Source organism: Schistocerca gregaria, chromosome 2, assembly GCF_023897955.1.
Source record: "Schistocerca gregaria isolate iqSchGreg1 chromosome 2, iqSchGreg1.2, whole genome shotgun sequence".
In the NCBI taxonomy this organism is placed as follows: domain Eukaryota; kingdom Metazoa; phylum Arthropoda; class Insecta; order Orthoptera; family Acrididae; genus Schistocerca; species Schistocerca gregaria.
In genome coordinates this window covers 889,654,383-889,726,471 of record NC_064921.1, presented here as the reverse complement: position 1 = coordinate 889,726,471, position 72,089 = coordinate 889,654,383, and positions in this window count along the sequence as shown.

Here is a 72,089-nt window from a genome sequence, read left to right as displayed (position 1 = left end):
ACTACTTTAAGTGTCTCATTTCCTAATCTAATTCCCTCAGCATCACCCGATTTAATTTGGCTACATTCCATTATCCTCGTTTTGCTTTTGTTAATGTTCATCTTATATCCTCCTTTCAAGACACTGTCCATTCCGTTCAACTGCTCTTCCAAGTCCTTTGCCGTCTCTGACAGAATTACAATGTCATCGGCGAACCTCAAAGTTTTTACTTCGTCTCCATGAATTTTAATACCTACTCCAAATTTTTCTTTTGTTTCCTTTACTGCTTGCTCAATATACAGATTGAATAACATCGGGTTGAGGCTACAACCCTGTCTCACTCCTTTCCCAACCACTGCTTCCCTTTCATGCCCCTCGACTCTTATTACTGCCATCTGGTTTCTGTACAAATTATAAATAGCCTTTCGCTCCCTGTATTTTACCCCTGCCACCTTTAGAATTTGAAAAAGAGTATTCCAGTCAACATTGTCAAAAGCTTTCTCTAAGTCTACAAATGCTAGAAACGTAGGTTTGTCTTTTCTTAATCTTTCTTCTAAGATAAGTCGTAAGGTCAGTATTGCCTCACGTGTTCCAACATTTCGACGGAATCCAAACTGATCCTCCCCGAGGTCTGCATCTATCAGTTTTTCCATTCGTCTGTAAAGAATTCGCGTTAGTATTTTGCAGCCGTGGCTTATTAAACTGATAGTTCGGTAATTTTCACATCTGTCAGCACCTGCTTTCTTTGGGATTGGAATTATTATATTCTTCTTGAAGTCTGAGGGTATTTCGCCTGTCTCATACATCTTGCTCACCAGCTGGTAGAGTTTTGTCATGACTGGCTCTCCCAAGGCCGTCAGTAGTTCTAATGGAATGTTGTCTACTCCGGGGGCCTTGTTTCGACTCAGGTCTTTCAGTGCTCTGTCAAACTCTTCACGCAGTATCGTATCTCCCATTTCGTCTTCATCTACATCCTCTTCTATTTCCATAATATTGTCCTCAAGTACATCGCCCTTGTATAAACCTTCTATATACTCCTTCCACCTTTCTGCCTTCCCGTCTTTGCTTAGAACTGGGCTGCCATCTGAGCTCTTGATATTCATACACGTGGTTCTCTTCTCTCCAAAGGTCTCTTTAATTTTCCTGTAGGCAGTATCTATCTTACCCCTAGTGAGATAAGCTTCTACATCCTTACATTTGTCCTCTAGCCATCCCTGTTTAGCCATTTTGCACTTCCTGTCGATCTCATTTTTGAGACGTTTGTATTCCTTTTTGCCTGCTTCATTTACTGCATTTTTATATTTTCTCCTTTCATCAATTAAATTCAATATTTCTTCTGTTACCCAAGGATTTCTAGCAGCCCTCGTCTTTATACCTACTTTATCCTCTGCTGCCTTCACTACTACATCCCTCAGAGCTACCCATTCTTCTTCTACTGTATTTATTTCCCCTATTCCTGTCAATTGTTCTCTTATACTCTCTCTGAAACTCTGTACAACCTCTGGTTCTTTCAGTTTATCCAGGTCCCATCTCCTTAATTTCTCACATTTTTGCAGTTTCTTCAGTTTTAATCTACAGGTCATAACCAATAGATTGTGGTCAGAGTCCACATCTGCCCCTGGAAGTGTCTTACAACTTAAAACCTGGTTCCTAAATCTCTGTCTTACCATTATATAATCTATCTGATACCTTTTAGTATCTCCAGGGTTCTTCCACGTATACAACCTTCTTTCATGATTCTTAAACCAAGTGTTAGCTATGATTAAGTTGTGCTCTGTGCAAAATTCTACTAGGCGGCTTCCTCTTTCATTTCTTAGCCCCAATCCATATTCACCTACTATGTTTCCTTCTCTCCCTTTTCCTACACTCGAATTCCAGTCACCCATTACTATTAAATTTTCGTCTCCCTTCACTATCTGAATAATTTCTTTTATTTCATCGTAGATTTCTTCAATTTCTTCATCATCTGCAGAACTAGTTGGCATATAAACTTGTACTACTGTAGTAGGTGTGGGCTTCGTATCTATCTTGGCCACAATAATGCGTTCACTATGCTGTTTGTAGTAGCTTACTCGCATTCCTATTTTCCTATTCATTATTAAACCTACTCCTGCATTACCCCTATTTGATTTTGTGTTTATAACCCTGTAGTCACCTGACCAGAAGTCTTGTTCCTCCTGCCACCGTACTTCACTAATTACCACTATATCTAACTTTAACCTATCCATTTCCCTTTTTAAATTTTCTAACCTACCTGCCCGATTAAGGGATCTGACATTCCACGCTCCGATCCGTAGAACGCCAGTTTTCTTTCTCCTGATAACGACATCCTCCTGAGTAGTCCCCGCCCGGAGATCCGAATGGGGGACTATTTTACCTCCGGAATATTTTACCCAAGAGGATGCCATCATCATTTAATCATACAGTAAAGCTGCATGTCCTCGGGAAAAATTACGGCTGTAGTTTCCCGTTGCTTTCAGCCGTTCGCAGTACCAGCACAGCAAGGCCGTTTTGGTTAATGTTACAAGGCCAGATCAGTCAATCATCCAGACTGTTGCCCCTGCAACTACTGAAAAGGCTGCTGCCCCTCTTCAGGAACCACATGTTTGTCTGGCCTCTCAACAGATACCCCTCCGTTGTGGTTGCACCTAAGGTACGGCCATCTGTATCGCTGAGGCACGCAAGCCTCCCCACCAACGGCAAGGTCCATGGTTCATGGGGGGAGGCTTATGGTCATACTCGTGCCAAAACTAGTCTGCACCAATCCTTATAAACAGACACATTTTCGTCAATCTGACATAGAAATCCTATAGTAATGTTTAATAAACGGAAAGAGCCACCGTGGTACAACAACTGAGTTAGAAAACTGCTGCAGAAGCAAAGGGAACTTCACAGCAAATATAAACATAGCCAAAGCCTTGCAGACAAACAAAAATTATGCGAAGCGAAATGTAGTGTGAGGAGGGCTATGCGAGAGGCGTTCAATGAATTCGAATGTAAGGTTCTCTGTACTGACTTGGCAGAAAATCCTAAGAAATTTAGGTCCTATATCAAAGCGGTAGGTGGATCAAAAAAAAAAAACATGTCCAGACACTCTGTGACCAAAATGGTACTGAAACAGCGGATGACAGGCTAAAGGCCGAAATACTAAATGTCTTCTTCCAAAGCTGTTTCACAGAGGAAGACTGCACTGTACTTCCTTCCCTAGATTGTCGCACAGTTGACAAAATGGTAGATATCGAAATAGACGACAGAGGGATAGAGAAACAATTAAAATCGCTCAAAAGAGGAAAGGCCGCTGGTCCTGATGGGATACCAGTTCGATTTTTACACAGAGTACGCGAAGGAACTTGCCCCCCTTCTTGCAGCGGTGTACCGTAGGTCTCTAGAAGAGCGAAGCGTTCCAAAGGATTGGAAAAGGGTAGAGGTCATCCCCGTTTTCAAAAAGGGATGTCGAACAGATGAGCAGAACTATAGACCTATATCTCTAACGTCGATCAGTTGTAGAATTTTGGAACATGTATTATGTTCGGGTATAATGTCTTTTCTGGAGACTAGAAATCTACTCTGTAGGAATCAGCATGGGTTTCGAAAAAGACGGTCGTGTGAAACCCAGCTCGCGCGATTCGTCCACGAGACTCAGAGGGCTATAGACACGGGTTCACAGGTAGATGCCGTCTTTCTTGACTTCCGCAAGGCGTTTGACACAGTTCCCCACAGTCGTTTTATGAACAAAGTAAGAGCATACGGGCTATTAGACCAATTGTGTGATTGGATTGAGGATTCCTAGATAACAGAACGAAGCATGTCACTCTCAATGGAGAGAATTCTTCCGAAGTAAAAGTGATTTCAGGTGTGCCGCAGGAGAGTGTCATAGGACCGTTGCTATTCACAATATACATAAATGACCTGGTGGATGACATCGGAAGTTCACTGAGGCTTTTTGCAGATGATGCTATGGTGTATCGAGACGTTGCAACAATGGAAAATTGTACTGAAATGCAGGAGGATCTGCAGAGAATTGACGCATGGTGCAGGGAATGGCAATTGAATCTCAGTGTAGACAGGTGTAATGTGCTGCGAATACATAGAAAGATAGATCCCTTATCATTTAGCTACAAAATAGCAGGTCAGCAACTGGAAGCAGTTAATTCCATAAATTATCTGGAAGCACGCATAAGGAGTGATTTAAAATGGATTGATCATATAAAGTTGATCGTCGGTAAAGCAGATGCCAGACTGAGATTCATTGGAAGAATCCTAAGGGTTGATAGAAGATACAGAGAAGATCCAACGGAGAGCAGCGCACTTCGTTACAGGATCATTTAGTAATGGCGAAAGCGTTACGGAGATGATAGATAAACTCCAGTGGAAGACTCTGCAGGAGAGACGCTCAGTAGCTCGGTACGGGCTTTTGTTAAAGTTTGGAGAACATACCTTCACCGAAGAGTCAAGCAGTATATTGCTCCCTCCTACGTATATCTCGCGAAGAGACCATGAGGATAAAATCAGAGAGTTTAGAGCCCACACAGAAGCATACCGACAATCCTTTTTTCCACGAACAATACGAGACTGGAATAGAATGGAGAACCGATAGAGGTACTCAGGGTACGCTCCGCCTCACACGTTCAGGTGGCTTGCTGGGTATAGATGTATATGTAGATGTAGAAAACGAAAAGAAAATAATTCTGGAAATATTTTTTGGACACAGATTTTACTCCAGCTGACTTTCTGGCTGCTCTGTTACAATTGCAATCACACCTAGGCATACGTCATCAGCAAAGTGGGTAAATCTCCTAGGATCATTTTCCCACGACAGGTTTGTGTAACTCTTTCACATTACTTAAAACAGTATATAACGCAATATTGAAATTTGATGAATGTCCCACATACACACTGTCATTTACTCACAGGCTCAAATAACACATAATAACATAAATATTGATTTTAATTGTTCTTTCTGAAGTTATTCTAGATTTCGTACCACGAAAATTGTAAGGTATCTGAATTTTTTTTATTAAATTTCAATTAAATAATTCTATACTCCGATACTTCAGGTGAGTATTTCAACTGGCAACCAAAAGCAAGTCATAAATGTTCCCAGGCGAATTTCCTTTCTTAAGTGTAGTTTTTCAAACTTTAAAGTAAATTTTTCTATCTCCGAATATATGGCCGCTAGAAAGCTGAAATTTTCACACAACCTTTCTATTAATAACAAAGTGCATCATACAGATTTTGAAAGCGATTACATAAAAACTACTATCTTTTATATAGATTCTTATAGGTGGTTAAGAGACATTGAATAGCTTTCCCACGGCAGGCAGTGACAGATGCACGTGTGTCTCCCAGGTAGGCCGCTGGATGTCAGCCCCCGAAGTTACATAAAGCAAACTATCTTAAAGCAAACGTTCGCTCGGAACAACTTACGATGGTACACTGTGAAGATAATTTTGCGACCAGTTGCGAGTAGCTCACCATTCCTTATTGACAGGTTCGATATTCCAGAAAATCGATTAACTTCATTCACTGTATTGCCAAGGTCACTGCCAAACTCGACAACACCTTTCTTTCGTTCTCCCGCCGAAGTCAACCTATTCTCTGCCATGATTCCATGAAACAGACTACTGCATACACAATGCTTCACTAATTTACGCCACCGGGTAACTGGAACCAGTTCTGCATCATTTAAAGCCCTGCAAAACTACCAGTGTCCTCTTTTCGGAAAGTGACTAGGGGTTTTGATAGTTAAATAATCCATAATTTATACGTTGTGGAAAGGGGAGGGGGAGCGCATTTTCACATCTACCCACCCAGATACATGATGAGTTACTGCATCGCCTCGTTTAGTGCTTTGTCACCAATGAACTCGACATCGACAGAAGATTAAAGTGTAATCTCACTGAAATTATCATAGATTGAAAATTTGCGTTTTTCGACGCGTTTCTGGGATACAACAGTGAGCTATTAGTTTGGCTAACGTAATAGCGGTTTCGGGCACCTACACGAGGTGTGTGAGTAAAGTAATGAAGTAATGAAGCTGATAATACTGTGACACATCTGGTAACATTGTCGAGTTCTACTTGTGTAGCCCGGTGTGCACATCCCTTCCTGACCCTCAGTCCGAGTTCCAGCACCGTGCAGCCATCGGGGTATATTTGAGGGAGCCGTCAGTAAAGTTGTTTTTTGTCAGTGTTACAAAAAAGGAACAGCGGAATTTTATGCAACGTTATGCCATCAACTTTTCTGTTAACCTTGTGGAATCCGCAAGTGTGACCACTGAAAAGTTTAAAAAAGCCTATGGGGAAAATTCCTTATCAAGAGCACAACTTTTTGCCAGCACAAATCATTTTCGCGAGGGCGAGAACACGTCCAAGATGAACATCGCTCAAGGGAGTCCTTCGACTTCAAATAGCAACGAAAACGTCGACCGTGTGAGTGCTCCTGTGAGACCAGACCGACGATTGATAATAATGATGGTTGGTGACCCATTAAACTTAAACAGTTTCACCGTACATCACATTTTGACCGACGTTTTGCACGTGCGTAAGTTTTTTGATAAAATGGTCCCGAAAACCCACACAACTGAACAAAATAAGAATCGAATAAATGTGTGCGTTGATCTTCTTGAGAGCATTACCAATGACCTCCAATGGCTGAATTGTGTGATCGCAGGCGATGAATCCTGGATTTCTGAGCACGATCATGAGACAAAGCGCTGAAGTGAAGAGTGGCATATTGAGACACACCCTCGAATAGAAAAAGATCGAAAGATCAAATCATATATCAAAACAACGCTGGTTCGCTTTTCTGGTGGAAGGGGTATCGTGGATAGGGAATTTGTTGCTCTAGGACAAACACTCAACCACGCGTTTCATAACGATGTCCTTGAAAGCCTCAGAAAAAGGGTGAATCAAGTGGGACCGGACATTGTAGATAAATGGATGCAGCATCATGATAACGATCCATGTCACATGGCCTTTCCATCACGAAATTTTTGCCGAGCGGGATTAGCCGAGTGGGCAGGGGCGCTGCAGTAATGGACTGTGCGGCTGGTCCCGGCGGAGGTTCGAGTACTCCCTCGGGGATGTGTGTGTGTGTGTGTGTGTGTGTGTGTGTGTGTGTGTTTGTCCTTAGGATAATTTAGGTTAAATAGTGTGTAAGCTTAGGGACTGATGACCTTAGTAGTTAAGACCCATAAGATTTCACACACATTTGAACACTTGAACGACATTTTTGAACGCAAAATCTTCTTGTTCTACAGCACCTCAATCAACTGACTTTTTCTTTTCCCGAAATTGAAAAGGACGTCTTTTTTGGACTCTGGAGAACAATCAAAAGAATGTGACTGACACCTTAAAGGCCCTATCAGTCGAAGCCTTTCAGCGTTACTACGAAGACTGGGAAGCACAACTCCACCGCTGTATACTTGCCGAAGGGAACTGCTTTGAAGGGCGAAATATTGTCATTTGAATAAAATAAAAGAAAGAACAACTGCCAAGACGAGAGACATACAAGTAGATATTCTCGGTGTAGTAAAACAGCTTAAATCACTTAATAAAGGCAAGGCCTCCGGTCCAGATTGTATACCATCATGTTCCTCTCAGAGTATGCTAATAAAGTAGCTCCATATTGAGCAATTATATACAATCACTCGCTCACAGAAAGATCCATACCTAAAGACTAGAAAATTTCTCAAGTCACATCAATACCCAAAAAGAGAAGTAGGAGTAATCCGCCGAATTACAGGCCTATATCACTAACGTCGATCTGCAGTAGGGTTTTGGAACATATACTGTATTCGAACATTATGAAGTACCTCGAAGAAAACGATCTATTGACACATAGCCAGCACGGATTCATAAAAAATCGTTCTTGTAAAACACAACTAGCTCTTTATACTCATGAAGTAATAAGTGCTATCGACAGGGAATGTCAAATTGATTCCATATTTTTAGACTTCCAGAAGGCTTTCGAGACCGTTCCTCACAAGCGTCTTCTAACCAAACTGCTTGCTTACGGAGTATCGGCTCAGTTGTGCGACTGGATTCATGATTTCCTGTCAAAAAGGTCACAGTTCGTAGTAATAGACGGCAAGTCATCGACTAAAACAGAAGTAATATCCGGTGTTCCCCAATGAAGTGTTATAGGCCCTCTATTGTTCCTGATCTATATTAACGACTTAGGAGAAAATCTGAGTAGCCGTCTTAGAGTGTTTGCAGGTGATGCTGTCATTTACTGTCTTGTAAAGTCATGAGATGATCAAAACGACTTGCAAAATGATTTAGACAGGATATCTATACGCTGCGAAAAGTGGCAATTGACCCTGAATAAAGAAAAGTGTGAAGTTATTCACGTGAGTAGTAAAAGAAATCAGCTAAATTTCGATTACTCGATGAGTCATACAAATCTGAAGGCTGTAAATTCAAGTAGATACTAAGGGAATACGATTACAAATAACATAAATTGGAACGATCACATGGGTAATGTCGTGGGTAGAGCAAACCAAAGACTGCGATTCATTGGCAGAACACTTAGAAGATGAAACAGGTCTACTAATGAGACTGCTTACACTTCGCTTGTCCGCCCTATTCTGGAGTATTGCTGTGCGGTGTGGGATCCGCATCAATTGGGACTGACGGGTGACATCGAAAAAGTACAAAGAAGAGCACCTCGTTTTGTATTATCACGAAATAGGGGAGATAGTGTCACAGACATGATACGTAAATTGGAGTGGCAATCATTAAAACAAAGGCGTTTTTCTTTGCGACAGAATCTTCTCATAAAATTTCAATCACCAGTTTTCTCCTCCGACTGCGAAAACATTCTGTTGGCACCCTCCTACATAGGGAGAAATGATCATCACGTTAAAAGAGGAGAAATCAGGACTCGAACACAAAAATTTAACCGCTCGTTTTTCCCGCGCGCCTTTCGAGAGTGGAACGGTAGAGAGACAGTTTGAAGGTGGTTCATTGAACCCTCTGCCAGGTACTTTATTGTGAATAGCAGAATAATCACGTAGATGTAGATGTAGAAAGATTGGTAGATAAAAAATTTGTTTCATTACCTTTCTCACACACTTTGTAGATTCACTCAAGCAATGATAATATCATATTACTAGAATTTTCCACCTGTAGCAACGAGGACGGAAAGGTAGTTCAGCGTGTTTTTACGAACCAATGTTGCGATCTTATTTGGCAACAATTCCTCACCGCAGCACTCTTCACTCCTCGTCTGCGACTGCCAGTGCTCTCTCTCTCTCTTCCTCGTTTGTATACTTATTGCATTGTAAGGCCTCCTTTTAATTAAGTCAGATGTTTACGTCAGATATTCTCTTTCCATGGATTAGATTGCGCAATTCATATCTAAATTAGAGTGTAGACACGTGAAGGCAGTGAAGAGTGTCAGGACTATAACTACAGGGGTGTGAGTCTGCGTACTTCATAAAAAACAACGCTGTGTTGGGCACCGTGTCTACCTTACGAAGGTATATACAGCAATACGTCGTCGTATCAATGGTTATTCGGGAAATATGGATTTGAGCTGCACCCAGATGAAATACGCGGGTGTACTTTGAAGACATTCTCGGAGTGCACATACATAACTTTGATACTGACATTTTCTATACCAGAACCGTACACTGTTCTCATACTTAATCAGGTACACTATATGATAACAGTTAAGGTATTTAAACCGAATTTACATAAAACAGTGTTGTCTTCCAGGGGAAAACCACTGGAAGTCCTAACGGGTATGCCCTCTTTATGCTACTTATCTAAACCCACAAATCCGACTACCCAGATTTAGAGTAATTTCTGCTGATCAGCGTGGTGACAACCCTTACGAGATTTACGTGAAGTATAATAAGCTTTGGCGCTAAGGAAACGAATCTATTGGCCATTCTTCGCTCCCTCCTGTTAGCTTCGCAAGAGATTTTAATGTTATCTATTTTTCAGCTAGCTAATAACCAATGTGGACTTAACTAATAGATAACTCTCATTAATTTCAGTATACGGTCGAAATGTTAAAGAAACCATTTTGATTAATGACTTATCACTTTAAATTTTGAAAGAATCTATAAACGAGAACATCTTTTACACACTGTATGCAATACGTCACTCGTAAATGGTTACATAGTGCCTAAACAGTGACCCAGATAACACTTAAAAAATTAGTATTCGAAGGCGCAAAAATTGCACTGTAAATTGGCCGCTAATCAACAGCATCACTTCCCACCTATTTTTCCTTCTTGTTGTGGAATTCAGTTTTGGCGACTACAGTACACACAGTTGAGACATAGACCAGTAGACCAGTACTTACCGTTAAACAATCCACACGGAAGTATAATGATGCTAATGATTTTGTAAATGTCTTTAATTTGAAAGCTAGACAGCCACGATCTGATTCAAGTAGTTTACTTTAATTTTGAAAATTAATAATAACTTGGTGAAAAAAGCGTAACATCTTACTAAGATGGAAAACTATTGCGTATTATTCAAAGAAGAGAAACTGTAATTACTGTGTTTTGTAGTAAAAGAAAAGCTGTGTTAACTGAAATTTTTGTAAGCTTTAAAGTTTACATTCAGTCTGAATGTAAGAAACTATTTAAGTGAAGCATCTACTTGCAAAGCTAACAACATGTGTAATCATCAAATTTCGCCTGTCTACTACAGATTACTACCACTATTCTTGTGTATGTAAAGTTAACAGTCATTTAACTACTTGTAAACATTTTATTAACATTGTTGCTATAACAAAGATGTTACATTTATTTCTCATGTGTGATTATAATCATTTAATTATTTCCCCGTGGTGTCCAAGTTCGGCCAGCAAATTTAGAAACATCATATTGTTTGTTATTTAATAATGTATGCATTCCTTACTGCTTCTATAAGCAGTCCTAGTGTAATGAAAATAACGCAGTGTGAAGAAGCCACTGTCCCTATTACTTAGTTTCACTAAATAATGAACTACTGTATTTGCTAACTAAATATTTGTTCCTTACATTTCTAGTTCAAAACAAAATCGTTGTCTTGCTGGTTGACTGAAGGCCTTTAGTATTTGCATCAAAGCATGTTACAATAACGACACTGATAACGCACACTGTTGCTTCAATGTGGAACAGTATTCATAATCACTTCTTGTAAAGTCACTTAAGCAATCAGTCAAGATCCTTACATATATACACACTTAATAAAAATGGAATGATTGTCTGTCTATTGATAGTAATTAACAAACAGATTATCAGGACGATTTATATTGTTCGAACTTGCAAATAAGATTTTCTCCCACTTTGTCACAAAGATGCTGGAGTCCAAGGCTTCTGTTAATCTTGTGTTTTGGGTTCTTGAGGCGATATTTCCATAGTAACTTTCATCCTCTACCACAAATACCTTTATATCTAACCGAGAAGTGAAATACCAGTTTTCATAGAATTAACTGTCAAAATTTTTTAAAATACGGAAATATCTTTTAAAAAAAATTTGTAGCCTGTTACAACCTCTTAGAAGTTACATTTCCAAAAGAGCAGTGAAATACTTATTCTTTGTGTCTAAGACAGAAGACAAATACAAAATTTCACAGATGTAGCTTTAAAAAGCTTTCATAATGAAATAATTTCATAAAACATTTCATTCCGATTTTCACTCCCTTACTGGGGTCGAATTTCCTAAATCACCGAAACATTTGTTTTTTTATTTCTAACTGAGAAGTCATTTACCAATTTTCATAGATGTTGGTCTAAAAACGCCTTAGTAGTTCTTTAATAATGATTTATTAAAAAAAAAACTTACACTGACTATTTTACCATCTCAGTGGTTGAATTTTCAAAAATGCTGAAAGACGTATTTTTTTTACTTCTCACCGAGAAAACAAATACCAATGTATGTAGTTCTAGGTTCAGAACTACCTTAATAGTGACGCATTTTCAAGAAGCCTTTCATGTCTTATTTCACTCTCATAGCAGAGGAATTTCGACCAGTCCTTTCTAAAATGTGCCTAAAGTCTAAGATCCAAACCCTCTTGAATTTCATTTTTTTTCCCTTAGCTGATAAACTAGTATATGAGACTGGCCCTATTTCACTTTTATCTATATACACTCCTGGAAATGGAAAAAAGAACACATTGACACCGGTGTGTCAGACCCACCATACTTGCTCCGGACACTGCGAGAGGGCTGTACAAGCAATGATCAAACGCACGGCACAGCGGACACACCAGGAACCGCGGTGTTGGCCGTCGAATGGCGCTAGCTGCGCAGCATTTGTGCACCGCCGCCGTCAGTTTCAGCCAGTTTGCCGTGGCATACGGAGCTCCATCGCAGTCTTTAACACTGGTAGCATGCCGCGACAGCGTGGACGTGAACCGTATGTGCAGTTGACGGACTTTGAGCGAGGGCGCATAGTGGGCATGCGGGAGGCCGGGTGGACGTACCGCCGAATTGCTCAACACGTGGGGCGTGAGGTCTCCACAGTACACCGATGTTGTCGCCAGTGGTCGGCGGAAGGTGCACGTGCCCGTCGACCTGGGACCGGACCGCAGCGACGCACGGATGCACGCCAAGACCGTAGGATCCTACGCAGTGCCGTAGGGGACCGCACCGCCACTTCCCAGCAAATTAGGGACACTGTTGCTCCTGGAGTATCGGCGAGGACCATTCGCAACCGTCTCCATGAAGCTGGGCTACGGTCCCGCACACCGTTAGGCCGTCTTCCGCTCACGCCCCAAGATCGTGCAGCCCGCCTCCAGTGGTGTCGCGACAGGCGTGAATGGAGGGACGAATGGAGATGTGTCATATTCAGCGATGAGAGTCGCTTCTGCCTTGGTGCCAATGATGGTCGTATGCGTGTTTGGCGCCGTGCAGGTGAGCGCCACAATCAGGACTGCATACGACCGAGGCACACAGGAGCGATCTCCTACACTGGCCCTACACCTCTGGTGATCGTCGAGGGGACACTGAATAGTGCACGGTACATCCAAACCGTCATCGAACCCATCGTTTTACCATTCCTAGACCGGCAAGGGAACTTGCTGTTCCAACAGGACAATGCACGTCCGCATGAATCCCGTGCCACCCAACGTGCTCTAGAAGGTGTAAGTCAACTACCCTGGCCAGTAAGATCTCCGGATCTGTCCCCCATTGAGCATGTTTGGGACTGGATGAAGCGTCGTCTCACGCGGTCTGCACATCCAGCACGAACGCTGGTCAAACTGAGGCGCCAGGTGGAAATGGCATGGCAAGCCGTTCCACAAGACTACATCCAGCATCTCTACGATCGCCTCCATGGGAGAATAGCAGCCTGCATTGCTGCGAAAGGTGGATATACACTGTACTAGTGCCGACATTGTGCATGCTCTGTTGCCTGTGTCTATGTGCCTGTGGTTCTGTCAGTGTGATCATGTGATGTATCTGACCCCAGGAATGTGTCAATAAAGTTTCCCCTTCCTGGGACAATGAATTCACGGTGTTCTTATTTCAATTTCCAGGAGTGTAGATTACAAAATTTTCTTGTAAGCACCAGATCCTATAGAGGTTAATGGTGAATTTAAGATGGTAGCACACCACACTAATGACTGCAAAAGCATACAGAAAATGGTACGGAGATGTTCTCTGTAACGTGGAATTACATCCAGTTTAGCACTGACTATTTAATAATATTACTAAAAACCAATTTAGGCGTCAGTACTATTTCAGTTACATTTATCTTCGTAGTTGAGGCGAATGAGTCATTGGATCGTGATGTTTTTATCCTTTTGCTTATGGAGGTAGACATTTATAATATACCCGATGAGTGTACTTTAATCCGCGAAATTTTCGCCAGTGAGAAGTGATAATTGATACAGTGTACGGTGTTTGATCACTACTACTCCAGAGTGTGGTAAGAAGTGAAGGCACCTACTTATTATGGGTCTGATGGCTTCCTTTGCGGTTTCCAGGAGATCCAAGCTGTGTGTCAACAATACTGCTAGTCATTTTCTTGAAGCCACTGTGACTATGAACAATGGACTGAGGGTCGACGGTCTACAGACAATAAAGGTTTATACTTAATACAAGACTGAGTGACATCTGATGAAGGCGTTCTTTTCTGTTTTGTTACTTTATAACTGTATTGTGCAAACTGTTGGGTGAGGAAAGAGGGTAAAATTCCGTGTTGTTATGTAGCAAAGTAACAAACATTTTACGTGTATCTACGTTACTCTAGAAGATACTCTGCTGTGACCTTTCTGTGGTAGTATATGTCGTTCCATCATTCTTAGTCTCCTAGCAGCCCTTTCAGTTATTGGTAGACGCACGAGATACCTCACATGCCTGGGGGTAATTACCCTACCGCGCTCCCAGCTGCCACAGGAATTCCTCTCCTTGGGTTTTCCCATTACCCCTCTTCCACTTTCTTTCTCGAGCGCACGTTGGAGCGTGCCTCATAATTACGCAGTCCTCCTCTGAACATAATTTCTACTTACGCTCTTTTTGCCGTGGATTCGTGAGAAGAAAGACCGAGGCTCGGGCAGAAGACGAGAGAGAAAAGACGAGAAGCGTGTGGCTATTCCTTCTCCAAAGGGGAATCCACTGTATCTGCTTCAGTGAAACGTCTTCTTTCATATCTCTCAGTATAGCTAAACACGGAGGATATAAAGACAAATGCCTGAATTTGCCACTGGTCTTCTGTCGTATGTGATTCCTTCCATTTAGTGCAGATTGAGTGTGTTGAATAAAACACTTCAGTGGCAGTGTGTTGCCAAAATAGAACTGAACCGGAAAATGTTTCATTAACTTTGACAATAGCAACGCCGCTTACATCATTCGTCCCAGTTGCAGATGATTTAAGATGGATGCCTTAAAGATAATGAAGTATTTTCCGGTCAGTTTTACTGTGATCACACTGTGTTTCATGATAGCCATAGTGATTATTCTTGGAACAACTGACATAGTGAAACGAATGGGAAATGTAACAACAGTATCGGTCAGTGTGTGTTGCATGTGACATGTCTATGAAGTGACTTTCACTGTTACACCAGCACATGCAACACAGACGAATGCCCGCTTCTGGCGCATGGATATCGCAATGAAGGTCCTTCACTAACCAGCTGAGTCCTGACACTAAATTTTAGCTTCAAGATGTAAGAAATAGCAGTATAATACCCTACTCTTAAGCTTTTTTGTTAAATATTTCTTATTTTTGGAACTTAAATCAAATGTTGAATCATCTTCCTTTGTCAAGCAATCAATTCTCTACAAGTTTTTGATTTGATATCTCGAATATTAAATCTATTTACATTTCTACAGTTGTTTTACAAAAATGTTGCCCTTCACGGTATTCTCCCAAGGGTTTGGGTAACAACAGGTGCTATGAGAGGTAATATAATGTTATACATAAAACAGCAAAAACTGAATACAAACAAAGCTATTGAACAAATTAGAACTTCAGAGTTTATTTAAAATATTAAAAAGTGAAACGTAACTACTTACTGAACATCGGATGGCGAACAAAAAATTTTAAATTAGGAAAATTAAAACATGAACAAAATGGACTGAGGTTTTCTATGTAGACAGTTAGGGCCTAACATAAACGGCAGTAGTTAGAAACATACCTTTCAACAGTATCACATCCACTACACTCGTAACGGCCCCATCCACTACGAAACACACACCTTAGTGACTGTTCTGTTTTCTCCAAACTCTCCACATACTTGGCAAACAGAATCGTTGTCAACAAATGTTGTGTCAAACACTTCATTCTTTATTAAACTCTAATTAATACATATATAGAATCATATCGAACTGTTAGCTAGCTGTCTGCGTATAATGAAAAAGTTTTCGGAGTAGGAATCATGTAAATTGTGATCTACATAGTGAATCGAGAGCTACATAGTAGATCTAACATATGTACAAGTCACATAAACCACACTCTCTTAAGGCTCGCATAAATGTCCAACTACTCTCGCAAACCCGCGGTTTCGTATGCCTACATTACGTGTATTTCGAAGAGACACAACACGTTTGTCTACCTATATATCTGGTGTTCTTAGAATAAACGTCTATTTGTGACGGTCAAATTAGCGCCGAAACATGATTGGGTATTGTAACGTGTTTGCATGAAGGTTGATCACATACAGTTTCTTACATCTTACAGAGATGATGATATACAAAAGTCAAGAGCTTAAAAATACGAGGTAATTTATAAAGTAGCTACTATTATCAATAGAAATCAGACGAATTTTATATGTGTTTTTGCTTTTTTATTGCTGCGTTCTCATATATTTGCGAAAGTCAAATGCATTTTGGGAGGTTGGTAGTACTTGAGCGTCGCATACCTCGAAGTTCCGAAAACACGGCTGCCCGGAACGGGTTCTATTACGAAGTTGGCACTCTTGTTTCCTCGCGCCATCGGCGAATAATTTGCAGCCCTCCCTATATTGGCTGCCACTTTAGTAGGAGAGTATCCTTGTCGGAGCCTTTGAGAACACAGTGCGTAGAGATGGTAGTACTTATCTTAAGTTTAAATTGAACGGACTATGAGAACACGTAAAGAGAGGAAAGCAGACTGAGCGCTACCTTTTCTTTTGAAGTGGTAGCAGACAAAGGGTTCGCAATTCGTTTATGCTCTCATGAGTGTCGAAAATGCCTACAGTGCGAGCTCGGACTGTCTAATCATTGCTTCATCTTTTTTCTCTCTTTACAGCTAGACTGTCATAGCCCGTATAATTTTCTCTTTTGTAGGAACGGAGAAATTTACTCTTTCTTACAGTGCTGAAGATTGATAGGTCCTTACACAAACGTTTGAAAGATTCTACTACTTACTTGCAATAACTACTGTCTTCTGTGCTAGTTTCGAATTGGCTGATTTCTATCTAGTGGAATACTCCAAAAATATAGAAGAAGGTTGAATAATATCGGACACATAAGCGTTCCTGAAATTATATTTTTTTTGTGGTTGCCATACAATGAAGGTTTTCACGACCGGATGTTCCGGGTTGTATGGCCGCGGTCCATGGAACTCTTGTGGTTGTGTTAGAACATTCACACTAAACAGTTCTATGACACATAACGGTTCAGTTTATAGATTTTTTTTATATTTCTGGCATCTTTTCCTGTCCTTTTGGAGGGCAGTATTGGATATGAAATTATAGAGCGAAAAAGTAATTTTTGTTACGAGAAGTCTTTAAATGGATGTAAATGCTTGTAAACATTAAACTACAGTAAGTACAAGTTGTACATCTTAGGACCATGATTCCATATCAGGAAAATGCTGACTGAAATAAGCAAAACTTCATATAAAGCTACTAAGATGAAGTTTTGAACAGAACGGGCTACATCAACATAATGGTTTAACCTTTAGAGAAACATTTATCGTACGTGTACTAAAGACTGATTTAGCTCTATAAGGGCGCAATTATTATCATAGGCCCAACCCACACAAATGTGGTAACGAATCTAGTCGAAACTTTCACTGATGTTACACTATTGTTTTCTGTCCATTATTAAGTGCTCTCGCAGAACACCTTTTTTTCTTCTTTTTCTGAAACAGGTTTCATGCGAGCTTTTCGTTTTCCTCTACAGCTTTAAGTGTACCGTCTCACGAAGTTCTTGGAATTGAATAGTTCTCTCTCGGTTCCCTGGTTGTTATTTCAAGAAGTTTGACGTTTTCTCTATAACTTTCTTCTTGTTATTTTCACCCAATTCATGTTCTGACTCCCCATTATGTGACTGTTAATGAAGAAGTTCTTCTACCCGTGCTCTAGCGGTGCCGGCACGGTAGCTCAGCGTGTTCGGTCAGAGGGTTAGCTGCCCCCTGTAATAAAAAAACTGAGTTAATCGATCATCAACGAACTTAAATGGATGTCTTACGACGTCCGCCCCGAACAGATAGAACGAACTAAAAGCGAACAAAATGAGATTTAAAAAAAAAAAAAAAAAAAAAAAAAAAAAAAAAAAAAAAAAAAAAGCGGTAGCGTCTTTGATTCATAATCAAAACGTTTTCGGTCCCGGGTTCGATCCCCGCCACTTCCTAAATTTTGGTAAATAATCAGCATTGGCGGCCGAAGACTTCCGGCATAAGAAGTCAGCCTCATTCTGCCAACGGCCTTGTCAAAGAGGGCGGAGAAGCGGATAGAGGTTCAGGGCACTCTATTGTCCTAGGGGTGGGAAATTGACCCTAAAGGCGGAAGAATCAGCAATGATCAACGACATGAGGATGCAGAAGGCAATGGAAACCACTGCATTAAAGGCACAGGACATGTGGCCTGTAGTTCAAGAAGTGTCATGATGATCTCTCCATTGGCAAAAGATTCCGGAATAGTCCCCCATTCAGATCTCCGGGAGGGGACTGCCAAGGGGGAGGTTACCATGAGAAAAATATTGAATAATCAACGAAAGGATAACGTTCTACGAGTCGGGGCGTGGAACGTCAGAAGCTTGAACGCGGTAGGGAAACAAGAAAATCTGAAAAGGGAAATGCAAAGGCTCAATCTAGATATAGTAGGGGTTAGTGAAGTGAAGTGGAAGGAAGACAAGGATTTCTGGTCAGATGAGTATCGGGTAATACCAACAGCAGCAGAAAATGGTAAACAGGTGTAGGATTCGTTATGAATAGGAAGGTAGGGCAGAGGGTCTGTTACTGTGAACAGTCCAGTGACCGGATTGTTCTAATCAGAATCGACAGCAGACCAACAACGTCAACGATAGTTCAGGTATACATGCCGACGTCGCAAGCTGAAGATGAACAGATAAAGAAAGTGTATGAGGATATTGAAAGGGTAATGCAGTATGTAAAGGGGGACGAAAATCTAATAGTCATGGGCAACTGGAATGCAGTTGTAGGGGAAGGAGTATAAGAAAAGGTTACAGGAGAATATGGGCTTGGGACAAGGAATGAAAGAGGAGAAAGACTAATTGAGTTCTGTAACAAGTTTCAGCTAGTAATAGTGAATACCCTGTTCAAGAATCACAAGAGGAGGAGGTATATTTGGAAAAGGCCGGGAGATACGGGAAGATTTCAATTATATTACATCATGGTCACACAGAGATTCCGAAATCAGATACTGGATTGTAAGGCGTACCCAGGAGCAGATATAGACTCAGATCACAATATAGTAGTGATGAAGAGTAGGCTGAAGTTCAAGACATTAGTCAGGAAGAATCAATGTGCTAAGAAGTGGTATACGGAAGTTCTAAGGAATGACGAGATACGTTTGAAGTTCTCTAACTCTATAGATGCAGCGATAAGGAATAGCGCAGTAGGCAGTACAGTTGAAGAGGAATGGACATCTCTAAAAAGGGCCATCACACAAGTTGGGAAGGAAAACATAGGTACAAAGAAGGTAGCTGCGAAGAAACCATGGGTAACAGAAGAAATACTTCAGTTGATTGATGAAAGGAGGAAGTACAAACATGTTCCGGGAAAATCAGGAATACAGAAATACAAGTCGCTGAGGAATGAAATAAATAGGAAGTGCAGGGAAGCTAAGACGAAACGGCTGCAGGAAAAATGTGAAGACATCGAAAAAGATATGATTGTCGGAAGGACAGACTCAGCATACAGGAAAGTCAAAACAACCTTTGGTGACATTAAAGGCAACGGTGGTAACATTAAGAGTGCAACGGGAATTCCACTGTTAAATGCAGAGGAGAGAGCAGATAGGTGGAAAGAATACATTGAAAGCCTCTATGAGGGTGCAGATTTGTCTGATGTGATAGAAGAAGAAACAGGAGTCGATCTAGAAGACATAGGGGATCCAGTATTAGAATCGGAATTTAAAAGAGCTTTGGAGGACTTACGGTCCAATAAGACAGAAGGGATAGATAACATTCCATCAGAATTTCTAAAATCATTAGGGGAAGTGGCAACAAAACGACTATTCACGTTGGTGTGTAGAATATATGAGTCTGGCGACATACCATCTGACTTTCGGAAAAGCATCATCCACACAATTCCGAAGACGGCAAGAGCTGACAAGTGCGAGAATTATCGCACAATCAGCTTAACAGCTCATGCATCGAAGCTGCTTACAAGAATAATATACAGAAGAATGGAAAAGAAAATTGATAATGCGCTAGGTGACGATGAGTTTGGCTTTAGGAAAAGTAAAGGCACGAGAGAGTCAATTCTGACGTTACGGCTAATAATGGAAGCAAGGCTAAAGAAAAATCAAGACACGTTCATAGGCTTTGTCGACCTGGAAAAAGCGTTCGACAATATAAAATGGTGTAAGCTGTTCGAGATACTGAAAAAAGTAGGGGTAAGCTATAGGGAGAGACGGGTCATATACAATATGTACAACAACCAAGAGGGAATAATAAGAGTGGACGATCAAGAACGAAGTGCTCGTATTAAGAAGGGTGTAAGACAAGGCTGTAGCCTTTCGCCCCTACTCTTCAATCTGTACATCGAGGAAGCAATGATGGAAATAAAAGAAAGGTTCAGGAGTGGAATTAAAATACAAGGTGAAAGGATATCAATGATACGATTTGCTGATGACATTGCTATCCTGAGTGAAAGTGAAGAAGAATTAAATTATCTGCTGAACGGAATGAACAGTCTAATGAGTACACAGTATGGTTTGAGAGTAAATCGGAGAAAGACGAAGGTAATGAGAAGTAGTAGAAATGAGAACAGCGAGAAACTTAACATCAGGATTGATGGTCACGAAGTCAATGAAGTCAAGGAATTCTGCTACCTAGGCAGTAAAATAACCAATGACGGACGGAGCAAGGAAGACATCAAAGGCAGACTCGCTATGGGAAAAAAGGCATTTTTGGCCAATAGAAGTCTACTAATATCAAATACCGGCTTTAATTTGAGGAAGAAATTTCTGAGGATGTACGTCTGGAGTACAGCATTGTATGGTAGTAAAACATGGACTGTGGGAAAACCGGAACAGAATAGAATCGAAGCATTTGAGATGTGGTGCTATAGACGAATGTTGAAAATTAGGTGGAATGATAAGGTAAGGAATGAGGAGGTTCGACGCAGAATCGGAGAGGAAAGGAGTCTGTGGAAAACACTGATAAGGAGAAGGGACAGGATGATAGGACATCTGCTAAGACATGAGGGAATGACTTCCATGGTACTAGAGGGAACTGTAGAGGGCAAAAACTGTAGAGGAAAAAAGAGATTGGAATACGTCAAGGAAATAATTGAGGACGTAGGTTGCAAGTGCTACTCTGAGATGAAGAGGTTAGCACAGGAAAGGAATTCGTGGCGGGCCGCATGAAAAACCATCAAACCACTCAGTAGACGGATGACAAAAAAAAGCTGTTTTTTCTCAGTAGAACTTGAAAATTGCTTAGTCCAGTACAACCCGAACGTACCTCTGTAACAGTTTTATATTCCCATTGTTATGACTTGGACTAGATATTGCCACTGTCCACAACACAGATACTAAATCGGTTATATCTTAAGGTATAAAAAAAAAAAAATATTACTCACCTGTAAACGAAACACAACACTCCGAATTTAAATCCATCCAACAAAAACTAACAAGGAACAAATTACTTGTAGCCACTGCGAAACGCACTGTGGCCTTCATTAAAAGAGCGGAGATTCGTTTTGTACCTCCAATGTTCGTACTGTAGTGGCGCTTCATGAGCCCCCACAAATGCTAAGATTTAGAAAAGCTCTGGAGTAATACAATGCGCTGCCCGATAATACTCTGTCTTCCCTATGGTCGCATGGTACAGGTTGGATTACATTTGTCCTCCTGTCTAACGGAGAGGGGACAGAACGGTTGGTCAATACGTTACAGGTCTACATCGAATTAAGATACAAGATTTCGTTCAAAAGATACTCTCGCAACCTTTCTCAATATTCGTCCCTCTTTCGACACATAATTACAGTATCGATCGTAGAGGCTCTGGAACAACTTGGCGAAAACTTCGACTGGAATGCTGTTCAGAAACGACGTCAAATTCCTGAAACTGCATCTGATAGAGGGGAGATTCGAACCTGGTGTCAGCATAACGTCTGGTGGGCCAAAATTATGTTTTACGAAAAATCTGAAGTACACGAAGGCCACTATAACCTGACGAATTGTCGTGCGGAGTCTAATATTTCAGACCGGATAGAAAGAATTCTTACGAATAGAAATTTGAGAATTCCATTACAGAACGTCCATACCATATAATCTTCTCAGAGAGGAAGAATTCTAGATGCGTAACTTCTCGAACAAGGAAAAAACCAAGTACGGTCTTCACATTTCTTGGTAGCCACAGTGGCTATTCTAGGCGAAACCGAGACAATAAACAGATATAAAACTTAATAACAAAACCCATCTACTGTGTCTGAATAACATTTCCACTTCTTGAACCTAGCTTTCGAAGCATAGCTTCGTCATCAGAGCTGCGGTGTTTACAGAAAGACCTTTCTTCCGATATTACATACAACAATAGTGAGCCGCATTCGAAGGTATGCTAAAGGTGTTAACAGAAACCTTTATGTATTCTTCTTTAATCCGATGCACTCACTCCAACATCTTTTGTAAGCTACAATTAACAACGCACTGTAGCTACTACATATAGGAGAAAGCCTGGAATAACGGTCATCATAAGGGTGGAATGAATCTAGAAACTTCCGAAATCACATGTTTTACTGTCATACCATTCCCCAATCACATTCCAGTTGTCAGCATCATATTCCTAGAAACTCGGAGAGTGGTTGCAGAGTTTTGAATATCATGCCGTCCTTACTGTCTCTATTGTCCTCTCCGTCTCACATGGATCGTGTAACTGCCTGTCTCCTTGGTGCTTACCGTTGTAAGGAAAATATAACGTTTTATTATTTAATAATAATTATTCTTTATCTTTATTATTAGTAATTAATTTACTTACTAATTACTATTAGGAATATTATTATTATTTATTTTGATTCATAGTTCATTATAGTTACTTTCTGTATCAGTACATATAAATAACATCAAATTCTGAAGGAACGAAAAGTACAAATTCTGAAGAAAAGAAAAGTATTAGTTTAGGTCGAGTAAATCGGCCACAGCAGTGGGTGTATCGTCCAGGGGCTGGCCATTGCGTCCGCGTAAAAACCGTTCCACAAAAGTTGTTGTCAGCTGAAAAGAGCCTCTGATGTAGTATTAGACTACATAGGAATTTGTCGCCATTTAATCATTATTTCACTTATGTTAGGAAAATGTAACTTGTAATGTAAATCTAACTTGATATGGGGGTGTCAAATCAATGCTAAAAAAGGCGATATCCTGGTTGCTTAAAATTACAGTGCCGAACTGAGTAGTTTTCCAGTGAAACCCTTATCAAGTTGCAGCTAGATGTCAGCACTGTACAGGTTCATTCAGCATTACGTCTGCCCTTACTCTAAACTTACCAACGTGTTAACATATGATGCGCTGGCGAGGAACCTATGCTTCGCAATATACGCTGTATAAACACAGGCACTGTTCACGAAATTGTAGACGGGGTTTACTGTCATGTTTTCCACGGCCTTTGCCCATAATGTCGACGAATGCAGTGTCTACAGCCCGCCTTCAGTTGGCCACCATTACTCCATGTTGTTTCTATGTCGACAGGTCGTATCGAAAGCACCAGTTTCCATCCTCCACGACGATGTCAAAATGGTCTGTCTCTATAAATTTCTATGTCGTCTGCACGTGCTCCACATTACAACTGGTGTTAAAGATTAGTGCACAGCAAACTACGCACGCATCTTTCGCACTGATAAACATGACAATTTCATCAGTTCGACCGATTACAGGCCTGTTGTCAGGATGATCGTGTTTTATGGTCTCGTCATCTTAAAACAAGAAAAACAGCCGAAAACGTTGTCTCAAATCAGTCATACTTATTCGCTTGTTGCACCATTCCACATGTTTCACTCAAGGTTTTACCACTTATGAAAAACAGTTTCAACGTGTTGTCCATTTTCATATCAGTTACTAAGAACAAACACGCGCAATCGTAGATCTGCTGTACTGATAACCGGTCGGTCCATTTTGTGAGAAGTAATAGTAATCCCAATTTATATAGCTCACATTTAGAGTATTGGTGCTACTGGTTTGTGGTGCAAAAATTCTGTTCCGTAATGTCTTGAACCATATTTGTTTCCATCTGAAACACATGCGTTTAACTACGTCTATATTCGGGAAGCCACATTACGGTGAGTGGCGGAGGGAACTTTCTGTAGCAGTTTCAGCTCCCCCATTTCTCGTTCTAGTCGCGAACGGTTCGTGAGACGAAGGATTGCTGGTGAGCTTCTGTGTGGGCTCGAATCTCTCTAATTCTATCGCAATGGTCTTTTAGTGGGATATTCGTAGTAGTGAGTAAAATATTGGTCGATACTCCTATGAGTGTACGCTATCGGAAGTTTAACAGTAAAACCACGCCGAGATGCAGAACGCGTCTCTGGCAGTCTGCCCCTGGAGTTTGTTGAGGGTCTCAGTGATGTTTTGGCGCTCAGTAAAAGAACCTGCAACGAAACGTGCCGTTCTTCTTTGATTTCCTTCATTTCCTCTGTCGGTTCTGTCTGGTACGAATCCCAGATTGACGAGCAATTTTGAAGCATTGGTCGAACGAAGGGTTTGTAAGATTTTCCTTCATTAATGGACCACATTTCCTGAGGATCCTTCCAATGAATCTCTGTGTAGCATCTGCCTTACTTAAAATTAATTTTATGTGGTCGTTTCACAGCAAACCGCTCCGTACGCATACTCCTAGGAATTCTGTGGAAGTAACAGCTTCCACTGATTTTTCTTCCCTCCCGTAATCATCCAATAATGGATCCTTCTGTCTACGTATACGAAATACGTTACATTTGCTTATATTGATTATGTTAAGTACCAGTTGCCAATCCAAGCACAAAGGATTGCTCCTCTGCAGGTCCTCTCGCATAAACAACACTATAATCCCCGGAAAACCCCTTCTAACTTCTGATATCATGTACTAGGTCATGTATACATATTGTGAAAAGTAATGGTCATAAAACAGTCCCTTGGGGTACGCAAGAAGTTACTTTTACTTCCCAAGACTTCTCTCCATTCAGAATGACATGCTGTGTTCTGTTTCCTAGAAACTGTTCAATCCAGTCACACATCTGGTCTGATATTTTGTTCATTAGGTGGCATTGCGGGACTGTACCGAACGTCTTCCTGAAGTCAAGGAACATAGCCTCTACCTGTGCGCCAGTATGTACTGCTTTCTGGATCTCGCGGAGGAACAGAGAGAGCTGGGTTTCATAAGTTTGTTGCTTTCGGAACTCGTGTTGATTCATACAGAGGAGATAAACCGACTACAAGAAGACCTGTCACTTACTTAAGCAAATATAGTGTTTATACGTCGCACCACCTGAGATTTGATTTCTCCCGTAAGGCTAAAGTATCGCTTAAATAACTATAGTTACTAAGACTTGTCTACGAAAGGTAGTAATCCTACTCTTGCAGCAATTTGGATTTGTCAGTAAGTTTAAGAACATCGTACGCTCCGCTGCAAGAGAAAGGTCATCTAGCGGGATTGAACACCATACTGTGGCTAGGCGATTCTTCTTCTTCTTCTTCTTCTTCTTCTTCTTCTTCTTCTTCTTCTTCTCTCTATTTTTTGAGTCATCAGTCTTATGACTGGTTCGCCACGTATTCCTCTCCTGTGCCAACGTCTTCATTTCGTCTTGGAGTAGCACTTCCAACCTACGTCTTCAGTTATTTACTGAATGTATACCAATGTCTGTGTTACTCTACAAAGGGCTCTGTGCACTATGGGACTTAACAGCTGAGGTCATCAGTCCCCTAGAACTTATAACTACTTAAACCTAACTAACCTAAGGACAACACACACATCCATGCCCAAGGCAGGATTCGATCCTACGACCGTAGCGGTCGTTTGGCTCCAGACTGAAGCGCCTAGAACCGCTCGGTCACACAGGCCGGCGTTACTCTACAGTTATTACCCTCTGCAGTTCCCCGTGGTACCATTGAAGTTATTCCGTGATGTCTTAATAGATGTCCTACCATTCTGTATCAACGTCTTGTCAGCGTTTTCCACATATTCCTTTCCTATCCGATTCTACGGAAAATCCCTTCATTCCTTACCTTATCAGACCACTTAATTTTGAAGATTCTTTTGTAGCATCAGATCTCAGATGCTTCGATTCTTTTCTATTCCGGTTTTCTCAGAATCTATTTTCACTTCTATACAGTGCTGTGCTCCAAACGTACATTCTCATAAATTTCTTCCTTCAATTAAGACCTGTGTTTGTTTGCAGTATTCTCTTGGCCAGGTATGCCCTTTTTGAAAGTGCTAGTTCGCTTTTTATGTCCTCCTTGCTCCGTCCGTCATGAATTATTTTGCGGTCTAGAGGAGAATTCCTTCACTCCACCTACTTCGTTATCACCAGACCTCATAAATTTTTCACTACTCTTATTTCTTCTGTTTTTCATTACCTTCGTCTTTCTTCGATTTATTCTCAGCCAAATTCTGTTCTCATTAGACTGTTCACTTCATTCAGCAGATCCTGTAATTCATCTCCGCTTTCACTGAGGGTAGCAATGTCATCAGCGAATCTTATCATTGATATCCTTTCATGTTGAATTTTAATTGGGCTCTTGCACCATTCTTTTGTTTCTGTCATTATTTCTTCCATGAACAGATTGAACAGTAGGGGTGAAAGGCTGAATCCCTGTCTTACACCTTTCTTGATGCGAGCACTTCGTTCTTGGTCTACCATTCTTATTGTTTCCTCTTGGCTCTCACACATTGTAGATTAATCGTCCTTCCCTGTAGCTTACCCCTATTTTTCACAGAATTTCGAACACCTTGCACCATTTTACATGGTCGAACGCTTTTTCCAAGTCGACAGATCTTATGAACGTCTCTTGATTGTTCTTTGATCATCCTTTCATTATAAACCGCAACGTCAGAATGCCTCTCTGGTGCCGTTACCTTTCCTAAATCCAAACTGCACAATTAATCACTAGTGATATGCTAAAGGGGTACCACCAAATATTCAGAGTGGTGCGAGGAACCGGCAGAATGCAGCATGAGGTAGATTCGCAATGACGGTCTTGTATGGCCCAGTTGCTATGGTATACTCCGTGACCGCTACGGTCGCCGGATTGAATCCTGCCTAGGGCTTGGGTGTGTGTGATGTCCTTAGGTTAGTTACACTCCTGGAAATTAAAATAAGAACACGGTGAATTCATTGTCCCAGGAAGGGGAAACTTTATTGACACATTCCTGGGCTCAGATACATCACATGATCACACTGACAGAACCACGGGCACATAGACACAGGCAACAGAGCATGCACAATGTCGGCACTAGTACAGTGTATATCCACCTTTCGCAGCAATGCAGGCTGCTATTCTCCCATGGAGACGATCGTGGAGATGCTGGATGTAGTCCTGTGGAACGGCTTGCCATGCTATTTCCACCTGGCGCCTCAGTTGGACCAGCGTTCGTGCTCGACGAGCAGACCGCGTGAGATGACGCTTCATCCAGTCCCAAACATGCTCAATGGGGGACAGATCCGGAGATCTTGCTGGCCAGGGTAGTTGACTTACACCTTCTAGAGCACGTTGGGTGGCACAGGATACATGCGGACGTGCATTGTCCTGTTGGAACAGCAAGTTCCCTTGCCGGTCTAGGAATGGTAGAACGATGGGTTCGATGACGGTTTGGATGTACCGTGCACTATTCAGTGTCCCCTCGGCGATCACCAGAGGTGTACGGCCAGTGTAGGAGATCGCTCCCCACACCATGATGCCGGGTGTTGGCCCTGTGTGCCTCGGTCGTATGCAGTCCTAATTGTGGCGCTCACCTGCACGGCGCCAAACACGCATACGACCATCATTGGCACCAAGGCAGAAGCGACTCTCATCGCTGAAGACGACACGTCTCCATTCGTCCCTCCATTCACGCCTGTCGCGACACCACTGGAGGCGGGCTGCACGATGTTGGGGTGTGAGCGGAAGACGGCCTAACGGTGTGCGGGACCGTAGCCCAGCTTCATGTAGACGGTTGCGAATGGTCCTCGCCGATACCCCAGGAGCAACAGTGTCCCTAATTTGCTGGGAAGTGGCGGTGCGGTCCCCTACGGCACTGCGTAGGATCCTACGGTCTTGGCGTGCATCCGTGCGTCGCTGCGGTCCGGTCCCAGGTCGACGGGCACGTGCACCTTCCGCCGACCACTGGCGAGAACATCGATGTGCTGTGGAGACCTCAAGCCCCACGTGTTGAGCAATTCGGCGGTACGTCCACCCGGCCTCCCGCATGCCCACTATACGTCCTCTCTCAAAGTCCGTCAACTGCACATACGGTTCACGTCCACGCTGTCGCGGCATGCTACCAGTGTTAAAGACTGCGATGGAGCTCCGTATGCCACGGCAAACTGGCTGACACTGACGGCGGCGGTGCACAAATGCTGCGCATCTAGCGCCATTCGACGGCCAACACCGCGGTTCCTGGTGTGTCCGCTGTGCCGTGCGTGTGATCATTGCTTGTACAGCCCTCTCGCAGTGTCCGGAACAAGTATCGTGGGTCTGACACACCGGTGTCAATGTGTTCTTTTTTCCATTTCCAGGAGTGTAGGTTTAAGTAGTTCTAAGTTCTAGGGGACTGATGACCTCAGAAGCTAAGTCCCAAAGTGCTCAGATCGATTTGAACCATTTGTTTCCAGAAGAGCGAGCTCGGGAATATTCCACTCGCCGGTGTCTACGATAAGAGATAAACTTCTGTTTCCAAATGCGCTCCAGTTATTCTTCTGCCGTACGTATGTAAACTGAAGTTGCATTCTGGGGGGAAGTGGAAGTCTGCGTTTTCTACCGCATTCACATGAATTTCAGATTGATCGCTGCGTTACGTAAAGAGGGGGAGAGCTATCTCGCTCAAGAGCTGGTTGCATAACGCAGCGCAGAGCGAACAGGGGAGTTGCGCGCCTGCGAGATGGCGTCGGCCTTACATAAGGCTCCCGAGGTCACGCAGCCATCGGTACATACACAAGTAAATCGTCGCCCAACCCATAACAAGAGTTACTAACTCTGTTGTTTGTACTACGAAAACTAAAGCGGGGGAAAATCGATCCACTGCATCAAGTAATTATATGTTTCGATCAGAGTGTTTTGACACTGTAGGTAGAAAAGCCTCTAAAACGAATTTACGAGTCGATGAAATACATGTCTCTCCGTGTTTCAGAAATCAGCATCATCACATATGTCCGTGTTGTTTCCTCATACATCAATATTCCTAAGACGATGTGCTCGTATTTGCGATTATCTTCACTAGCCAAGGGAAACATCGAAGTGTCAATAATTTGCCGCTGGATGGGTTTGTTCCCACTTACTGTCGTGAGTTTATTTTTTATTTATTTTATTGCTGTTTCAAGTACTACCTCTCACCATCAGGTCTTAAATAATGTCCACACAGGCATAAATACAGCCATTAGGCAAAACATCAAGCGAGTACGAACGGTGTCCAAGGCGCACCAACGAAATGAGGCACCTTTTTGCAATGGCTGGGTCTGCATGAGAACATTTCTGAGAAGCTTAGACTTCAGTGGCGGTCCCTAAAAACCGATGTTCTTAATATACGTCTGATATCTGATATAGCGTGTTGTGATTACCTAATGACTTCGAGATCACTTTAAGGTGAAAGGATATGAATTCAAGGTGAAAGAATACCAATGATAAAATTCGCAGATGACACTGGTGTCGTCAGTAAAAGTAAAGAAGGATTATGGCATATATTGAAATGAATGAATGGTCTAGTGTTGGGAGCAAATCGAAGAATGAAGAAACTAATGAGAAGCATCAGAAATGAGAACATTGAGAAATTTAACATCAGAATAGGTGCTCACGAAGAAGAAAAGGTAAGCAATTTTGCTACCTAGGCAGCAAAATAACTCATGACGGACGGGACATGGGCATTCCAGGCCAAGGCAAGTCTACTAGTATCAAACACTGTACTTTATTTGAGGAAGAAATTTCTGAGAATGTTGGTTTGGACCACACCATTGTACGGCAATGAAACATCGACAACGAGAAAATCGCAACAGAAGAGAATCGAAGCATTTGCGATGTGACGCTACGGAAAAATGTTGAAAATAAGACGGCTCACAAGACAAGGCAAGGAATGAGAAAGTTCTCTGCACAATTGGAGAGAAAACACTGACAAAAAGAAGGGACAGGATGACAGAACATCTGTTAAGACATCAGGCAGCAACTTCCATGGTACTACAAACAGCTGCAGAGAGTAAAAACTGCGGATGATGTTAGAGCTTGGAATACATCCAACATATAATTGAGAACGTAGTTTTCATGTGCTACTCTGCGATGAAAATGTTGGCACAGGAGAGAATTTCCTGAACGCCCGCATCAAACCAGTCAGAAGACTGATGACTAAAAAAAAAAGAAAATGACTTTGACACCGTTCGTACTAGCTTGATATTTAAACTATTGGCTGTGTTTGTATCAGTGCGGCATTTGTAATTGAAAGTTGATACACATGCTTGAAATAAAACGGGGTTTTATTGGAACAAAAATGGGCAAAACGGTACTGCATGTGATGTAAAAGCAATAATTACCGTAACAGTTGATTTTTTGCAAAGACGATGTTCTATATAACAAATGACCTAATGGTCGGCCGTCATTTATCTACAATACCTATAGTCAAGGAACAATGCTGTGAACAACATTATTCAGTGCGTCAGAGGTAAGGTGAGACGTTGTCATCGGATGATGAAGTTTCGCATACTGAAAGAGGTCGGGCGATCGCGGTAGACTTGCGACTTAAAGTAACCCTACAACCGGTAATAACACGGACTGATGTGTGGGGATCTGGGAGGCCAACCACGACCGAAATGGCGGCTCAGCACGCGATCCTCACCAAACGATGTGAGCACGATGTTTCATGCTCGTAGGAAAATGGAGTGAAACGCCTTTTTGCATTAAAGTCGTACCTCGCAGCACGTGCTTGTCAGCCAAGCTAGGGATAAAGCAATTCTGTAACATATCGGCATACCTCTCATCCATGTCTCTGACAGTTTGAAAAGCATCACTCCTCATTTACTCGAAGAAAAAGGGTTCGATCACGGTTGATGTGGTAACTCCACACCACACCGTGACTTTTTTTCATATAGTGGGATGTCCGAGACACTTGTAAGATTTTCGGTAGCCCAAATTCTGCATCTGTGGCTGTTGACAGTCCCTCGATTAGTGGAATGGGCTTCGTCGGTCCACGCCAATAACGCTCTCACTGTCACAAAATCGCTGGCTAGCAGATCATGATAACATTGGATTTTGTACGCATAGCACTGGAGCGTAAGCCATAGTGCTCTCCAGACAACAGTGGTAGTGCACGGAATGCCGGTGCGACGTGCGACTTAACGAGCGGTGAGTGCACCATGCGAAGATTAACCCCCTAAAGTCTTCGTTTCTTCATGAGCTGTTCGAGAAGCAGTAGCACAGCTACAGGCCAGATCGTCTAAACTATGTCACTTCGAACATCGTCATCATTTTCTTCCAGCAAAACCCGTCACAGGACCTTTCCATTTTCGAACATCCATCTTACATCGAGAGGAGCGTAAAGCTGTAGTAACGGATTCTCCAGTCTGATGGTAAGGTTTCAATAACAATACCTTTTCTGGGAACGTCAACGTACCGCGATTACTGGCGCATCTGACACCTTTTCTCACTACAACTCACGATTCTCATGCGGCGTCACTGACTTATTGGTCTCCACCGCCATCTTTTTGCCAGCGCACTCGGTTTAAGTTTCGCTAAAACTCCACACCATTTCAGACATATGTTAAGTTTGGCCTCTCTAACTACATTATTCCGCGAATTGTGAATTTTTTAATGTCAATGAGCTTTTGGGTCCTCTGTACAATGACCATATAAAACAAACTACAGGAAAAGCAAATTTTGGGCTGATATTCATCCACAAAGGAGGTGGCTTACAAAATACTTGTTCGAACGATTCTTGAATACTGCTCGTCAGTCGGGACTCTTATCATATTGGACTAACGGTATGAACATAGAATCTGCACAAGCGGCATCTCTCGCCGCGGGATCACGTACTAGGCGTGAGAGCGTCACAAAGACGGTCTCAACAAACGCCGATATCAAACGCTACAAGACAGACTTGTGTATCCGAGCGGTTTATTGTTGAAATTCAGAGTGAATGCGTCCCAAGAGCGTCCGGACAACGTAATACTTCCGTCCACATGTCTCACCATATGATTCCAACGGAAAATAGGAGATCTTAATCTCATAAGGTTCGTCGAGAGCCTTTCTTCCCACGCACCATTCGTGAATGGAACAGGATGGGGTGCCATTTGTAGTGATACGAAAGGTAGTCTCCCTCACACACCACAAGGTTGGAGTAAAGATGTAGATGTATTATAGCTTTTATTTAATTTTATTACGGCTCTATAAACAAACTATACCTAAGTCGCAAAACGAATGATTAATACTAGATAGGAAGTATCTTAAAAATTAAAGAGAGAAGTACTTTGTTTGGTGTTGGGGGACTGCCTGAGCCAACGAGGATTATTTTTCGCTTTCAGGATAAGCGGATGATATGCTCACGGAATGACGTAACAGCTCCTGGAAGGACATTATGGGAGTGGACAGGAACGAAAAAATGATTTCGTTGAAGGCCGTTTGGAAAACGGTCAGGAAGGTAGAAATGGGTGCGAGTATCATGCTTAAAGAAAGTGTTAGATAAGAAATAAGAGAGCAGCAATGTCTATACTCGAGCGAATTTTAAGGTAGAGATGAGATACAACTCTTTGAATATTTCTCGATTTTATTCATTCCTTTCATGAAGTGCCGTTTATCGATAAGACTAGTGGATAAATTAGTCATATTCAGGAGATATCAGACTAATACCAGGTAAAAGTACCACTTCTAACCTTAATGTGTCAGTTAGGCTGATTGATATAGTCGAGTGGCACATACTCAGTCTTTAGTGCTATGAATTACCTCAGAAGCGTAGAGTGTAGGATCTCATGACTTCCTGGTACCAATTCCACATCATTGCTGGTTAAGCCATATGCTCTTATAACAGGACGGCTAGCATTTTATCCCGTGAGCCCATATGCTGGCGCTTTTCACTTAATTGAATGGTGGAAAAGTTAAATAATGGTTATTACGAATGGTTATTCGCGGAACCCCCTTTAGAAAACTGACCCGCGCTGTAGTGTTACTGGCCCAGAGTGGCTCAACACTTGGGAGGACGTGACGTCACGCTATATCCGGCCCGCGGCGCACGCCAGCGACACCTGTTGATGCGGACTCTTAATAAAACCCACTGGCGTGGAACGTCCGCCGTTCACTCCACGAATAGCGGGCGACATCACACGCGGACAGATCTGGGCTGCGGGGGAAACATCCGCGATTTACTCCTGTCACTCATATATTTGCTTGCGTGCTGTCCCCCTGGACGTATACTTCCATAATTTATGGTAACAGACCGCAAAGTAATATCACTGCCATGTGGATGTTTACTTGCTACACTCACTGAAAACATTTTTAAGTTTAAACTGAAAGGTTCTTTCACCTCAAGCAAGAAGTCCTAAAAAATGAATAGCCTTCCCAAACATCGTGTTCAGCAACTACTGACTCCAACTAACCTCCGTTTTCTCTACCTCTTATTTTCCCAAGTTTTACCTAATCTAATCTCTGCTGATCCCATAATTTATAAGTCCTTGACACGCTGAATGCCTTACCTACTGCGTTCAGCTGCGCTCATAAGCACATCACTCCAACTAATCAACTTCCCGCACTTTTTCTTTACCTAGATCACCTCCACATTCGTTCATCAACAGGAAAATCAATCACCTGATATTTCCTCAAAAAAGTCAAAAGCTCTGCAAACAATATTTTGAAAATGTTTGCTTAAGCTCATCATATTCTATGACTCATCAACTGCTGCTTCACACATTATGACGCAGCCAGTGATCAAGATTCATCAAATGAGTCATTAATAATGATTGTAAATCAATACAGCCAAAATATTGTTCTGAGAACGTTTGACTGCAACCTATTTTATTATTCCAACTGTACTTCCGGGTGCTATTGTCGAAAATCGTAAACACGAATGAAATACCGCCATACACTCACCAAGACGGACATCGCACATCGTTGTAGACTCTTTCACACTTCCCTAGACCCCGTCCATTGTTTGATGTAGTAATTTCGAAAACCTATCGCTTCCCAATTATTAAATCCCTCGTTACGTATACAATATGTATGATTAAAACTTGGTTAACGTTGTTTCAAATGTTAGGTACTTGAGGAGAATGTGGGGACAGACCAATGCAGCTGCGAGGGTAAAGGTCGATAGCAATAAAAGTTCCCCTCCGCCGAGGTATGTGATAGTGCTCCTGTGATTATTTGCGTTTGCGAAATGGTGCAAAAGACAGGCAAATTGTTTTAGATGTCCAGAAATATAGAGCCATGTACTTTAAAAACCGAAGGAAAACATTTAAACCACCATTACAACAAAATGTGTCCAGCTGGAATGAGTCTGTACATATAAATACCTAGGTGTAACAAGTTGTAGCGATATGAAATTGAACGATCACATAGGCTCTTTCGATGGTAGAGCCGGTGGTAGAACTGGAAACATTGGTAGGATACTGGGAAATGCAGTTAGTCTACAAAGGACATCGCATACAAAAAACTCTAGCGACACATCCTACAACGTTGCTCAAGTGTGTGGCACCCGTACCAAACAGGAGTAACGGATACGGAATGTATGTAAAGAAGAGCAACAGGAATGTTCTGAGGTTCCTGTCCTTCATGGAAGAGCATAATACAGATTCCTAAAAACCTGAACTGACACATGGTTGAATTTGCACGAAAACTATCCTACGAAAAGGTCTAAGCCTCAAATTCGGATTACATGCAAATTTCTATCCTGAATATGCCCTGAATTGAAATACCCTCTCATATATTTGGTTTAGGCCCATGAACTCATATAGGAACGCTATATGACTGGGCCGTTAAGAAAATCTGAGAAAGGAACAGGAACTTTGTGCAATGTACTAATAATGGGCAAAGGCATAAGGCATAAGTTAATTGAACTGCGTTAATAAGCTTTTTTAATTCTTAAATCTGAGAATTAATGGTGTAGGATAATCACGCCTTATATGAAGCGATGAATTGTTTTACCTTCTGTTCTGTAAAAGTATACAGAGAAAAATATGGAGCTTATTGTTCACTCTAATTACTCTATTCAGGAAAATTATTAAGTTTACAAAAGGCAAAATTCGGTTTATGTGGAATTGCTCGATATCGACTGCCAAGAGCAATTCGGCCGTGAAGGATCATTATTTCAAAATAAAGGCAAGTAGTTGTGACTGACCTTTAGAACGCCTGAGTAGAAATCAAATAATTGCATTTAAAGTATGATTTTAACTCCCATGGCACACACAATATACGTGCACATGTCGCGTGGTACAAAAGCGACAACAAGGGAAACATTCGTCTAAAAGAAATGAGTATGTCTTAGAAAATAATAAGAGATTTTGTACGAGCTTTAAAAATCACCCATTTTACAAAGCCACGAACGTAACAACTCTGCAAAAGAAAGCACTCACTAACGTTCTGAAAATACTGTGGATATCACCATTCCAAGAACCCATTACGAAGCAGGAAATAGGTACAGATTATACGGCGCGATGTCTGCAAGTAACTTGCAGACTCCGACTTCAACTGTACTCAAATATTATACAATTAGAAAGCAACTTACCGTACTTTGCGCTATCAAGCCGTAGCGTTCGGCTAGACTCTACACGACTCTCGCTTTGTCTGTTCAAACACACCGCTGTGTAGCCGGCCTGCACGTTTCTCAGCTACTTGGGAATAATGGGAACTCCATGAATCTCCTCCCGCCCATCAGCTGACAGTGTCTCAGACATGCTTTCAGAGATGGATAGCTCGGTACAGAACCTGTCTTTACAGAATGTCTCCGATTTAACGACTTAAGAACACGGGAAAAATCTTAAGAATTAAAAGTTGTGAATGTGAGAGGCAATTTTCAGACGTATGTTCCCAGTTTCAATAAGTTTCACAGAGGAATCTAGGAATACAGAGCGTCCCATATATCTAGATCAACCCAACTAACCTTTTGTACTTGGGGATATTAATCAGGATGAATCCATTTCATGTTGTACTTTACGAAAATAGGAACAACAGTACGTCTTTTTTTAAATTATACTCAATATTTCTATATTTTTTATGCGGTAATGCGTCTCGTGTCTCCTGCTCAAAGATCATATCACAGTATTCAGGCAAACATGAGGTTAGTAAAACCTAACACAGAACTGACTCTGATTGTTTTGTATGAGCACACAGAGTTCAGGTACCCTCGGCATTTGCTACAGCTGACAGTAAAGAAATTGAAACTCTAATAAAATGCACACTGGCCATTCGGTGAACCGTGTTCCGTTGAAGGTATGTGCCAGTAAAATGTACACCAACTAAGAGAAAGCAGAAATGCTATCCATCTACGAAGAACGTAAGTTAGCAGAATAGTAAGATCAATAAGGTTTCTTTATTTAGAGAAGAGATGCCTCACTGTAGTACTTTGAAACAATAAGTCGTGTACAACAAAGGCAGTCGTTGATTAAAAGCTGCATGATTACTGTACCTTCCCGGTGGATATTTTCGCCAGCCGAAGCTGGCCGAGCGGTTCTAGGCGTTTCAATCTGGAACCGCGCGACCGCAACGGTCGCAGGTTCGAATACTGCCTCGGGTATGGATGTGTGTGATGTCCTTAGGTTAGTTAGGTTTAAGTTCTAGGGGACTGATGACTCAGATGTTAAGTCTCATAGTGCTCAGAACCATTTGAACCATTTTGGATATTTTCTCGTCTTCTTCTGGCGTTTCAAGAAACGGAAAATTAACCCAAGGCAACGAATTCGTCGTATTATTCACACATACGTGGTACCCACACAAACACTGAGCCGAAAACAGTTGACTGAATCAGCGGTGTGCACGTTCCTTGTGTTTACAACTGTTTAGTGTCAGCTTGAGCAAGTGGAAGAGTCAATTTTGCATTGAGTTTTTTTTAATAAGGTAATGTTTTAGTGAATCTTAGAATGTGATACGTTTTTGAACAGATCTTGGAGAGAGGAAATGGATTACCGAATAAAAAGTACAGGGTAGTGTTTAGAAAAGAAGTAATACTATTCATATCTTATTAACGGACAAAGGTACAATAAAAGAAATCCTGCTGGTTAAAGTCCTCCAGATACTTAAGTAACATTTGCACGATATATTTTTATTTCGCTTATGTAGAAAAAGTTATTTGGGATCCCACAGGGATCGCGAATAGACATTTAGACTTACTACAACGAACATTGAAGCGTTTAAGCATCATTATTTCTTCACTCCAGGCGTGAATGGAACGCGAAGAAGCCGTGATAAGTGGCACAATGTGAAGTACGGTCTGTGATTCATTTCACAGTGGTTTGCAGAGTGCAATACATGTTCCCGCCTCTCGCCGTAAGAGGATACGTCGAGAACCACTACTCAGACTGGATCTGCTCTTCTCTCAGCACGCGACTCCACTACTCGTTGGTCCAGCCTCTATGCTCTGGGCACCCTCTCAAACGATGCCTCCAAAGTGCGGGTGCCAAAGGAACACAGCATACCCATCGGGCAAGGAGACAATCCCTATGCTGTCGCCGTGGCACTGTGAAGCGGGAGGCTGCGTGCCTTGCGGTCCTGTTAGGTGTGACTGCAACTACACCTGCAGCTTGACGTCAGTCCCTTCTCACTTGTTGCATGAAGCAGCGGTGATCTGCTGTAGTTCACTGTGATCGACCTCATCCTGTCCTTCGGGCTGTACTTCGGAACGCTCCCTACGCAAGGAAGCAATGCTGCCAGCAGTACCAAACTTCTGGACTAGACTCATCATACCTCGTCTTTCCCGATGATTCTTCCCCGTGTGAAGTCATACAAATGTCTCTGGTACATGTTGTAATGAAGAACACCAGCATAGTGGACCCTAAGGGCTCCCTGAATGACATACAGTGTGCTTTCCCATTTCTTCAACTGCCGCATATTGTGGGGCCAGACCCTTTTGTGCTGTCGTCATTGTGACCACACTCCCTCTGACGTCCAACATTCTGTGCACGACTGGCTCCTCCGGTACACCAGACGAGTGTAACCCCTAGGTTTGCATGGTAGAGTAATGGTGGTTTACGCGTACGTGAAGAACTTGTTTGCGCAGCAATCGCCGACATAGTGTAACTGAGACGGAATAAGGGAAACCAGCCCGCATTCGTCGAGGCAGATGGAAAATGGCCTAAAAACAATCTACAGACTGACCGGTTCACCGGACCTGGACACAAATCTGCCGGGCGGATTCGTGTCTGGGACCAGACGCTCCTTCCCGCCCGGAAAGCCGCACGGCCAACCGGGCGGGCGTCTGGTAACATACTCCGACACTTTTGTCCATTTGCCACGATCAGTTAACGTGTTATGTTAGTCTATGTAGCTCATCTGCAGGTCTTGCAGATCAATATACAGGGTGATTCAGCTGCTTATATCGTTGGGTTTTACGCAACCAGCAACGCCTTGAAATACCATGTGCAAATTTTTCATATTCTCTTGCTCACTATGCCCAAACTATTAGTCCTACAGAATGAATGAATTTTTTAAATAGGAAATTTAATGCAGTTAACGCTTTTATACTTGGAAACCATGGCTTCCAACGAAAACATAGCTCTCTACAAAATTTTACCACACTGAATTTCGTACAAAAAGATACCATTCATTTTTTTCTGAAGGATTAATAGTTTGCACATAGCGAGTGAGAGAATATGAAAATCTCATGTGTAGTTTTGAAAGTGTTGCAGTTTGCATAAAGCCGATCGGTAGGGACAGCTGAATAACTCAAAAACCGTGGCTTCCAACGAAAACATAGCTCTCTATAAAATTTTACCACATTGAATTTCGTACAAAAAGATACTATTCATTTTTTTCTGAAGGACTATAGTTTGCGCATAGCGAGTGAGGAAATATGAAAATCTCATGTGTAGTTTTGAAAGTGTTGCAGGTTGCATAAAACCGATCGGTAGGTGCAGCTGAATCAAAATATGTGTATTCCAGACCATAGTATGGGAGTGGAGTAGTTCCAGGAGCCTTCGAGGCCTGCAGCTGCATCCGCATTGGGTGGTGGCGACTGGAGTACAATAACATCTGTCGGTCCCAGCTGTTGGACTGTCACCAAGCTGCCTGGTGGCGGACAGATTGAGCCGTCGCCGATTGTGCAGCCGGTGACGGAGCCTTGGAGTCTGCCAACAGGCACAGCTCCTCTGGCGAACTACTGTGCCTCCCAAGCAGGCCGCCACTGGAGTCTCTAACGCACGATTGTGCGTTGCTCTGTTCGGAGGTAGCTAGTTCAGATACGAGCGGTGGAAGAAATGTTTAGCTCCAGTGCTTTGCCGACAAGATGGCGGTGTCAACTTCTACACCGTACACTGCGCCAATATCCTGCCTGTTAAGTTTCTTGACCAGGTTACGTAAGCAGGAAACGATGCAAGAGTTGCACTTCTATTGCTGTCTCTAAATGGACGAAGTGCAAAGCTAAGTGAAATACCTGCCAGTAATGTCGTAGTTTATGCTTGATGAAAAGGGGATCATTCGGTCAGCGTAGAAACATACCTGTAAAATTTCAGTGCTGAATCGTGCTTACTGTGTCACCCTGTACATAGACACGATGACAAAATAGTATTTCCCCCACTACAAACTTCATTCATCTTTGCCACACAAGTGCGACTAAGTCTTTTTATTGAACAAATTGATGATCGAGACGCATCGGTGTAACACTCTTTTAAGTCCTAACAAAGTTTCCAACAGGATGAGCGCCGCTATAACGTTGTTCACTGATTAAGGTGTTGTTTAGAGCGAGTATCTTCGCTGGACAGTAGTAAGAACATGCAGAAAAACTTCACAAAATTGCCACCTGATGCAATCCATGATAATGCTCTTTAAATGTGTACAAATGTAAGACAATGCTTATAAAAACAGAAAGAATCTAAAAATTACCGAACGCAAGATTGGCATCGACCATCGCGAGTACGTCGCTCCAAACAGGTTTTTATGGGTAATAGAAAGAAGGAATATCACGTAAAATCAGGGAAGCCGAATGGAAGATTTAAATTTATTGGAAGTGTTCTGGGAAACTGCAGTTCACCTGTAAGGGAAATTGCGATCAATTCTGGAATATTGTTCCAACGTTCGGAGTCATTACTGGGTTCATGTGACAACAGAAAGATTTCATCGTGGCTGGTCGGTATAGCGCATAGGAACTTGAAACCATTGATAAAAGATCCACGTAATTCTTAGAAAAACCTGTTGAGAATTTTTAGAGGATGGATATTCGAGGAAGACTTTGGGACCACTTTGCTACCATCTTCATTATCTCGTGTAGGGCTCGTGAGAATAAGACGTGAGAGATCAGGACGCGTACGGTGGCATGCAAACAGACTTTTTCTCTCCCTCAGTACGAGAATGGGACACAAATTCTCTGATATTAGTACAAAATACCCTCCACCATATACTGTAGATACTGTAGCTACTGAATTAATTTCCATGCAGTGATGGCATCTGACACGGTTCATGCTGAAAGAGACGTTAGCTTCGTTATTCCCTATAGAGCCGATGTGCCATCACTGGGATTGGTCCTTTCCGTTCATTTGATCCATAACAACAGAAATACAGTACTAGGCTGTACGAGAACTCACCACAACTATCCACACGACACAGGTGGCCACTTGACACTCCACAACAGGCTATGGAAAATCATCTCCTCTAGGACTTTGTCCAGGACAAACATGAGAAACTCCAGTATTTACCCATTTCCTGCCACTTAAAATGAAAAATCTCACAACGTTCTCATTTGTCAATTTCTCTCTCTCTCATTGTGTCCTACCTTTACTCAACCTTACGGGCTACGCTGTTTGCATGATTTTACGAATTTTATTTCATTTTGTGACCAGATGTCATTCATGTCGCCATAGTTGTCAGTTAAACCTAAGGGACGCTAATCGTGTTGAGCTTCTGTCTATGAATCGCGTAAATTTTATTTTATATTTTATCAGTTGTAACCGTCTACGTATCGCTCTTTCTGAAACAAATATTTTGTACAAGCCCGGCATTCGCAAGTTATCGTGCAAAGCTATACAGACAGCCCATCACCCGATCTTATATGACCTCAGAGACAATTATAAAACACTTTTTTTTGGAAGTCTCACGTTTTTCTGTTTCGCGCTAAGCAGTTTCCCGTGTAAGTAATTTCTTTATTAAAGATTTATGTTGACCAGAGAATGACCACTTGATGGGCACTACCCGTTAATGAAATCTATTATCCACGCAATAGGATTTTAGAGGTTATGTGATGACTTTTTTCAAATAAAGCAATGAAATTGTTTCTGTAAACAAAAAACAAGGATATGTTGTTACTGATCATTTTTATGTATTGTGTTGTATTGTACTGTATTAAACTGGAGATCTAGAACCAACACCACAACAGGCCACAGCAGTCCACCCACCCCACCGCCGCCCCCCACCAAACCCATGGTTATTGTGCTGTTGACCCCCCAGTGGATTCCCTCCCCCCCTCCCCCCTGGAACTTCTCATACCAGATGAGTATAATCCCAAACGTAGAATGAGATTTTCACTCTGCAGCAGAGTGTGTCCTGATATGAAACTTCCTGGCAGATTAAAACTGTGTGCCGGACCGAGACTCGAACTCGAGACCTTTGCCTTTCGCGAGCAAGTGCTCTACCAACTGAGCTACCCAAGCACGACTCATGTCCCTTCCTCACAGCTTTACTTCTGCCAGTACCTTGTCTCCTACCTTTCAAACTTTACATAAGCTCTCCTGGTTCGCAGTGCCACGTCGAATCACAAAGATCGAGCTTACATAATGTAATGAATACAATGAGTTTATGACGCTTCTCGTCTGCCTGCATCTTGGTATTATGGTTCAGGCAAATTTACACCACGTTACTTCTCCCTAGTGATGCTGTTGATAACGTAGGCCAACTTCCAATTAATTATGATTTTTTTGTGGTTTTTCACGATTGGAACAACGTTTCTGATTCGGAATCATTGAGGCGAGCAATGAACACTGGCATTTATTCACGATTAGGTTAGCAGAAAAACTAAGTATAACGTATTTACACATTTCTGACAACATGCCATTAATCGTCGTTTCTCGAGTCACTGCAGATGAGGAAATTAGCTGCCGAGATTTCTGCCAATGGACCCCACTACATTGGCCCGACTATGTATCCCATTTCCACGTAAACAGCCACTAGCTTCTAACTCACAACTAACCACTGCTATTCAAATATTACTTTTGATGGCAGCTTGGACAACCCTCATAATTGATTGTAGTCACTGGAAATTTAAATAATATTAAAATTCCTGTATAAGCCTCACCTGCGAGAATATTTAAACCTCACATATGGAGATGAAGTGCTTTCACTTGTTCGTGAAAATAGAAGGAAAACGTAGGTGACATTGGATGTATGAGGTGGTTCATGAGGCGTGCTCCAAGCTAGTTTGGAAAATGCGAGTGTTTTACTTGCAAATTTCAACAATTATCTGTGTCTCTGTAATCGAAGTCTATAAAGCATAGCTGTATGGTGGTGCTATATTTGGAAATAGTTGGTTCGAATCCAATTGGGGCTTATGAAGTCACACAGATAATTGCTTTAATTTACATCATAAACAGTCGCACTTTCCAAACCCCAGTCACCTAGCGAGACAGTGAAGGACGTTATAAATGTTTCTTCGTGACACAGATAATGCTTTTAATTTATATGGCAAGACTGGTGAATGTGAGTGCTCGCGATAAGCAGAAGATTCGCATTCGAATCCCAGTCTGGTTAGATTTTCGTTGTCGTGAGGTATTAATGTATAACTGTCATCCTTTCTATCTGTCGACATACGAAGCTACTAACGTATATGAATAAGTGGAATGACATATCTCTTACAAACAGCCAATAGTATTTGAAAGGAGATGTATACTAACGGATGTTTTGAAAGACACATCTGTTTCATAACACCGCATCTTCTACACGAAAGGAATACAAACTTAAAATGAATTATAACTTACAAAAAAGACTAAAAAGTTTTTATTTTGAAAACAACCAATCGATTATACTAGGGCGTGCAGATACAACCATGGACTGGATTCAGGTTACGGTACTGTGGTGCTCCTCTTGGTGAAAAATTACATTTTCAGTGTTTTCTCACAATTATTTGCTGGAGAAAGGAGTGAGCGAACTAGCTTCAGCGGGAATCCCCTACCAGCAACCGCATCAACTGGAAAATTACAAATGGTGCCACGATAAACTTTCATATGCTATGGGTAAGTTAAAAATTACCTCAAGTTTCTAACTTCATTCATGGAGAAGGTAAAGTTAAGTGGCATCGGATGACTGTTTTAGAAACACCCTGTGGCTTGAATGTTGTTATAATTTACAATGAAACATAATTTCAACAGTTCCGGATATATCTTAGACTAACAGATAAGGATCCTGGCACGTTCAGTTACATATCACGTAGTGTTCGGTAATTTTCATCACTTAACAACGTGTGCTTGCTGTTTGTTTCTGTTATGGATGGCTTCCCTCAGTCGTCGTCTTCCTGCAAACAGGAGAAACCAACATGAAATTCACCCGCACGTGCTACACACGACGGGGATTTTAATAGGAGTTGTCCCTTAGAAATTTGCAACCGAGTGAATCACGCAGGGAGATTTAAATAATGCGACGCCGTTAGAGCAGCCGTTTTAACCACGGCGCTGATTCTGCTGTGTAAACTAATTAATAGCCCTCATTAGTGAGAGTAATGACGTGACCATCATGCAGCGCAATTAGGTTAACGGCGCCACATTACCTCTGCTCCGATAAAACTGTACGGATTCCACTGCTAAAACTTTTGAAGGCTTTCGGAGGTCTCTGCCCCGTTGTTACTGCAGATTTGTGATTCACTGTGAGCGGTCAGGAGTAAGCTACCAGAAGTCGCCTGTTTCATTCGAGTAGTTTCATCTCAGGACGCGACCGTGCTACGTGAATCAGTTGATTTCCTAGCCTATTGCCCATCTCAACTTTTAGTAATGCTGGCATTGTCTTTGCAACAGTGCTGAATCTCCATTGCATTTGATCTGCTTTGTGTATTAAAATTCGGCGAGGTAGTGTAATAATACGATGGGCGACGTTCCGGCTACGAACATTACTTGGCAGTGATAAGCTTACGATTCTTTGTTTTTTGTTGTTACCTGTGTGGGATGTTCTTCATTTGTTTCCATCACCTACTCTCTTTTGATGTCATTGCACATAGTATGAAAAATGTTCTTAGAAATTAATGATAATGTTCACCAATAACGTTTGAGCTCTATAGCCTGAATTGCCCTCATCTCGTGGTCGTGCGGTAGCGTTCTCGCTTCCCGCGCCCGGGTTCCCGGCTACGATTCCCGGCGGGGTCAAGGATTTTCTCTGCCCCGTGATGGCTGGGTGTTGTGTGTTGTCCTTAGGTTAGTTAGGTTTAAGTAGTTCTAAGTTCTAAGGGACTGATGATCATAGAGTTAAGTGCCATAGTGCTCAGAGCCATTTGAACCATTTTTATAGCCTGAATTGCCCCACTCAGAATTCAGGATCACATAAATAGGAAATAAAGAGCTTGGAAAATGCGAGTTAAACTAGCAACCACTTCTTCACGAGAGTAGTGGAAGAGAATACAAAGAAAATACCGAAAAAATGCATCCAGGTACATCTTGGTTTCGTAGCGTCAAATAATATTGTTTTAATGAAGGAATATCCTCATGTGGTAACTGAGAATGCTCTGTTATTAGCCCTAGCGACTTGAAATTTAATCCGATACACTATGCGGGAGAAGTTGGTAGTTTGAAAAGTAGGGGAGGAGCACTGGAAGGTTAGAGCAACGTGTTTGCCAGGAGTTCGTTTTTAAACCTCGGTCGAGCGTACAGTTTTAATGAATCACCACTTTTAAAAAGTTCTTTATTGCTCATGCGTCATGACGCACCCTACTGTATGCCACTTTTGTCGTCTAAAGAAAAATGATAAATGAGCAAAATTTATTATGACAAAAAGTTGTCGTGATAAAAATATTTTGGTTGTTTACCACAAAGCTGGAAATGTTACGCTGAAACAGTAATAGATATATAAGTTTCTGAGAATGTACGTTTGGGGCACAACACTGTACGGTAGTGGATCATGGATTGTGTCAGAACCGGAAAAGATGGGACTTGTAGAGTCTGACATACGGTTCTATAGAAGGATGTTGGGAATTAGGTGGACTGGTAAGATAAGAGATGAAGAGGTTATCCACGTAAGCGGAGAAAAAAGGAACATACGCAAAACACAGACAAGAAGAAAAGCCAGGATGATAAGACATTTGTTAAGACAACGGGGAATAAATTCCACGTTACAAGGGTATGAGCGATCCCTGTAGCAAAAATTTACAGATGCCAGCATCTGAATGCTGGCACCTGTTTCGACCAGAACCGAGGTGGAATCTTCCTACAAGTTGGTAAGGGCCTGAAGAGACACGAAAGAGGCAGCGCGGGAGATAAGCTACTGGGTAGGGGAGAGTGATTCAAAACCGCTACCTGCCATACATAGTTTTCACGGATCGATTAACACATATTCCAGAATGGTTCCTTCGTAAAGTACATGGACGACTTCCTTCCTTTTCGAATGTCGGTTTGTGCTTCTTCCCTAACGATCTCGTTATCGACCAGACGGTAAAGCTAATCTTCAGTTTTTTAAATGCAGCTATGTTACGGCTTTTTTGCTTTGTTCCTGTTCCTGTTGTTGTTGTTATTGTTGTAGTCTTCAACCCGAAGACTGGTTTGATGCGGCTCTCCTAGCTACTCTATCCTCTGCAAATCTGTTCAGATCCGAGCAATTACTACAGTGTACATCCATTTGAATCAGCTTGCTGCATTAAGCCCTTTGTCTCTTCTTTTAGGCAAGCTGTGCCATAAATGTCGTATTTAACCAATTCGATTCAGTAACTGCTCATCATTTACTTTATCTACCCATCTAATATTTGGCACTCAAAACCTTCTGTTCTTTTCTTGCCTGGACTGATTATCGGCTACACCCCAGACAAACACTGTCAAAAAATATTTCATAACACACTTTAAATTTAACTTTTTTCGAAATGCTTTCAGTGCTATAACAATTTTAAATCAATTGCTGCATTTCTAAGCTTGGAGAAAACTTGTTCTAATCGCGACAAATTATCAGTGGATTTGTAATTTGAAGATAGTTTAAAGCTCTATGCCAGACCTGGATTGCAATCCGAATCGTTCACTCACACGGGCAGTGCTCTACCGACTGAACTTTTCAGGCAAGTACAACTTGTCCTCACAGCTTCAAATCGCCCCGTATCTTTCTTCTGCTTTCCAAAATCATGGTTACACGTTCAGAACCCGATTTGGTGCATATAACCTACTAGAAAGTGTCGAAACAGTGCACTCCGCTAAAGAGCGAAAAATTCTTTCGTGAAAGAAATCTTCCTACTTTGTGTTACGTACTGCCCTCTATCGTCATACGTGTATTATACATGAGAGTCATTCTAAAAATAAATAAATATGTTTCTCCAGCAATGTTGTTCAACTTTATGGAAGAAAACTCATCTTAGAGAGTATTTTGGTTTCGTAACTATTTTTCTACCTAGACGTGGTTAAAATTCAAACGATTGTCTTAGAACATAACATGGAAGTAGATATCCTCGGCGTAGCAAAGCAGCTTAAATCACTTAGTAAAGAAAGGCCTCCCGTCCAGACTGTATACCAGTCAGGTTCCTTTGAGAGTATGCTGACGCGATAGCTCCATATTTACCAATTATATACAAGCACTAGCTCACAGGAAGTTCCGTGCCTAAAGACTGGAAAATTGCTCAAGTCACACTAACACCCAAAAAGGGAAATAGGGAGTAATACGCTGAATTATAGGCCCATATCACTAACGTCGATTTGCAGTAGGGTTTTGGAACACATACGGTTTTCGAACATTATGAATTACCTCGAAGAAAACGATTTATTGACACATAGTCAGCACGGATTCAGGAAACATCGTTCTTTTGAAATACAACTAGCTCTTTATACTCATGAAGGGGATGTCAAACAGATTCCATATTTATAGATTTGAAGAAGGCTTTCGGCACTGTTCTTCACAAGCGTCATCTAACGAAACTGCGTGCTTATGGAATATTGCCTCAGTTGTGCGACTGCATTCGTGATTTCCCGTCAGAAAGGTAACAGTTCGTAGAAATAGACGGAAAGTCATCGAGTAAAGCAGACGTAATATCCGGCGTTCCTCAAGGAAGTGTTATAGGCCCTCTGTTGTTCCTGATCTATATTAACGACATAGGAAACAATCTGAATAGACCTCTTACATTATTTGCAGATGATGCTGTCATTTATCGTCTTGTAAAGTCATGAGATGACCAAAACAAATTGCAAAATGATTTAGACAAGATATCTGTGTGGTGCGAAAAGTGGCAATTGCGTCTGAATAAAGAAAAGTGTGGAGGTATTCACATGAGTGCGAAAAGAAGTCCGCTAAATTGCGATTACGCGATAGGTCACACAAATCTGAAGGCTGTAAATTCAAATAAATACTTAGGGATGACACTAACAAGTTACCTAAATTTTAACAATCACATAGATAATGTTGTGGGTAGAGCAAACGAAAGGCTGCGATTCATTGGCAGAACACTTAGAAGATGAAACAGGTCTACTAATGAGATTGCTTACACCACGCTTGTCTGCCCTATTCTGGAGTATTGCTGTGCGGTGTGGGATCCGCATCAGGTGGGACTGACGGATGACATCGGAAAAGTACAAAGAAGGAGAGCTCGTTTTGTATTATCACGAAACAGGGAGATAGTGTCACGGACATGCTACGTGAATTGGAGTGGCAATCATTAAAACAAAGGCGTTTATCTTTGGGACGGGATCTTCTCATATTCTGTTGGCATCCACCTATATAGGTAGAAGTGAACATCATTATAAAATATAAGAAATCAGGGCTCGCACAGAAAAATTTAAGTGATAGTTTTCCCGCGGGCCGTTCGAGAGTGGAACGGTAGGGACAGCTTGAAGGCGGTTCATTGAACCCTCCACCAGAAAATTAATTCTAAGTAGCAGAGTAATCACTTAGATGTAGCTCTCCACAAACTTCCTTATATCTTTTAACAACTCGGTTGCCGCGAAGTCGTTTAACCAGTCAGTAAAGTCCTCTTTAGCTCGCTGACACTTCCGTAGTGGTTTCCATGCAAAAAAAGTCCTTCAATTTCGAAAGAAAGATGACGATAACTTGGGACCAAACCCGGGCTTTAATACGGATGCTCACGAACTTACCACTTAAACTGAAGAAGCTAATTCTACATAACGCAGCAGAATGCAGGCGATCATTATTGTAAGGAAGCACACTGCGGCAGTTGATAAAGGATCTAACTATAGGCAGGAGCAGCTATGGTCGATCCTATAGTCATGAAGTCGACGAGTAGGACACACTTTCGATTCCAAAACACTATGTTCGTAACGTTTTGGTGCTCAGACTTTGTTTGGCAATTTTTGGTTCGTCGGGCATCGTGAGTGATACCGCTGCACCAACTGGCGCTTTGTTTCTGGACCTGGATGCGTAGCGCAGGTTTCGCCACCACTAACCACCTTTCGCAGAAACATCTAGTCGTTCAGACACTTGTCGCAATCGTTAATTCTATCACACATTTTAAAATTGCTCAAATAAAACTAGACGACAGTTCCTACTCGCTGTTAGCTTAATACTGGAGTAATCGATTAGAAAGGTCTATGACGAAGCGGTGGGAAAAAAACTATTCTAAAGCTTGTGAGATCAAAATGTTCTTCACTCTGGAACTATCCTCGTATACCAAAGGCTCAAATTTTAGGACAGTCACAGAAAATACACAGATTATTGTGAAGCAAATATAGAAAGGTCCACTGATGATGTCACACCAGCAATAAAACATACGTTCTTGCGTGAAGATGGATTTTATTGTTCACGACTTTTGTTAAATAATGGAAAAACAGTTTACAGTTAGGGGTCACAGTTTCAAAGTACACTCCTGGAAATTGAAATAAGAACAGCGTGAATTCATTGTCCCAGGATGGGGAAACTTTATTGACACATTCCTGGGGTCAGATACATCACATGATCACACTGACAGAACCACAGGCACATAGACACAGGCAACAGAGCATGCACAATGTAGACACTAGTACAGTGTATATCCACCTTCCGCAGCAATGCAGGCTGCTATTCTCCCATGGAGACGATCGTAGAGATGCTGGATGTAGTCCTGTGGAACGGCTTGCCATGCCATTTCCACCTGGCGCCTCAGTTGGACCAGCGTTCGTGCTGGACGTGCAGACCGCGTGAGACGACGCTTCATCCAGTCCCAAACATGCTCAATGGGGGACAGATCCGGAGATCTTGCTGGCCAGGGTAGTTGACTTACACCTTGTAGAGCACGTTGGGTGGCACGGGATACATGCGGACGTGCATTGTCCTGTTGAAACAGCAAGTTCCCTTGCCGGTCTAGGAATGGTAGAACGATGGGTTCGATGACGGTTTGGATGTACCGTGCACTATTCAGTGCCCCCTCTACGATTACCAGAGGTGTACGGCCAGTGTAGGAGATCGCTCCCCACACCATGATGCCGGGTGTTGGCCCTGTGTGCCTCGGTCGTATGCAGTCCTGATTGTGGCGCTCACCTGCACGGCGCCAAACACGCATACGACCATCATTGGCACCAAGGCAGACGCGACTCTCATCGCTGAAGACGACACGTCTCCATCTGTCCCTCCATTCACGCCTGTCGCGACACCACTGGAGGCGGGCTGCACGATGTTGGGGCGTGAGCGGAAGACGGCCTAACGGTGTGCGGGACCGTAGCCCAGCTTCATGGAGACGGTTGCGAATGGTCCTCGCCGATACCCCAGGAGCATCAGTGTCCCTAATTTGCTGAGAAGTGCACCTTCACGTTCACCTTCCGCCGACCACTGGCGACAACACATCGATGTACTGTGGAGACCTCACGCCCCACGTGTTGAGCAATTCGGCGGTACGTCCACCCGCCCTCCCGCATGCCCACTATACGCCCTCGCTTAAAGTCCGTCAACTGCACATACGGTTCACGTCCACGCTGTCGCGGCATGCTACCAGTGTTAAAGACTGCGATGGAGCTCCGTATGCCACGGCAAACTGGCTGACACTGACGGCGGCGGTGCACAAATGCTGCGTAGCTAGCGCCATTCGACGGCCAACACCGCGGTTCCAGGTGTGTCCGCTGTGCCGTGCGTGTGATCATTGCTTGTACAGCCCTCTCGCAGTGTGCGGAGCAAGTATGGCGGGTCTGACACACCGGTGTCAATGTGTTCTTTTTTCCATTTCCAGGAGTGTATTACGAATGAGTAGAATCTTGAATAGTAATTCATTAACAGAGCAATCAAAACCTGTAAAATAATATAAAGCTGTTCATAATTAACATAATTGCACTCTGTCTTTTCTAGAGTTTATCCTATCGCACGTGATACACTGTTTTCATTATTTGGTAAATTTCTTTGGTGGAATACCATTGCCTTCAGATGAAGTAATGCAAGTACGTGCGTATCGTCATTTAGTGTTTGATGGAAGCTTTGTCGTGTGTGTTTCGACTGATCTAGTACTGCATTTTCCGAGGCTAGCATTTCCATAAAATCGCCCAAAAACAACAGACTGACCGGAGTAATAGGCTAAAGGTCGCGTTACTTTGACTCACAGATTCGATGATTCGATACAGTTCTGACCTATCTCTGCTTCTTAAAAAAAAAAAAAAAAAAAAAAAAAAAAAAAAAAAAAATCTGCTAAGGTCATCAGTCCCTAAGCTTACACACTACTTAAACTAAATTATCCCCATGCCCGAGGGAGGACTCGAACCTCCGCCGCGCCCAACCGAGCAGTCCATGACTGCAGCGCCCTAGACCGCTGTTTTTTCACCTGCAGCATTTTTTAAAATTATTTTCAACCAATATTAACAGAAAAAGCAACAACCAAAACATCACCTGACTCATCTTAAAACCTGTTGTGGTGAACATAACTCCATACTCAACACATCAAGGTACACAATTTCTGCACCCATAAATAATGACAATTAAATAAGGATTTTACCAGTATTCTGAAGAAAACATTCTTGCTGTACATACCTTCAAATACTTTCTGCAAAAATAAGACCAAATATGAAATAACCTTGTATTTTCCACACTATCTCCCTCCCAAACATTCAACTGCCTGCTCTACCGTTTTTTTTTTGTTTAATCTCATTTTGATCCATATTGTTCGTTTGAAATGTTCGGGGCGGACGTCACCTGACGCCCGTTGAAGTTCGTTGTTGATCCATTCACTCAGTTTTTTTATTATAGAGGGTAGCTAACCCTCTGACCAAACACGCTGAGCTACCGTGCCGGCACCGCTCGGGTAATCCCGCGCGGCTATCTCTGCATCTCGCAAACTCAGACGTCAGAAATGGTAAGATTTCTCCCTCGATTTTCTTGTGTCCGCATTTCTACACTCGATCTCCAAATATACAAGACTTTAAGCTATGCGACCACGTAAACCAAAATACTCAGCAGAATTTTGTTACTGTGCCCAGGAAATAAAGGCCTGTGAGTATTGTGTACAAATGTCTGAAATAATGACATTGAGAAAAATAAATATACGGATACAAAAATGAAAAATATGCCATTTTCAATACTGTAATTGGATCCAGTCAAACTGGAAACTTTTATCGACAGAAAATATTGGAGCTCCATTTCTGCGTAAACACAGACAGAGAACACTATCGAAAACAAAATTGAACTGAAATAAAAAAAAGTGAGAGCGGAACGGTGTGAAACAATTTCCACATTAGGTTGGCGACGGAGTGCACAAAAGCTGGCGCCGGCGGCAAATGCGGCGCCCACAGTGCGGATTGATAGCCTCTTGCAGCGGAACGGCCACCAGTTTCCGATTTAAAAAATAAAACCGAGTGAAAATAAAACGGCACGACTGGAGTGGCGAGCGTTCGGCAAGTGCACTCTCGACAGCGCGGCGCGGTATAAATTAACTAAGTTGTGGCCGCGAGACCAGGCAGCTAGCTTGCTAGGCGGGATATAATTTATCAGCGGCAGGAATTCCAGCCAGTTTGTCGCGTGGCGGGTGATTGATAGCGGTCGGAAGAGCCGCGGCGCCGGCGAGGCACGTCCGCGGCGCCGCGGGATTAGGCGGCGTAAACAATAGGGCAGCGCGGGGGAGGCGGGCGCGTAAATCAGCCGCCTAGTGGTGACGTCAGCGGGATCCGTCCAGGAGGCGGCGGCGGTAGGGAGCTGGCGGTAGGCAGCTGCTGCCGGTAGGTGGCTCGCGGTAGGCGCCGGGCGGAGTTCACGCGTCACTCGCAGGTTCTGTCTCCGGTGTTATTGCACAGCCTTGGCAGGGGTCGTGGCTAAAGCTACAAAAGTTTTACAGTACGCAGCTTTAGACAGGGGAACGGTAGCACGTGCTACAAGGAACACCATCAACTGTGCTTATCCTTTTTTTTATGGTAATACTACACTGACACATTCGTTAATTCAATTGAAAAAATGTTCAAATGTGTGTGAAATCTTATGGGACTTAACTGCTAAGGTCATCAGTCCCTAAGCTTCCACACTACTTAACCTAAATTATCCTAAGGACAAACACATACACACCCATGCCCGGGGGAAACTCGAACCTCCGCCGGGACCAGCCGCACAGATTAATTCATTTATTGAGTTACTAATTTGCAAAATCGGTTTTCTCATTGTCCACAACAATCAAATTATTGATACTGACACCGAACACTGGTTTACAACTTGTAACCTTTTACCTGACGATGTCAGTAGCCGAAACGACATAATAAATAAAGATACTTATTGGGTTGGTGTATAAGTTAGTAGCATTTTTCCATAATTTTAATGAACACAACAGACACACATAACTGAGATTTTAGTCATCAATAAGATATATGAACGGAATAGACAGTGTCTTGAAAGGAGGGTATAAGATGAACAGCAACAAAAGCAAAACGAGGATAATGGAATGTAGTCCAATTAAGTTGGGTGATGCTGAGGGAATTAGATTACGAAATGAGACACTTAAAGTAGTAAAGGAGTATTGCTATTTTGGGAGAAAAATAACTGATGATGGTCGAAGTAGAGAGAATATAAAATGTAGACTGGCAATGGCAAGGAAAGCATTTCTGTAGGAGAGAAATTTGTTAACATCGAGTATAGATTTAAGTGTCAGGAAGTCGTTTCTGAAAGTATTTGTATGGAGTGTAGCCACGTATGGAAGTGAAACATGGACGATAAATAGTTTAGACAAGAAGAGAAGACAAGCTTTTGAAATGTGTTGCTACAGAAGAATGCTGAAGATTAGATGGGTAGATCACATAACTAATGAGGAGGTATTGAATAGAATTGGGGAGGAGTTTGTGGCACAACTAGAGTAGAAGAAGGGATCGGTTGGTAGGACATGTTCTGAGGCATCAAGGCATCACCGATTTAGTACTGGAGGGCAGCATGGAGGGTAAAAATCGTAGAGGGAGACCAGGAGATGAATGCACAAAGCAGATTCAGTAGGATGTAGGCTGCAGTAGGTACTGGGAGATGAAGAAGCTTGCACAGGATAGAGTAGCGTGGAGAGCTGCATCAAACCAGTCTCAGGACTGAAGACCATAACAACAAGATATGCTTCTTCACTATTTACAACAGTGTACCAACGCTGGCGTGAATTTTAGATTTCGTCACTAGGAATCACATGGTATTGAGGCAAAGGACTCGTTGAGCCATGTTCGAAGCATATTTTCATCCTTGAAGGAAGTTCTTCCTGCAAGGTTGTTCGGTAGAGTGCAGAAAAGATGAAAATTTGAGGACTCAAAATCAATTGAATAAACTGGATGCAGGATGACTTCCCAATTCAACACCTGTATAGTGTTTTCTTGTGACTCTAGAAGAGTGCAGGCTGGTGGTATGGCTAGAGTAGCAACACTTCTGCAGTCTTCCAGGTCGTTGTTCTTCGACTGAGCCTGCAAGACGTTTGGTTTTTAACAAGTAATATCAACAGTGATTGTTAGGGCATGGGGAAGCAATTCGTGGTACACTACACCATCAGATGGTTCAAAAGGCTCTAAGCACTATGGGACTTAACATCTGAGGTCATTAGTGCCCTCCTAGACTTAGAACTACTTAAACATAACTAACCTAAGGACATAACACACCCATGCCCAAGGCAGGATTCGAACCTGTGACTGTAGCAGCAGCGCGGTTCCAGACTGAAGCGCCTAGAACCGATCGGTCACAACGGCCGGCACTACACCATCACTGCTCCACCACAGGCATAGCATTATCTTTTGCGGATGTACACTGGTATTTATAAGGGGAGTTGCTGCTTTGTTTGAGCTCAACCATTCCTTTCTTAGTATAAAGACATAAATTCTCGTCGCCAGTAACAATACAGGATAGGAATGGCCGGTGTTCATGAGCCAATTGATGATGAGCAAGCAGAAATACACCTACGGGGACCCATTGATTTTTGTGATTTTGGCCTAGAGCATGCGGTATGCATACACCCTATTTTTGAACTTTCTCAGTTGAATGCAAATGTTGTGCGATAGTGGAATGATCACAGTTCATCACATGTGCCACTTCTCAAGTACACTGGATCATTTTGGATTAATACATTTAAACGATCTTCATCAAAGCCCGAAGGTCTTCCTGAATGTGGAGAGTAATCAAAACGATTCTCATTAAAACGAGAAAGCTATTTTCTTGCCACGCTTTGTTCAATGGAATTATCCTCTTACACGGCACAAATGTTTCTGGTTGCCACTTCTGTTGTCACTCCTCTTTTTAAGTCAGACAGATGTCAAAAATGGTACGATTTCTCCTCTTTTCACTCCATTTTCTAGAGTCCATAACTCCACTCTCTATCACCAAATAACGAAAGGACAATATGTAAACTCAAAAAGCAACTGTGAACTACAAATTAAAAATGACAATCATTAAATTAACCCATAGCAACCGTAATACTAACGTGGAATCAAAAGACGCTACGAACTTATACACCAATGTAATATTAAGTCATCTAGAAGGTTTTATCCAGAACTTAGGTGTTGTAACGGATCATGGTATCTAAAATCAATTTAGAAGCTATAAATAATCGCCTCCTTAGAATGATGTTTTTGCGCATTATGAGACAGGTGTAGTACGCGATGATTTGTGGTGGATTACCTGTAGCTACAACTGAGACCATGCGACGGCTACAGAAAGAAAGGAAAGGAATATAAGGGAGCGAAAAGGGGACCTGATATGGGAAAAGTTTGGGAGGATGAGTTAAACGTGACAGAAGTTTGTAGAACTCGCATCGGCTAAGGATATAAAGCGTTTTTAGATGTAGCGTCGAAGAAGTATGTTGTTACAGCCCCAACGGTGTTCCAGCGGTCGAAATTGCGTGATAGGCAATAGGATTTTTCGAAATGACTGTGCAGGACATGTTGAAAACTTATAGGAGGTCACACTGAAGGCTAGGAGGTAGAGGGGTTTGCTATGCTGGAAACGTCTGCAGGGAAGGGTAAATGGATGCAGAAAGCAACGCATTAGATTGGAGAGAGGACGTTCAGGCAACATTTAAATACGAAAAAAATATGTGTTCATCCTGTAGGTGTGCCCTACAGTGGGTGACTGCAGTCCATTCACTATTTATAGTTCATTAGAGAGCTGAGTCTGTTGTAAGCCTTCCAGTAGTTAATTAGGATGTGGAGTTTTGAAGGAAATTCGCTGTCCGTGCTTATTAGGACATATTTTTGTATGTTAGTTAGTTAAATAAGATGGATGTAAATTGCTAGACACAAGTTACTGAAAATCAAGAAATAGTTCAAAGTTGCATCACTGGAATAATCACTGGAGATGGAATACAAGCTAGGATAGAGCAAATATCGTGAACGATATCACCCTTGCAATTTTAAAAATAACCTTTCCAGTATTTGTTTTAATCGAGTTAGCAAAATAACGGAAATCCTAAATCAACGTAGGCAAATAAGTAGATCAAATAAGAAAAACAGCAGGAAATTCAGAAGGCTGTAGCTTCGGCACATTCAGAGCAGACGATCCTACCGGAGGTAAATTGTTTGAGATAGTGTTTTTGTGGATTTATAAAACTTTTTGCAGGTAACATTAAATTTAGACGCTGATTATACACAGGCCTGTGGGACACGAGCAAGACTGCAGTGGATCGGTAGGGACTGATCTTCACCAACTGTAAAGCTAGCACACTGCCATAGCATTAGTTCAACGATTTACTCGCTAAAGGGGACGTAGAGTATGCGATTTCAGTCATTCTTGGCTATTCCACTCATGAATTCTTCTCAGGTTATCAGCCGAGTGGTGGCGTCGTCTTGTCGCAACGTTTCAATGAGTTTCGTACCCATCATCGTCGCCAGAAGATGATGGGTACGACTCTCATTGAAACGTTGCGCTCCGGCTGTAGCTGTGCGAGCTGTTCTAGGCGTGTCAGTCCGGAACCGCGCTGCTGCTACGGTCGCAGGTTCGAATCCTGCCTCGGTCATGTGTGTGTGTGATGTGCTTAGGTTGGTTAGGTTTAGGTTGTTCTAAGTCTAAGGGACTGATGACCTCAGATGTTAAGTTCCATAGTCCTTAGAGCCATTTGCATTTTTTTTTTGAAACGTTGTGACAAGACGACTCCACCACTCGGTTGATAACCCGAGAAGAATTCATCAGGGACGTAGAGTTCCTCCAAAGTTTTTGACTGTCGTTTGCTCAGAAGCGGTTGAATATCTATGGATAAACCTAGACACGTTTTCACTTAAAAATTGCTCTGAGCACTATGAGAGTTAACTTCTGAGGTCATCAGTCCCCTAGAGCTTAGAACTACTTAAACCTAACTAACCTAAGGTCATCACACACATCCATGCCCGAGGCAGGATTCGAACCTGCGACCGTAGCGGTCGCTCGGTTCCAGACTGTAGCGCCTAGAACCGCACGGCCACTCCGGCCGGCACGTTTTCACTTACTTTGACCCACCTACATCTACATGATTACTTTGCAATTCACATTTAAGTGCTTGGCAGGAGGTTCATCGAACCACAATCATACTACCTCCCTACCATTCCACTCCCGAACAGCGCGCGGGAAAAACGAACACCTAAACCTTTCTGTTCGAGCTCTGATTTCTCTTATTCCATTTTGATGATCATTCCTACCCATGTAGGTTTTGCTCAACAAAATATTTTCGCATTTGGAAGAGAAAGTTGGTGACTGAAATTTCGTAAATAGATCTCGCCGCGACGAAAAACATCTTCTCTTTAGTGACTTCAGTCCCAACTGGCGTATCATATCTGCCACACTCTCTCCCCTGTTACGTGATAATACAAAACGAGCTGCCCTCTTTTGCACCCTTTCGATGTCCTCCGTCAGTCCCACCTGGTAAGGATCCCACACCGCGCAGCAATATTCTAACAGAGGACGAACGAGTGTAGTGTAAGCTGTCTCTTTAGTGGACTTGTTGCATCTTCTAAGTGTCCTGACAATGAAACGCAACCTTTGGCTAGCCTTCCCCGCAATATTATCTATGTGGTCTTTCCAGCTGAAGGTTTTCGTAATTTTAACACCCAGGTACTTAGTTGAATTGGCAGCCTTGAGGATTGTACTGTTTATCGAGTAATCGAATTCCAACGGAATTCTCTTGGAACTCGTGTGGATCACCTCACACTTTTTGGGCGAAGTTTCTACAAAGTACGGTTATGGTACTTGCCGTGTTCTCGTGAGTGCAGTAGACGGTCGACTTGTTCGTATGCTGGCTCTATCGACGACGTGGGCGTGCGCCCGAAACAACTCGGAGTTTGCGGTCCCAGCGCTCGTACAGGAAACACAGCGTCTTCTGTAGACTACGGAATTGCGATCCCTTCAGCGTTTTCGTTTTAGAGCCTCGTTTCTTTTTGAACGCCCCTTATAAGCTAGATGGTAGTGGCCCACTTAGCGTCGTGAGCTTCACTTCCTCGGCAGCGCTGACCTGAGCGGCAGGTGGAGGCCGTCGAGGCAGAGCTGGGAGTCGTATCGAGCGCGCAGCTGCTGAGGGCACGGCGGCAGGAAGCGCCTGTTGCTGATAGCGGCTGGGGCTGCCGAGCCCCCATTAGCGCTCTCGGGCCTACTTATTCACGCGTCCGCCGGGGCGATGAATTCTTGCCCCGACCCGTCGCGGCCAGATTGTGAGGCACCGCCGTGCTGGGCTGCCAGCCGCCTGTGGCGCGCTGTTTACCAATATTACTGTCGCCGCGAGGAGAATTACGCCTCGCCAGTAAACTAGATCCGCTGCTAAGATGCGCGAGATTAAGGCGACGTTGTCGGCGCAGTCTATCTCAATACGAGGAACCGCAAGGGGAAACAGGTCACCGCGCAAATGGTACTCGTATATCACGTCCACTAAACAAAAATAGTTTCACCGCACTTGTCTCTCATTAGTAATGAGAGTGTCTGTGCATCATGGAGCTACAGAGTGGAGAAAGGAAAGACTAAAATAAAAAGCTTTGAAAATAGCTGCTAAGGTTTAGTGACCGTGTCAGAATTATATTAGAACAAATAAGCCCTCGGTCACAAATAGTCTTGATGCAACCCTTGTTCACAGTACGAGCAGCCCTTAGCGGCACGCCATCTCACAACTATTCATGACGTCACCTTTCCGGCTTAGATTTTTTTTAATATGTGACATGTAAGTACTGCATCTTTTCCAGTCAGTGCAAATTTTAATTTTATTAATGTATTATATACCTAATATGTTTTAGAACAGTTAGTGTAATTCTGAAGACGACGCTCATAGTAGCGTCGAAACGTGGTCAATTTTGACCTAATATTTGTGACCGACGGCTTATTTGTTCTAAGACTAAAATATCGTAGTATAACAAATAAGGCGCTCCAGTTCCATTTTTAACACAGCGGGACACAGTCTTTACCCAAGCTCTCATTTACAATATTTTCAAAGAAGTGTTTTAATGTAGTAAACAACATGTTCTTCAAATAAAAAAATCGGAAAATAGCAGGTAGGACTAACGTTCTGAGCATTTCGTAGAAACTTAATTATGTATCGCATGGTAATAATAATAATAATAATAATAATAAAAATAATAATAATAATAATTTCAAGGACTCACTACCATGGTACAAGTCTTCCTATTGGACGCCACCTGGACGCCTTCTGTACCCCCAATTACTCTAGTTATTCAATCAGGAGAGGAGGACCAATAGTTTACCGTGGAATCAGAAAAAAGTGGAGCTTCTTGCGACTCTTCATATTGCTGAAAGCTGAAGGCTATGTTAGGTTAAAAAGAAGTATCAAATGCCTGTCGTTGTACCGAGATTTGGTCCCTTGACCGCTCGGTTTCCGGCCATGTGCTTTGCAATTTGACCACCAGGCACTATATGGAATAGGTGTATAAGTTTTGATGAGTGAGTTTGCGACTATCGAAATATGTGCCACATATGGTACGCGAGTATCAAAATTTGAGTCATATATTGTCTGATCTTTTGACTGCTTTGTTCAAATGGTTCAAATGGCTCTGAGCACCATGGGACTTACAACTACTTAAACCTAACTAACCTAAGGACATCACACACATCCATGCCCTAATCAGGATTCGAGCCAGCGACCGTAGCAGTCGCGCGGTTCCGGACTGCGCGCCTAGAACCGCAAGACCACCGCGGCCGGCGACTGCTTTGTGTTAGACGATTAAAATACTTACACTGCCGAGGGTAGATAGACCTCAAATTTGACATTAATTTCAACTTGATGCTTCAATCCGTCGAGGTGGCGCAGTGGCTAGCAAACTGGACTCGCATTCGGGAGGACGACGGTTCAATCCAGTCTCCGGCCATCCTGATTTAGGTTTTCCGTGATTTTCCTAAATCGCTTCAGGCAAATGCCGGGATGGTTCCTTTGAAAGGTCAAGGCCAATTTCCTTCACCATCCTTCCCTCACCCGAGCTTGCGCTCCGTCTCTAATGACCTCGTTGAGGACGGGACGTTAAACACAAATCTCTTCCTCCTTCAATCCGTTGCTATATAAAAGGAATCTTAGCAGTTGGACAGACAGAGAAACAGACAACAAATGACAAAAAAGTGTTTTACGTGATAACTACAACTTGTACTTGAAACACTGCTACTTGCCAAATTTTATCTTTCAAGTTCAACAGGAACACACTAAATTTTTTGATGAGTGAGTTTGCGAGTGACGAAAGGTGCAACATAAATGACAGTTTGTTTTGGCTGTGTTAACTTAGGAATTTAAGTTTTTTACACTGCCAAGTGACCGTAGACCTGGATACCTCTATCCGTTCCTGAGAAATAGGTTCTTTTTTAGCGTGTAATAGACAGACGAACAAACAGACAGTGACGTGCACCAAAAAATGATCGAATGAGAGTTTCATTTTTACCGACTGAAGTACGGAATTCTAAAAGAGGTAAGTATGTACTTACACTGTGCAGGCAGTTAGAATTTCAACGCCTTGAAAGACAGAAAGTAACTAATTTTTTTATCGTGCATATACAGTGCAGTAGCAAGAATATATGATTAGATCTGTATGTGAACTGCGGGCGTGAAGGGTGTAAAATTAATTATTCAGGGCAGCAATATCTGGCATCAAGAGTGGCTCTAACTCTGATGTACACTGAGTCGAACTCAGCGTGGATGAAAGATACATGCATGTCATACCGTGCTGCTTCAACACTATGGAAGAGTTCATCTGCCCTAGTGGCTGGAGGGTGGTGGCATGACATTCTTCAGCAACCCAGAACCATATTTTCAAATGGGTGAAAGGTGTGGGGAGCGCGCTAGTCAAGGCTGCAGTCTAAACAATCCTTGTACCGAAGTTGCCAAGGACAGTGTGCCGAATGTAAAGATTTGCTTTATCTTGTGGAACAGTAATGTCACGGAGACCTCTAAGACATCCAGTAGCCAGAACACTGCAGAAATGTAATGGACATTCGAACAAGAGGTGATCGTTTAGTACAACAGTTATCACTCGACACCAATATGCCAGGTGCTGGCCCCAAATAATGATGAAGTCTGGCAACATTGATTCTCCACATAGGCTCCAGATAGAGATACGACTATTGTGAAGCTGTACACAGAACAGTGCATCACAAAAGAAGATGTGGTGCCACTCCTGTGTCCAGAGTTATCGCTGGGCGCTGTACTGTCAGCGCTTCTCTGTGTGCTGCATCATCAAGGGAAGCGACAACAATAGTCGACACCCCAACAGCTTATGGAGTTCCCGACATAGCCATACTGGCTTTGTAGACATTTATCCTGCTTGAAACAGACCCATTTCCCGACTGAAGATACATAATGTTACTGTACAGTTTTGTGCGGTCGAATGGATGGAATTCTGTCCTCTCGGGCGCTAGTCGTATGGGGCCGTTTAGATCCTCCACGCCGTCGAGTTTGGCCCTCACGAACTCATATTCACTTGACAATAGTAGTATCCTGATTAAAATCAGCAGCAGTATCATGGAACGACAAACTGTAGGCTCAATTGGCCACAATCCTGAAGCTGTCGTGATGGTAGACGTTTTTCCTTCTTATACGAGGCATAATATAATCTTCCGATACACAACTAATATTCAAACGCTAACTTCTGAATGAGAAATCAGAGGCATGGTTTTTCCTTAAATACAGAATGTATGTAAGGAAATGTTAATGGTTTGCGCACCAGGTAATACTGCAATATATGTAACTGTAGCGACTCTATGCGAATTCTCACTAAACCTTGCCTTTTTATATGTCTTAGTTAGAACGTATTGCTATGACGTTTAGACAGAAAACCTCACATATGGTGCCACTGTATGCATGGTGACTTCTAGGTGTTACCATTTTAATGATCAGTAGTATATTGTGGGTACATATATCACAAAATGACGCAGATTACGCAATACAATGAAAGTTAAAGGGAGTCATTTATGATTCACTGATGTTGCTTTAAATTACCTCGCTGGTGGTATGGATGGCTCGTAAGACATTGAGAGTGAAGTTAAAGAAGAGGACAGTGAGTGGAACAACTATGAAGCAGGTGTTTTCAAAATACTTTTACAAACTGTGAGGACAGCTTCCCTACTTCAAAATAAGGAAAAAACTCTCTAGTAAACATGAACTCTAAAATGCATACCTGAATAGATAAGATCACTTGTTTATCTTCGGACTATGAAACAGATCTCTTCTGGTGCAAGGTTTATCCATGTTTTGGGAGTGCTCCTATCTCTTAAGGTGTGCATTTTAGGGATTAGATGGTAAGGGAATGTATGGTTTAGGTAAGAACTGGAGTTTATAAATGGAAATAATTTGATGAGTGGCACAGGAGACTTATCATCCACTCTTGAAGCCCGAAATGTTATTATGCTATAGGTAGCTACGTTCGCGTTACGAGAATTATAACTCAAGTTGATTGTATGTGGATGCAACGATTCTAGTATTAAATTGGTGCCGTTGGGTGCCTAGTTGGCTACTTTCAAGGATTAAAGATGAACTACAAGTTATAACGCTTCCGTCGTTTCTGGTTAGGGAGTTGCCAAACAAACCGCGCCAGAGTCATCTTACAGTACTTCAATATCGCTTCATACGGAACTTTAGGTTTAAAGTATGTGTTCATAATATGAATTTCTCATTAAAGCTTAAAAACAATATTCCCGTTAATTAAAAGGTAGCACCGTTTCCCCGAAACGAACATCCAAAGAAAGAGGCGCAGCAAGACTACATTTATAGCGCATATTACACTACAAAACTAGGTTGAGGCTGATTCGATGTCAGCAACGTTCTTATGTGCTCTTTTATCATCAGGTCCTCTTTTACAATTTAATATACTTCAGTACTGATATGCCCAAACAGCTGTAACTATTGTCTTTCACTGAAATCGAATACGAAGCTACTATTCATCGGGAATATTTTGCGCCAATAGAGGTACTTAACATCCGAAATACATCACGCTCGATAAGACATGGTCTGTCCATCACTGAATATGTTTTGTCTTCAACTGTCAGCACAGTCACGGAATTTATTCGCGGTCGAAGAATACATTGATTCCAGCATTTTGTTCCAGACGATGGTGCCTTCTCGCTTTGAAACCGCTTTCATTCCAGATGGAAAGTAGCTAATACTAATTATGGGATATAAAGAATTGAAAAAGCAACTGACGATTTCGTTTCTTCCACCACTATGGAGTTAAAAAAGTTGTAAAACAAAAGTCCTAAGACGAACATCTAGATCAGCGTATCAGATATGCGCGATGTTACAACTGATCCACCCACCGTAATGCACCGAAGCCAAGTGGACATGTCTGACAAGATGGTACACCTGTTCGGGTGACTATTTTTTCTTCATAGCCGTCCGATGTGGCCGAGCGGTTCTAGGCGCTTCAGTCTGGAACCGCGCGGCCGCAACGGTCGCTGGTACGAATCCTGCCTCAGGCATGGATGTGTGCGATGTCATTAGGTTGGTTAAGTTTACGTAGTACTATGTTCAAGGGGACTGATGACCTCAGCTGTTAAGTCCCATAGTGCTCAGAGCCATTTGAACCATTTTCTTTCTTCATAATATACACTAAGAAAGACTAAACAGTCAAAACAAGATTATAAGCTTACCAAAGAAAATGGTATTCTCTCCTTTAACAGAGAATAGAGGACAGTTTCAAGTGATCGGTACCAGGTCATCATGTGATCCTCCGTTGCTGGAAGTGATATGGTCTATGTGTACCAGACAGTTGTGTGGCATTGTAGTAACATGGCCTGATGTAGTGATGCGCAGAGAATGGACATCCATGTGACGACACCCTGAATGAAGTTGCCCAGTTTGTTGGTGGTGTACCACCAGCAGCCATGTAACATGGCGAAAGAACAGTGGGTGAGAAATTATCCTGGTCGACAGGGATCGGAGACAAGTGTCACGCCTTGTCAAAGAGATTCGGTTACAAGTCCGTCAGGAACTGCAGCTGTCAGTGAGTGCAGGTCCATTTCAATCAGTTGCCGAGCGAAGAAAACTGCATGCAACAGACATTAGGAGCCTCATAGCTAGAAAAGGGCAAGTGATCACAGTGAGACTTCAAGGTGCACATCTTCAATGGGAAAAACGAAATAGCTCTACATAGCTGAGCGTGGAGTTGTGTAGTGTGCTCCAAGAAGTCACGATATTGGCTGCTTTCAAATAGTGGTGTGTGTCGATGCCACCGACTGTCCAATGAGGGGTTTAATTGACAGAATGTGGAAGGTGTATTTCGTGCCAGAGATGGATATGTAATGTTTTGGGGATGTCTTTCGTGCCATGCCTTGGACCCACTCAGTCAGGTTGCGGTGAATATGAACCACGATGTTTACATCGGCACTGTAAACAAGAGTCGCTCTTATTTCTACATCCTGATAGTTAATATTCTGTGGAGTTATCTATGAGCCAATATGACAACAGCTGTATGTTCAGGGCTGTACGCACACGTTCCTGGTTTTATATGCACGTAGGTACTCTACCACACATCGACTGACCCGCTAAATCATATGATCTTGAGCTCATAGAAAATGATTGATTCTATTTGGAGCAACAGATGAAATGTAACAATCAGCGTTCCCGAAACCTGATAGCTTTGTGGTATCTAATCAGACTCATGGCTTCACCTTACAGCATACATGAAGAAGCTCGGAGATTCGTTTCTTCACCGAATTGAGGTCATTAACAGTGCTTACTGTGGTGTAAACGGTTTTAGCGTGATATCTTCCGGGGGAGACTAATTTTTCTTCCGGTGTACTTATTTTGAATGCTTCCTGGTTCTTATTCTACGTTTTTGCCACGATTAAATTCACAATCGGCATCGGAGGTCTGTATAGAGATACACCCTTCTAATTTTATGGTTGTTTCCGCTTGATAACTTATTCGGCTTACTGTGAGCGGTGCAGTGAGGTTAAAGTCTTCAGATCCTAAAGTTCAATTATAAACTGACAACAAAAGGAACGGAAAGAGAAACTGAGAACCAGTGTTGGCTGTATGTTTGCAGGTGGGGATATTCAACCGCCAAATACGAGGTTTGTCCGTAAAATAGGTATAAAAGTTGAATAATGTCTTTGTTACAAGTTGCAGTCACCGCCAGGTGGGACTACTGCTGTAATCAATCCCATCAACGCTCAGTTCGAGTCAGAGCACTCTGCGTGAAGGTGGGAGTGTGCGGCAGTTTGTTGACAGTTACCCTATTTCACCTGCCGTCGGCATGGAGCTCTCTCTGATTGAGGAACAGCGCGTCAACATCAAGTTTCTTGCAAAGCTAGGCAAGAATGGCCGTGAGATTTTTGAGTGTTTGAAATAGGTTTACGGAGGCAATTCTCTGAAGGAACGAACCGTGAACAAGTGGTTAAAAAGGTTCCGGGATGGCCGAGAAGAAGTGAACGATGACCCTCGCCCAGGACGCCCGTCGACATCGAGTTCCGATGCAAATGTTGAACGAATTCGGGCTTGTGTTCTTAAAGACCGTAGATTGACAGTCGGAATGATCGCTGACGAGCTGTCAATCCCCAAAACAATCGTTCACGAAATCCTAACACAAAAACTTGAAATGAAGAAATTGTGTGCGAAAATCGTACCGAAGTTCTTGACACCAGAACAAAAAGCAAAGAGGGTTGAGTGCTATGAGGATTGGTTGGAAGCAGAGGAACGAGGGGACTTTCTCAACCGAGTCATCACTAGAGACGAGTCTTGGTTTTACGAATTCTATGTGGAGCTCAAATCTCAAAGCAAGAAATGGATACTAGCAGGAGCACCGAGAACAAAAAAGTCAAGGTCCAATGTGAGGACAATGTTGATTGTTTTCTTTGATTCTAGGGGTATTGTTCACAAGGAATTTTTCCCTCCCGGCCAGAGAGTGAACGGAAATTTTTACGTTGAAGTTCTGACACGCCTCAGAGCTCGTGTCGCCCGAGTTCGACCGGACTTGGCAAAAGGGGGCAGGTGGATCCTTCATCACGACAATGCGCCCGCTCACACGTCGCTCGTTGTGCGCTAGTTTTTGGCCCGAAGCTCAATCGCCGTGACAGACCACCCGCCTTATTCACCCGATTTAGCCCCGTGTGACTTCTTCATGTTCCCGAAATGCAAAATGGTGCTTCGGGGGCGGCACTTGGGAGATGTGGAAGCCATCAAGGAGGAAAAGACACGGCAACTGAAAAACATCACAACTGAAGACTTTCAGCAATGTTATCAACAGTGGAAACGGCGTTGGCAGAAGTGTATCGCGTCTCAGGGCGAGTACTTTGAGGGAGACCATATTGTAATACCTGAATAATTGTAAAATAAAGATATTATTTAACTTTTATGCGTATTTTCCGGGAAAACCTCGTAAATGCTAGAATTCACGGTGTAGCCTTCAGCTGTCCTTTATTTTGGACAGTTCGCTACTAGTTGCGGTCAAAGTCCATTTTCAAGCTTAGCTGGCACGAACGGCAAGAAAATTCACGACATAATTCGAACAAGAGTAACTTGTTGTTTTGAGCCCACCATAGTACGTAAAATTCTTCACAATAATAACTGTGTACAATAGTTTTTGTCACGAAGAAATTCTACATCGACAGCTAGGAACAAAGTAATAAAGGACAGCTGAAGGTTTCGCCATGAATTTTAACAGTGTTGGCTGGTCGCGACGGGAAGTACTGGAACATTGTGACGCAGTCCGAGGAAAGAGAGAGAAAGAGAGAGACTGAGAGAAAGAGAGAGGGAGAAGGAGGCATGGAGGGAGGGAGGCAGAGAAGAGGCCTGCAGCAGACGTCGTAACTGGGAAGACGGAGTCCGCGGCGCGGGTCTCAAATATTCAACAGCCTGCAAAATGTTTTATTGAGGGCGTTACTGCGCCGCACTCTACCCTGCATTATACGCCCAGCACGCTGGTTACTCTGTCACTACGATCCCCTACTTGTGGTTTTATAGTCAGCCGGTTACATGCGCGTTTACTGTCTTAGTGTGATATATATTTTATAGATGTTCGAACGTCCACTAGTTCTGGAAAGGAACCTATATTATGAACGCGCCTTCCGAAGCTTCTACTGCACAGTAATTTAAAAAACTAACCACTGTTTTAATAAACCACTATGCTAATTATTTTCTTCTAAAAGCTGATGTTCCACCTCTCCATTCTACTATAATTTGGCCTAGTGTCTTCGTCTTCACTTACATAAACCCTCCATTTGAACTATGCCCCTATAGTGAAGCCTTTGTTTCCTCTACTACTTGAATCCCACACTCTTACTTCCACTAACAAATTAGCTGTTCGCAGCTACCTCGTGATGCATTCTGTCATACTGTGGTAAGTTGGGCCACAAAAGTTTCTTCACACCAATTCGATGCAATACCTCTTCTTTGGTTGCTAGATGTACTTGTACAATCTTGAACACTCTGCAGTAACAACACATTCCAGAAGTTCCTATTTTCATTTACCCTGTTTTATCCTCGTTCCACTTGTCTATACGGTTCAATTCCATGAAGCTACTTTAAGAAAATTCCTAAAATTAAATTTATGTCAAATGTTGTGACATTATTCTTGCTATTGCATTTTACATCCTCCTTACTTCGTCCATCGTCAGTTATTTTGCTGTCCTAATTGCATAAAATCATGTAATTTAATTCTCTAACTTAATTCTACTACAATCTGTTGCACTAGTTTTACCTTTATGTACCTTCCTCTTATAACCTTTTTCCACGACACAATTTGGTTCAACAAATTCTTTTGCAAATATCAAGAGGAAATCCCAAAGTACATATATCTTTTACTAACTTCTTTTCTATATTTCACTTTAATTACTTCTATTGCTTGCTCAGTGTATAGACTGAATATCACAGCGGATCCACTGCAAAGTAATTAGGCTGTGACTCCCAATAATAAGATTATAAAGATAAAATAGTGCACATTCCTTGTGGACGACATTGATATCTCTGTAGCTGCAATCTGATTTTTACAGTTATTTGATCTAATTTTCTTTGAGTTACATCTACACTCTAAGAACCCCCTTATGGTGCATTGCGAAGGGTATTTTGAGCACCACTGTATCGTACTGTCTCTCCTGCTGTTGTCGTGAATGGTACGTGAAAGGAATGATTGTTAGTGAGCTTTCATACGAGCTCGTATCTCTATGATTTTACCTTCATGGTTCTTTCGTGATATGCAGGAACGAGTCAGAAAATTATCGGTCGAGTTTTCAGCACTGTACGTTTCCAGAATTTTAACAATAAACCACACGGTAATGCACGTGTCTCTCTTGTACCGTCTGCCACCTGAGTTTAATGAGCACCTTCGTGATACTTTCGCGCTGTCTAAACAAAATTGCGACGAAATGCGATACTCTTCCTTTCACCTTCTACATTTACGTTGTCAATTATATCCGATAGGGGTACATGACAGGCGAGAAACACATCGGTTTCAGTCGTAGGAGAGTTTTGTTAGCTCCAGCATTTTCCTACTAAAACGTGGCACCACGATACTGGCGTGCTCAGTGATAAATAGTGGTTCTGTACTACCGTTGTCAGCGACCTGAAGAGAGATCCCATTATTCCGTTATTTTGGAGAGGCACAATGGTGTTACACGTGCATCGTGGTTTTGGAAGCGATTTGGTATGACTACATTCAGATCACAACTGGTAGCAATTGATTGATCTCTGAAGGCATATCCTTTGTCCTGGTCAACGACGATGACCATCCGGGAATGTGCAGAGCCGCTGTTCATCGTTGAACTCATTGTGACGCCATTCATTAGTATTCCATGCTTCCCTGTCAGGCCACCACGCCAAAACCCACCGTTTATGTAGTGTGTAGACAATACATGTGACGGTAAGTCCCTAGTCCGGCTGTTGCTACTGTATTATGATTGAAACTTCCTGGCAGATTACACAGTTTTAATCTGCCAGGAAGTTTCATATCAACGCACACTCCGCTGGAGAGTGAAAAATCTCATTCTGTATCAAACTTAACGTTCATCTCGGCGAATAACTGGAATGATGTCAAGCAATTTATTCACTATTGTGGAAACTCCGATACAGGTCGCACCAACAGGGCAAAGCCAGTCTTCCTCGAAAATCAAGCAGAACTCTAACCAGGACCAAAGAAAAACACATAAAGGCGGAATCACGTTCAAATGAAAACCACTTCATGCCTTCTGAACCACGAAAGCTTCCTGTTGGTTGAGAGCCAAATTGACCCTTCAGATATGCAAAAATGTGTCATTCAGGGAGATTACTCAAAGAGCTTATTTCTATCAGTCGAAGCTGAATAGAGCAGAGAAATGCAAAGTATAGCAAGGATGATATCACGATTTGCGAAAAGCAAAAATATAGAGGGCAAAGCGAAACTTTCAGACGAGCTGGCAATGCCAAGTTTGAACTTATTAGTAAACGCTAGAAATTAAAAAAGTATGAATTATTTTTCATTTGATTTTCAAATTTCCTTGCTAAATTTTAATTTACAATGCATACTCACATTTTCATTCGATGTGTCACGTTTTGTTCATTAGCATTTGAAACTGTTAACAAATATAAAATTCAAATAAAACCGAAAATAATTGCTCCTGGCAAGGATAAAACCAGCGAGTTATCGTTTAAAAGACTGCAACGCAAAGCACATAACCAACGGCTGCTTTTTTGAAACGAACCACGAAATTTTCTGTACCTGACAGCGCTCGGAAATATTCAGACCGTTTTTTCGAGTGTTTTTGAGAATGTTCCGATCTTACGATCCTGCAAGTATTATGAGAATTGAAGATCTCCCGTCCTTGTAAATCGTATTGTACAACATAGCAGTAACCAGTAATCACGAGAAATGGAAAGCTTACTATTGACGAGATGAATGTTGTTTCATGATCACATGGCCCTCCTCCTAAAATGGATCGTACTCTGTAAAGCGCCAAACGACGTGAGCCTGTAACAGTTAACGAGCCGCGGAGTTCAGTGAGTGCCTCGCCTCAAACAGCAGAACTCCTACTGAACGCCGTCCTCCCAAAGAGTACGGCAGCTATTCGCCGCGCCAATAACGGTATCTCGCGGTGGAGGGGTGGGGGGAGACTTCTGCAGTTTGGCGGGAAGGGCCGTTTAGCGCGCAGCAGAGAATGCTACGTAGCAAATTACTCCGGGGCATTGGTGCAGACTGTCTCCTGGGCCCTGGTTGTAACGTAATTAATTTTGTAATTGTAAAGGCTGTCGTTCAGTACTTTGGCATCACTCGACACTTCAGTGTTTGTCGCACGAAATGTGCCAGGTGAACTACTGTAGGCGAAGTTACAACTTAGCCGCCAAATTGAACACAAGTCGAGCGCAAAGGACAAGCGACAACCCTGTAACTAGTTGCGGATGGGAAACGCGTGAAACTTAAAAAGTTAGTAAACGCAGGTTAATATCACGCAAGTGACATCACTACTGCACCATTGTCTATGAACAGTCTTATGTAGTAGGAGCAACACAAGCAACAAATACCTCAAAAAATGGCTCTGAATACTATGGGACCTAACAGCTGAGGTCATCAGTCCACTACAACTTAGAACTACTTAAACCTAACTAATCTAAAGACATCATACACATCCATGCCCGAGGCAGGATTCGAATCTGCAGCGCCTAGAACCTCTCGGTCACAACAGCCGGCGAAATACCTCACAGATTACAAATTTGTCTTTACACTTAAAAAGTTGTAAACAATAGCTCAGTGTGGAAGTATAAGCAATTCTTGATTCACTAATACGCTTTCCTTCCCCGAAACATTGGCGTGTTAGTGGCTTGCATTCCACACGTACCTGAAGAAACGCTTCCATTTTTATTCGTTGCAGATTAACACAAATTGTTCTACTAGAAAATCTCTCGTACAAGGAATAATCATACGATAAACATTACTTATAATTTAAAAATTCAAGCAGTAAGATGTGTCCTATTCTAAATAGTGTTGATGAACGTACATGAAAGCGTAGTTATAAAATGTTCTCAACTGTAGATAAAAAAACAAAGACACAAAAAAATGAAAAAACAGGGATTTTCAGGAGTTATGATCATGATGTGTCTCAGACGTTAAATATTAACTTTCTTCCTGTATGCTAAGAAAGTACTCCTACAAATGATGCAAATAATCGTCTTCAGTAACATAGAACCTAAGCTGCAGTTCATCTACCAGCCTTTGGAGGCCAGAATATACACATCACAAGTACCAGTCGTGCTAACATTCAATATTTTTATATATCGTATCTAGTGCAGGAGCTATATCCTGACGACGCGTGCTAAACTATTTCAGAGGAAAGTAATGCACAAAAAAATGTTACAATGTTTGAAGGTACTGCTGTCTGAAGAAATTACGCCATAGTTTCCGACTGCTGAGATTGGTAATCGTTTATTGTGCAGTCATTGGCAAATTTGAATAATTAATTTTCTTCACGACACTACATTATCTATAAGATTTCCGAATACTAACGCACTTTCAAGAAATTTTGTAAATTTTCACTGAAGCAAGGACGTAAGATAGATACGCTGTCAATAATTCAGTAGTGGGTGACATTATAAAAAAGAGTAATCTTAAGTCATCAATGAAATGACGTAGGCGAATGTATTATACACTAAATAAAGTATGGATTAACTAGAACTGTGATTTTATTATCACCCTACCACCGCATTCCTTAGATCTGAAAACCAGTTAATCAAGCCAGTCTACGTGGTAGTTTCCCCATGCACACAAAAACCTTAATTTTAAAGTCACCTATCAAAGTAAAAGAGATAGAGAGAGAGAGAGAGAGAGAGAGAGAGAGAGAGAAAGAGAGAGAGACAGGAGCAGAACCAAAACTGGACCGACCCCCGAACGTTTTAACTGTCTGTCTTCTGTACTAAAACTATACTAAACTCTCTCCGAACTAACCTTGGAACCCAACGGTACCGACCGGTAGCCGTGTCATCCTCAGTCCACAGGCGTCACTCGATGCGGATATGGAGGGGCTTGTGGTGAGCACACTGTTCTCCCGGCCGTATGTCAGTTCACAAGACCGGAGCCGCTACTTGTCAATCAAGT